The sequence below is a fragment of the Galleria mellonella genome, unplaced genomic scaffold, assembly GCF_026898425.1.
Source record: "Galleria mellonella isolate WM207_F2 unplaced genomic scaffold, CSIRO_AGI_GalMel_v1 utg266, whole genome shotgun sequence".
In the NCBI taxonomy this organism is placed as follows: domain Eukaryota; kingdom Metazoa; phylum Arthropoda; class Insecta; order Lepidoptera; family Pyralidae; genus Galleria; species Galleria mellonella.
Window position 1 is genome coordinate 4,385,536 of NW_026442061.1, and position 72,089 is coordinate 4,457,624.

Below are 72,089 nucleotides of genomic sequence, written 5' to 3' on the forward strand. Positions count from 1 at the left end.
ACAGTCAGTTGGTCATAAAAAAATCATCTCAAAACACATATAGAACCGGTCATGTTATGGACAGAGCTATTTTGAAACTGGTAACATGATTTTATGAATTTTATAGCCGAATTTATTTGTAGAGCCAAAAAAAAACTGTATTTGTTTATATCAAGCTACAGTTTTTAAGGTCGTTTATAAAAATACTATCCAGTTTCGTGTAATTTTTATGTTGACTCTAAAAATATCACCTCCATTTCTTATTACCTTTTTATTGATCTGAAGACCGGATGTGTATTATCAATAATACGAGAATGTATTATTGGACATCGAAAGATAAAAATAAATTATCTAAATAGACTTTTATCAAGGTACCTAATCAAGTAAATCATTATTTTTATCATACTCGTATTGTGATTTCAGAGGGAGACTTTGTACAAAAGTCGTTTGCTTGGATACCTCTGTCTCATTCGTGTTTCAACCGTGAAGCAGTTGTGTTTGCATGGCAGTGTTTCGGTTTGAAGCGTAGTTTATGGTGTAAATTTACAGGGTACATAGGAATAACACCTGAGTGCTCAGGAGTGGCAACGCATGGAGGGTCATGTCTATAGACGACGGTTACCACCTTCCATCAGGTGGGCAGTCAGCTTATTTACCATTCTAAGTTGTATAAAATAAAGATTATTTATCTAAATATAAAGACAAATCTTTAGTAACACAGAGAAAATAAATTAATATTGTAGATAGATAGATAGATACTCTTTATTGTTTCCTCCAAAAGATTACAATAGTAAACTTATTATAAATATAAACAATTACAAGAAATAATCACAGTGAGAAAACAATGGGCGACCTTATCGCTAAGAGCGATCTCTTCCAGGCAACCTTTGGATGGAGAGGAGTAATTATAAACAATTTGATTGGAGGCACGATGAAAATTCTATTATTTCTAAATATGGAGATGTGATACATGTAATAATGTAAATATATATCCCTACTTATATATACATACACACACACATATACATACATATACACATATACATACACACATTTAATTAATAAAGATAAATAAATACCTTATTTCTACTAAGGTATAAGACAAGACAATGTTTAAAAATAAAAGTCATTGAGAAAGGAAGGTAAATATTAATAAGGTTCATAAAAGAGCTCTTATGTTATAAAATACACGCGTAAGTCAAAGCTGGTAAAAGGCTAGTTTCATGACAAATGTGTATGGTTTTAGTTGATCATGCACTAGCTTTTCAATGACCATGTAATTTTAGACATAGTCTTCGCTTAAATAAATATATAGGTACTTATATAAATATATATGTTAATAGAGATTTAAAAGAGTAACTGTTGAATTTCTTGCGGGCTCTTCTCAGCAGATAATAACTTTCTGAATCCTGCAGTAAATTTAAAAAAATGACAATATAAAAGTGCTTGTAAACAGGTCTATTTCGAATAAAGTTGAATTGAATTTAAATTAAAAAAAAAAATATATTTAATATTTGGACAGTGGTAACCCTAGTGTTTTCGGCGACACGCGGGCAAACAAATGCACAATAGATATTGGCCAATGGTTACGTACTACAGGAATATTAAGCGGATAACGAGAGGTCACTGACACCGTTACCTTTTTGTTTAGGACTCTCTGACAAATGGTTAGGCGATTTAAAAAAAATATTGTTGTCACTATGACCACAGATATGGTGAAAACAATTGCTTTTAAGTGTTTTTAACCGACTTCACAAAATTGCAGTTTCGCGATTGTTTTTTTTTTATTGGTTAATGTGCTGATCAAACACTGTGAAATTTGGTGTCCCATATGGATGGAGATAGGCATACGAGTGCTTTCTATCCCGGTCAATGACCCTATCCTGGTCACGCGGACGAAGTCGCGTGTAAAAGACAGTTTTATATATTAATTTATATATATATATATATTTTTTTGTCGATCTTGAATATATATTTTTTTCTATTTAAAGAAAAAAAAAACGGAAATGAGAAGAGTAAGATTCAGTTTAATTTTTCTTAATCTTAATTTTAATTTCTTGAAATCTTTAAAATGGTTCTTTTTCGGTAATTTCGATAGTTTTTTGAAATGAAATGAAATATTTATTTGCTTTAAACAGACATTTAACATAATAAAGGCCATGTGACAGAACTTTATGGCATCTGTTTTAATTGCTTAAAAATTGTATAATAAATATATATATATATATATATATATATATATATATATATATATATATAAGAAAATGTTAAGCATTATGTTGGTGATTACTAAGATTATACAAAATTAATGTCAAATAAAAATAGATTTTTTTTTATGCAACTTAGAATAGCAAACAAGCTGACGGCCCAGCTGATGGAAAGTGGTAACCGTTGCCTATAGACATGAGCAGTACCATGGACGTAACAGAGTATACTGTTTCTCCTCATGCGTTGCCATTCCTGAGGACTCAGGTGTTATTCCTCTGTACCCTGTAAACTCACTGCCATATCTCACCCTTCAAACTGAAACACACTGCTTCGCGGTAGAAACACGAATGAGACAGAGGTGCCCAAGCAAACGACTTTTGTACAAACTCTCTCTATAGATTTAAATTAAACCAATAAATTTAAATAGGCACATATCCAAAATAGTCAAATAAGAATAATAATTACATTTTGTATATTACACTAATAACAAATTACAAATTATTTATTTAAATAAATGTAATTTTTTTTACATTAGAAATTTTACACACTATATTGCTTTTTTAATTACTTAAATTAACTCGTCTTTTTTTTTTTAGTTTTACAATGTAATCGATGACTAAACGCTTCGACCAGTTCGAGACAAGAACAGATGTAATCATTCAAGCTTACTTGCAGACTTCCTAACTGCTAACACCTAGGAAGTGTGGGTTCGAACCCAGTGACGGAAGTACTAAACACTGACATTTAACTGCAGCGCGTTAAGGGCAAGTTTGTCTGCTGTATTTGTCTTAATTAGCAATTTATTCATTAAATCAACTAATTTAATATAAAAATATATAATAAATTTTAATATTAAACCACGCTGAGGATAAAACTGAATATATTATTATTTATATTAAAATGTTACTTAATGTTTGTTTTGTATTATAAAAAAATATTGAACATACTTTATATTGGACTCATTATTTATTTATTTATTCATTAGTACAAATATGTGTATATGGCGGACTTAATGCTAAAAGCATTCTCTCCCAGTCAACCATAGGGAAGTGTCAGAATACTCGAATGTGGTACTACTAATTATTGATATACATACATACTAAAATTACATATATAAACGAATAAATATATATGAATAACAAATATACTTACACATATATGACATATACTATATTATACACGAAATTGAGAATAATATAAAGTACTTACGTACATAAAAAAAAAACATTTAACGTACAATGACAGACTTATCCTATTTTTTTTTCAATATATTTTTGTTTTCTTAATTAATAGACGGTAATCGAAAACATTAGGATCCTTTTAAGAGAACGCTTTAACAGTAAAGAAAGAAACATGGACTAAAAAATAACAAATAGTCAACAGGTTAATAATAGTTTACCAGATGGAGTCTTTGTACAAAAGTCGATTGCTTGGGTACCTCTGTCGCATTCGTGTTTCTACCGTGAAGCAGTTGTGTTTGCATGGCTGTGTTTCGGTTTGAAGGATGGGATATGGCGTGAATTTACAGGGTACAGAGGAATAACATCTGAGTCCTAAGGAATGGCAACGCATGGGGGGTATCATGGGCGAAACAGTATACTCTGTTACGTCCATGGTACTGCTCATGTCTATAGGCGACGGTTACCACTTTCCATCAGGTGGGCCGTCAGCTTGTTTGCAGCTAAGTTGTATAAAAAAAAGGTTAATAATAATCATCACGATAGATGAAGAAATTTAAAAGCAATATATAATAGTTTTTTTTTAATTTTTTTTTTTACAATATTAGTTTAGATCCATTTATTTTTCTGTTTTTTTTTTTAAGAGGGTTGCCCTTAACATGAACACATTGTAGGTGCATGATTGACACCGTCGCAGCAAGTATTGTGTGCGTGCCGTAACGGAGGTTTTACGATGCGCCTACCCGCAACACGCATCTAAGCACTTGGCCTCGAATAACCCGCTTCTTGTTGCATACAATTATTTGCATCGTAAACTGCAATCTGAGGATCGATTGAAACGAGTTTACAGTTGTGATGATTTTGATGATGATTTGATGATGATGATATTTTTGGATGATGATGATATAAGCATTTTTATAATAAATGAGGTTAAGCAGGGAAGGGATTGTTAGTAATGCGAACTACCAGTGCAATAAACCCTATCAGGTGGACCTCTTCATGGTCTCTCCTGGAAATCATCGTACTGAATTCCTGGTGTGTTTTACACGATAGGCTAACTGACTTGCCTTTTAATCCTCATCTATCATCCCTTACTGGTGCCCCGCCAGTGTATACCAATAGCGCTGACGGGGTTACCATTCCATCATCATCTATTAAAAAAAAGTCGCCGTCGTATATTATGATCCATTTTAAAAAATCCCTGTACCATATCATATTATTATGTTCATTCCAATGGTTGTCTAGTAGGGAATTTTTATTTTTTTATACAACTTAGAATGGCAAACAAGCTGACGGTCCACCTGATGGAAAGTGGTAACCGCCTATAGACATGAGCAGTACCATGGACATAACAGAGTATACTGTTTCGCCCATGATACCCCGCATGCGTTGCCATTCCTGAGGACTCAGGTGTTATTCCTCTGTACCCAGTAAATTCTCGCCACGTCTTTTGTACCTAACATTTTTTTTAATGTGGTCAATAAAGAATAAATAAATAAATGCACTAAAAAAGTCAACGTAGGTACTAAGACATAAATGACTAGACGTGACTAGATTGATTTTCCGCTTTTCTCTGCGTATTAAAGAAATTGTCGTCCCACTTGATAATGTATATCGATCCACGAAATATTTTCGCTGCCCCAATTTCTAAATAGAATCCATCGCGTTTTCCTCATTTCGAAATAACCTAATTTTAAAACAATAAACATTTCCTGTTCCCCGTTCCTCTGAAATAAGGGTACTTGAACAATCAAATATCTCTTTTGTTTCATATTCGGGATATATTGTTATTTTTCATATTTATTATTATTATTTTATATAAGCATTTTTACTCTATTATTGTTAATACACCGCCTTTATGAATTTATTTATTTATTTAACTCTTTATTGCACCATAAACAAAAATATACAATGACAATTGAATAATTCAAGTGAAACACAGTAACATAAATACAGATTGAAATATAGAGAAATAACACCTGAGTCCTCAGGAATGGCAACGCATGGGGGGTATCATGGGCGAAACAGTATACTCTGTTATATCCACGGTACTGCTCATGCCTATAGGCGACGGTTACTATTTACCATCAGGAGGGTCGTCAGTTTGTTTGCCATTCTAAGTTGCATAAAAAAAATGAAAAATAAATAAAGATAAAAAAAAGAGGGAAAAGCTGGTATTGAATAATAATAATAACAGTGTCGAAGTTTAATTAACTAAAAGATTAAAATCAAATTAGTTGTGTCTAACCATTGACTCATTTTTCTGTATTAATCACTTAAATTGTTAATGTGGAAGCAATGGTTATTATATTTCCATTAACAGGGGCCCTTTGTTTTGCAATATTGGATTTGAACAAAGCCGCTTATCTTCGGAGTAGAGTTTTTGTTTCAATAACAATAGTTGATGGCCAGACCGAGGACGAACTGTCATCAGTGGGCACAGAGATAAAGGCTGTAAAAGAAAAAAAGGGCAATTTATGTAAGCTGACTATTTAAAATTGGCGTCATGTCGACCATATTGTCAGACTGGCGCCAAATAGTGACCAAAGTTAGCAGCATGTCTAATGTTTTGAATAAATTTAAACGACTTTCTGTGGACTCTTCAGAACGCAAGATAGTTTAAAATAAGTCATGGAGTAATTTAATTAATTATTTAAACGCCGTTGCACTTCATTTTTGGCTGTAGCCCTTTGTACAAAAGTCGTTTGCTTGGGTACTTCTGTCCAATTCGTGTTTCAACTGTAAAGCAATTGTGTTTGCATGACTGTGTTTCGGTTTGAAAGGTAGGATATGGAATTTACAGGGTACAGAGGAATAACATCTGAGTCATCAGGAATGGCAACGCATAAGGGGTATCATGGGCGAAACAGTATACTCTGTTATATCCATGGTACTGCTCGTGTCTATAGGCGACGGTTACCACTTTCCATCAGATGGGCCGTCAGCTTGTTTGCCATTCTAAGTTGTATAACAAAAAAGCCCATTAATAGATAAACGATATATCTCCTTTGGAAAATACACTTTATGTCCTGAGGAGATAAAAAACATCGCTAGAAAGAACAATATTTATCACTGATACGTATTAGCAGCGAAACAAAAAAAAAAAACAAAAGATCATAAAAAGTATGCAGTGTCACAGATTTTTCTGCCAGAAAAAGCCCTGCTCCCAATAATAATAATTCATTTCTTTATTTTTCAAACTTAAAACTGCCATACATATGCAGGATCAAATTTCTAATTTGATAGTTAAGTATTTACACACGTCTGACAGGCTAAACTTACATTAATAACACACGTTACTTGTAATATAGGTACAGTGACGTTTAAATACTAATAGAAATAATTACAAAATAAAACAAATCTAAAAAGGTTTGTGCGTCAGTTTTATAGCAACAATATAAATATTAGCCCGTTGAAAATTTTACGTACAACATACCATACAATTTTAAGCCTTCCCCATAAGTGGAATTTTGCCAGTAGTTCATCCATCCATGCTTGACAGGCAAATTGGCAGGCGCAGTTAGACTTTTAGAGATGTTTTAACAGGTACGATGGTGCCCATACCTCGCCCTTGCTTAGTCGTCTCCTACGACACCCACGGGAAAGGAAGGAGTGGCCTATTCTATGACGGGACCGCATAACCAATTCTAAGTATACAGTACGATAAAAGCTTTTTTTTTGTCAATTTTTTTTAAAAACATGTACACTGCTAATACTAAATTAATATGTATTTAAAATGAAAAAAAAAAAAAAACGCATAGAATATTTAAGTGTGGCGATTTAAATAATTAACTTCCAGCAGCAGTATTTCCGAACCTATACGACAACATAACCTTCAAGAAAAGAGCATATTCCTTTTTAAAAGGCCGGCAGCACACCTGCAATGCCGCTGGTGTTGTGAGTGATTATGGGCGACGGTAATCACTTACCATCAGGTGAGCCGCATGCTCGTTTGCCCCCTGTGTTGTAAAAAAAAACTTCGTTTATTGCGATAAGCAATACGAATACAACATTTAACTGTACCAAAGTTACTGTAATTATTCTCAAATAATATTATAGTTTAGGTAGATGGTTAGTGCGTCAGGTGTTGACCCCACGTTATCAATCTTGTCAGAATCTGTGTGCTGCACTTAGCTGACCCTTAGTTGTCTAACCGCGGTGATATAGGTAGGTATTGTCATTTAACCTCTAGCTGTTCGATCATCTGTCCATTAAAACGATAATACTGTCATATCGGGGGGAAAGGGATTGTTATTAATGAGGTTTGATAGTCCCATTGCTAGCAATATGCCCTATTAGATCGACCTCCGCGTAGTTCCCCCTGGAAACCAGCGTGGTCAATTCTAGTGCAATTCGTCATGATGGACTAACTGACCTGCTTTCATCATCATCGGTACCCCGCCAGCGTATACCGTTAGCGCAGGCGGGGGTACCATTTCATTATCACCCATTAAAAAATACTGTCATATCGGGGGGAAAGGGATTGTTAGCAATGGAGTTTGATAGCCCCATTGCTAGCAATATGCCCTATTAGATCGTCCTCCTGGAAACCATCGTGAACAATTCTTGTTGAATTCGTCACGATGGGCTAACTAACCTGCTTCATCCTTACCTATTATTCTTTACTGGTATCACCAGCATTTGCCGATAGCGCGGATAGGGTTACCATTCCATTATCACCCATTAAAAAAAATGCTGTCATATCAGAACATAAATTGAAAGTACTTGATACATAGTTTTTTAAATACATAGTAGGGAATATTTTAAACTGGCCACCAAGTAGTCTACCTATGATTGCCAACCTGCCTGCCAAGCGTGACAACTAATAACAAAACTCCTCTGGGGAGTGGGGGGGTATTCAGCAGTATCAGTAGATGGCTGCTAAGATTACCGGCATTTTATAAATAATGTTACCAAAATTGGTACATAGATAGATAGATAGATACTCTTTATTGTTTCCTCCAAAAGATTACAATAGTAAACTTATTATAAATATAAACAATTACAAGAAATAATCACAATGAGAAAGCAATGGGCGGCCTTATCGCTAAGAGCGATCTCTTCCAGGCAACCTTTGGATGGAGAGGAGTAATTATAAACAATACATACATACTGTTCTCCGACTCTATCAGTAGATACAAAACAACTAAGAATATTTATATAATAATCATGCTTCCACACATTTGTCCTTGTTGATATTTCCTGATTGTGTTATATATATACATATACCTAAAATATTAGAGTAATGTTTAGTAGGTACCTACAACTATTACATTTCAGGTATAAAGTCGTCCTTTTGAAATTCAGCAGGGATTTAATAGAATTTTGTCCAATATATATATATATATATATATATATATATATATATATATATATATATATATATATTATATGTCAAAGAGGATTATATATAATATGTGAAAGCTCGTAAATTCGATATGAATAAATATGTACAAGCAATGGATTCTATCGACTAAACAAAATTTATCGGAAGAGCTTATCAAATGAGATAACATGAAAGTAATGAATAAATTGTCATCGTCGGTAAGTTGTAAACATGTTTACGGCTTTTGATTCCGTTGTCACAGTATAATGGATATACTGGGTAAACATTTTTTTTTTGTTTTTATATAAATACTAGCTGACTCGGTACACTTTGTTTTACTATAAACATTATTTCTAGAACTATACATGAAAATTTATCGTACTACAATTATTATATTCGATTGCCACCTTGCAACCCTATTGCGGCATATAGAAATCGCGATTAAACAACAGGGGTTGATCGTAAAAGCGTGAAAATTTGAATTCTTATGTATTTTTAAGGCTAAATCATAATAAAATAAAACTAAAAAAAAATTGTCAAAAAAATTAAAAAAAAAATTTGGGTTGGCTCACCCCTATCATTGAGGGGTATGAAAATAGATGTTGGCCGATTCTCAGACCTACCCAATATGCACACAAAATTTCATAAAAATCGGTAAAGCCGTTTCGGAGGAGTTTGGTAACAAACACCGCGATACGAGAATTTTATATATTAGACTCAGAATATGTTATTTGAAATTTTAATATAATTTAGATAATTTACTAAAATTAAGTAGGTATTATTTTATAGCGTACAACATAAGTACGTATTAGTACATGAACAGTGCACGTTCTAAACTTTAAGCTTAAGTTAAACTTTATACGCCTCCAAATATGAAATTTTGCACGAATCCATACTAAACCTATAAAATAAATTCTAAAGTGAGTTTGTTTGTTTAATGGGATGGAGAAGGAGAAGGATAAACAGAGTTTTTTTTTTTACTTATAATAATGGAATGGCAATCCCACCCGCGCTAATGGTATACGCTGACGGGGCACCAGTGAGGGATGACGGGTGAGAAAGAAAAGGCAGGTCAGTTAGCCCATCGTGATGAAGACACCTGGGATTCAGCACGATGGTTTCCAGGGGGGACCACGTGAAGGTTTTTTTTTATTCAACTTAGAATGTCAAACAAGCTGACGGCCCACCTGATGGAAAGTGGTAACCGTCGCCTATAGACATGAGCAGTACCATGGACATAACAGAGTATACTGTTTCGCCCATGATACCCCCCCCCCCCATGCGTTGCCATTCCTGAGAACTCAGGTGTTATTCCTCCGTATCCAGTAAATTCACGCCAAGGTCGACCTGACAGGGTATATTGCTAGAAATGGAATCAGTAATCCGCATTACTAACAATCCCTTACCCCCAATAACCAAATCAAGCAAATATTTCTTTTAATCTACCGCACAATTCGTATTATACTACTGCATTTTCTACACTGTACACCCATCGAAGAATCCAATCGAATGGGTAGTTGAGTGTGATGAAACGAGCTCTTCCCTTTGTTTATTCGATTCGGGGGATGTTTGCTTCACATCTTGAATTTACTATGGAAATTGGTTCGTGAATCTTATAAGCACTCTGTTTACCTGTAGACAGAGGAATGGCCATTAAAAATGTATTAGATAGCTATCGGCATCAAAGGCGAATGGTTTGTATCTCTTACAGAGTGTATAAAACTGTATCTACTATCCATCTTTTTGAAAAATCTTTATTTATTTTTTAGCCGACTTCAAAAAAGGAGGTTCTCAATTTGATTGTAATTTTTTTTATGTATGTTACCTCATAACTCCGTCAGTTCGAAATCGATGTAAAAAATTCTTTTTTTATCTGATATTTACAGATTTGTCCAACAGAAATTTTAATCTAATTCAAAATTGGCTTACTAACTTAGCTTTTAAATTCAAATACCTGGTTATTAAAGCATTAACAATATGCCATGAATATTATTCACTGCTGCGTATAATGAAGCGGTTTCAGCGGTAAAACCAATGGACGATTGCTAAATTATTAATAGACGATCACACACAACATCAACCAGTCACAAGAGTCGCTCATCACGACATCGCGAGAACGCCAATCATAACGCAGGGGAAATTTACATGAGCTTTCAGGTTTCAAATTGTAACTTACTTGCAAAACAACCTTCAGCGCATTACATCAAATTTATATTACATCAACGCTTCAAAATTATTTATTTTTTATTTACCCTAGTTAAACCGCTTCAAATACTAGGTGTATTTATTCATCATCATCATCATCATCCGTTCGCAAACGCACATCATTAACATGGTTTTGTCACAAATGAAGTCAGTTTTTCTTTGGATCTTTAATTATTGCTATTGTATATAATCGTCGTGTTCATATCAGCCGTTAACTGTCCACTGCTGGACATAAGCCGTCGCCATAAGAGAAGTTTTGCTAGTAGTTGCCACGCTTGGCAGACAAGTTGGGGTGATATATAAAGAAGGACGCTGATACCCATCCCTCGACCAATTAGTTCCTTTGGTCGCCTCTTACGACACTCACATGAAAGGAAGGGGTAACCCAATCAATTTCAAGACCACACAGCTGATATATTTTTTTATACAACTTAGAATAGCAAACAAGCTGACGGCCCACCTGATGGAAAGTGGTAACCGTCGCCTATAGACATGAGCAGTACCACGGCCATAACAGAGTATACTGTTTCGCCCATGAGACCCCCCATGCGTTGCCATTCCTGAGGACTCAGGTGTTATTCCTCTGTACCCTGTAAATTTACGCCATATCCCACCCTTCAAACCGAAACACAGCCATGCAAACACAACTGCTTCACGATTGAAACACGAATGTAACAGAGGTACAAAAGCAAACGACTTTTGTACAAAGTCTCCCTCTGGTATATGGTATAGTGGATATTGCTTACCAAAAAAATCATCAACAATAATTGTAGCAAAATAATATTACAAATAAACAAACAAATCTTTATAGTATTAGTGTAGAAAACACCACTATTGTGTGTAAAGTATACAAGCAAATATTAGAAAATTTATCAAAAAGACTTGTTTTCATTGTTACAACTAAAGAAAGACTTTGATAACGGCCAAAAGTACTGTAATTGTAATTTCACGGGTGATATCGCATACAAATGTAGGCGTGCAATGAATTGATGTGAATCGCTACGCAGCTAGTATTTCCACTAACATCCATTGTCCGAACTGTGTGACGAGGGAAACCCTTTTCGTGTTCTTTGATCCAAGATCACTCACACACTAGATTACAAGTTATATTGACCGAAATTTTATAATGCACCTCATTTACAACATTACTTATTCAAAGAACACCTTATTTCTTTTAACTGTAAGGTATAATATCGATTGGTATGTATAAAAAGCTCCTACCTTCAGTATTTTCACATTATCAAAGCGGTTTCTTTGTTGGCATTATAATTTGGTATCAAGCAGTCGTTGTTGGCACTCATTGTTGGTTGGGCTATGGGTCAGAATTCTATAACAGAATATTGTCCATAACAATTGTCGGTGTCATGGTGAGACTGAATCGTGTTAAACATCGTGAATATTCAAATGGGGTACGAGTAAGTTTTAAAATACCATAAATTACTTGCCGCGTGGTCCGGCATAGAATGGACTCTCCTTCTCCCGTGAGTGTCGTAAGAGGCGACTAAGGGAACTTAATAGTCAAGTAATGGGCGGCTGTGTCTTTCTTTAAACATAACCAAAGCCTAACTGCAGTTGCCAACCCACCTACTAAGGTAACTGCTTAAAAATCTCCTCAATAGGCCTAAGTCCAGCAGTGGACAGATATCATCAATACCCTCAAAGATTACTTATCCCGTCATTAGCGTACATCTGCAAACTTATCCTGTACCACGAGTTATAAACCTTAGATGTTTGATATTGACAGACTGTAGAAACCTTCCGCCAACTATGGAAGTCACGATTTTGATGGTTAAAAATCATCAGAACTCATATTTTTAACTAGCTTTTACCAGCGACTTGGTCTGTATGTCTGAACTGATATGATCACTGACCAGAATTAAAAGGAGTCTTTGTCCTCTATCCCATATAGTCAAATTTGATAGTGGTTGGTTAAGCTGTTAAGATGCTAAGAGGCAGATAACAAACAAAGGAATTTTCAAGATTTATAATATTAGTAAGGATCCAACAAATCTAGTTTATCGTGTTTCATTCCTTTAGCCATCTCCTAGTACATCCTGAGGTCGCAAAGGAAAGACCGAAGGATCATTGGTGCTTACTCTTTTAACACGCTAAGAAATATTATGTTTGTTTTATAATAATTCACTTTTATCACTTCCTTTACAAGTAACGTTTTCGGAAACAACGTCATCAGCCCACTGTATGACCCCAATGATTTCAATTCATTTGTCTATATCCATCTTGAATGGGTGTGTCCGATGACTCCGTGTGATCAGATAGGGCGTAGCCAGTGAAACTTTTAATGACAGCCTGTTTGCTTATTTACGGCCTTTCTATGTAATTTGCCTCCACGGCTCACTAACCCTCACGAATAGTCGGCAGTACCATCGAACAATACGAGGGTGCCACTCCCCGGCTATTAATCCCTTTGTCCCGAAGTTTCGTTGCAAACTGTTCAGCCTATATTCTCGGTTTTTTACAGCGACCAAGTTTCATTGTTTACTGTTTGAGACAAAGGAAGGTAACATGTTAGGTTTAATGTTGCGTATTCAGCTATCGGGAAGTCTTTGTCGTGATTAGTTCAGTTAATTAAATGCAGGTATTATAGAAGTTCTATGAACATTATAAATGTAAAACTAACTATGAAGATATTTGGATATTTTTTGGTTTAAAAGACTCAAAGGATTTTTTTTTAATGGATAACAATGGAATGGTAACCCTGCCTGCGCTAACGGTATACGCTGGCAGAGTGACGGTGAGGGATAACGGGTGAAGATGGAAGCACGTTAGTTAGCCGATGGTGGTGAATAGACCTGGAATTCAGCACGATAATTTCCAGAGAGAGCCCATGTGGACCTGATTATATTGCTAGCAATGGGACCCTTAGTATCCATTGCTGACAATCCTTTCTCCCCCGTCTGAAAGGATTAGAATTTGGAACATAGGTAAGTTATATGCTAACTCAAAAATAGGATACTCTACCTAGTGATTTACGTGGGTAAAACCGCGAGAACCGTTAGTTAAATATAATATTGACTTCTAAACTTACGAAATTATAAGACGAACCTAACATAATAGGAAAACTAGTCTCCGATGCCTATGTATTCAGGATTTAGATAGATCGATCTCCACATGGTTTCCCTAGAAACCTGCGTGATTAATTCTTGAATTTGCCATGGCCGAATGAGCTGATTTCATCCTCGCCTATCATCCCTCAGTGGTATTCCGTTAGTGAAAACGGTTTTTTTTTTCATGAACGGTAATAGAATGATAACCTCACCTGTGATAACGGTATACGCTGGCGGGACACCAGTGAAGGATGATAGTTGAGACTGAAAATACAGGTCAATTAGCCCATCGCGAAAAATACACCTGAATTTCAGCACGATGGTTTCTAGAGACCACGTGGAGGTCGACCTGACAGGGTATATTGCCAGCAATGGGACTAGTAGTCCGCATTACTAACAATCCCTTTCTCCCTGCGAAAACGGGGTTATCAACATTCAATCTAATTTAAAAAAAATCTGTTACTATAGAGTAATCTATTTGTGTTTATAGATACTTCATTTTAGTATTTTAAATCTAATATGTCTACAAATATTTCGTAGTTTATTAGTGTTTAAAGTCAAAGAATGAGATTTGCTAGTAACAAGAGTATAATTTTATCGTGACAGAAGTATATATGTAGATATTATTTGTAGAGCGAATGTATTTTCTTATTTGACAGAGCCAACATATCCGGGATAAGAATCCTTCAGTTCATAATATTTATGAATTCCAGGTAAAATTGTTATGTTATTTATAGAACGGTGTATTCTTGGAGCAATATTGGTTGTACCCCCGGGGAAGGAGCTTGGTTGTTTGCTACTTTCCTTATATAAAAAATTCATGAAACAATATACGTAGGTATGTATGTTACTACTTATTTTACGTATATCTTATTTCTATTTAGGGGTAGGCAATATATACATTTTTTAATATATATGTAACTTATTTTATTATTCTACTATTTATTAATGGACTGTATGTTTTTTTTTTTATGGGTGAAAATGGTATGGTAACCCCGCCTGCGCTAACGGGATACGCTGGCGGAGCACCAGTGAAGGGTAATCGATGAGAATGAAAACAGGCCAGTTAGCCCATCATGACGAATTCATCAGGAATTAACCATGATAGTTTCCAGGGGGGATCGCGAGGAGGTCGACCTGGTTGGGTATATTGCTATCAATGGGATTCTCAGTCTCCATTACTAACAATCCCTTAAGAAAGAAGGTCTTTAAGTTATTGTAAAAACAATAAACAATTCATCGTCTTCATATCATCATGTGTGTGACGTCTGAACATAAGCCTCCCCTAGGGGGGTTTAGGGAGCAGCAGCGTCCCTTTTAAAACAACTCTGTAGAATCAACTTCCAGCAGCAGTATTTCCGAGCCGATACGACAACGTAATCTTCAAGCAAAGAGCATATTCCTTTTTAAAAGGCCGGCAGCACACATGCAATGCCGTTGGTGTTATGGGTGATCATGGGCGGCGGTAGTCACTGACCATCAGGTGAGCTATATGCTCGTTTACCCTCTGTGTTGTAAAAAAAACTCCAAAGCCTAATTGCGGTTGCCAATCCGTCTGCCAAGCATGGCAACTACTGACAAAACCCCCCAAGGGGGAGATTTATGTTCAGCAGTGGACAGTTAAAGGCTGATATGGTGATGATGTGATGATATATATACTAGGTGTGTTTGCATGTCTGTGTTTCGGTTTGAAGGGTGGGATATGGCGTGAATTTACAGGGTACAGAGGAATAACACCTGAGTCCTCAGGAATGGCAACGCATGGGGGTATCATGGGCGAAACAGTATACTCTGTTATGTCCATAGTACTGCTCATGTCTATAGGCGACGGTTACCACTTTCCATCAGGTGGGCCGTCAGCTTGTTTGCCATTCTAAGTTGTATAAAAAAAACATATTTATTTATCTATATAAATTCTAAACAGTTTGATATCCGACTGGATTTCTCGAAAGCATGTTGTGTCAAATGGCCCATTATTCTTTACCTGTGCAGCCGTACGTCTTCCGTACCAATCACGGACGTTTCCACCCTGAATAGGCCACGCACAATGGCTGGTGTCAAGCCATAAAACACAAAACTTACACGGCATCCATCGTGGAATTGATTATTTCTACCCGATACCTATTCTCTGTATACCAAAACTGTGAAACAGTGTACATACTAATATCATAGCGTAGAGAACTCTTCGCTTATATTGAGACTTATTTATACCTCTAGAATTCCGCACAATGGTTTCCAGGGGGAACCAAGTGGAGGTCGACCTGAAGGATGATAGTTGAGACTGAAAATACAGGTCAATTAGCCAATCGCGAAGAATACACCTGAATTCCAGCACGATGGTTTCTAAGGAAGACCACGTGGAGGTCGACCTGATAGAGTATATTGCTAGCAATGGGACTGGTAGTCCGCATTACTAACAATCTATTCCCCCCGCAGATGTGGAATTACTACTCCACTGCCATCTATTAAAAAACTCTATGACAAAAACGACTGGTTAATATTAACACAATATTTTAGGTAGAATATATTAAATTCTTGACCAGGTTTCAACCAGGTTACGTTAGCCATGATCATTTAAAGGATGAAAATGGAATGGTAACCCTATCTGCGCTATCAGTATACACTGGCAAGATACTAGTAAGAGATGGTAGGTGAAGATGACATGTGAATACAGGTCAGTTAGCTCATCGTGATGCATTCTACGAGAAATAACCACAATGGTTATAATAATAGGGGATATTGTTAGCAATGGGGTTGTTAGACCCCATTATCAACAATACCTCCTCCTTCTCATTATCCATGGCTTCTATTAGACTGATGCAGCGATGTATGACAATGGGTAAGTAGATGAAGATACTTCTGCCTCGAAAGCGGCGGTATTGGATTAGCGTTTAAAGGCAAAGACACCGCGTTGATCCATGTTTTTGTAATTTAAAAAAGCAATCGGTTTAAAACTGATGAAACTAGATAGAGTGACAGAAGGAGTTAGTACATGCAGGTGACTTAGAAATCCTTTCTTATAGCAATATATGTGGAGGCCTATGATCAGTGGATAGATAACAGCAGATAAATCAGTTTATAAAGTCCGAACTTTTTGAAACAGAACTGTAGTTAAAAATAAATATACTCAAGTACAGTTCTGACGTAATTGGCCGCATGTGCACGGCCACTTGTTTCGCGTTGCCTCCACGCTCGGTCCAACAATACAGCGGAGGGCAATGGACCGGGATTGTAGGATCGTACATTTCGCCCGCTGAAGTAACTGACATTTGCGCTGGACTGTTCTTGTTTGGTTTTAGAGCAAATCAACCGACTTTGGAGCTCGAAACTCTTTATTTAGTTAAATAACCGAAAATATCTAAAACAAAAGATATAAAGTAGCCAGTGAGGGTTGACTTTGAGAACCGCTCCTTAATCTTTAAAATTTACAAATTTGTTTTGATAGTATATGTTAAAAAGTATTATGATAAATTCTGGAGGTTTGATTCTAATGTGTCTATAAAATATCTAAAATTTACGCGATCCTGCGTTTTAAACAATAATAATAATAGTTTAAATAAATAAGTAACCTTCTTTGTAAGTGTAGCATTGTTTGCTAAATAGCAAACAATGCTACACTTACAAAGAAGATTCACACATAGTAACACAACATGTATAGAGGTGAAGGTGTTAGGTGATGTTTGCTGAAATGGTCCATTATTATGCTGCAGCTGAGAAGCCACAGCACTTATTTTCAGCCTGAGCCTTTCTTTTATAAAAGAAGAAAATATGTATTATGTAAAGTACCTTAAAGACACCGTGTCATCCATTTAGCGCATTTTACTTGATTTAAAATAAAAATATTGAGATTACTTGTTGACATAGGTCATATATACATCTACATAGATGGAACATCAAGTAACAAACGTATTTTTTTTTAATAAAATATTTTTAATAAAATATGATGCGCCAATTTTTTGTGTTGAAATTATTCTAATAATGTGATATTTCCATACAAATCAGGATACCACATTATTGCATATACACATACTGATAGGTATTTAGTAATTTATTATTGTTATATCAGCTGTTATCTGTCTACTACTGAAATTAGGCCTCTTCTAAATTAGGAGTTTTGCTAGTTGTTTCTACGTTTGGCAAGCAGATTGGCAACCGCAATTTAGCTTTGGTTGTAAGAAAGACGCTGCTTCCTATCTCTCGACGATTACGTTCCCTTAATCGCCTTTTACGATACCTACGGGACAGGAAGTGGTAATCCTTTCTATGCCGGGACCACACAGCAACTTAATTATTACACTAATCTATTAAAGTAAAATTATATTATACCTGTACTGGGCTTCGTCCACAAGACAAGTCCGTGTAGTACAGTGTACGGTGTGCGATTATAGAGTTGAGAAGCAGTTGTGTTTGTATGGCTGTGTTTCGGTTTGTTGGATGGGATATGGCGTGAATTTACTGGGTACAGAGGAATAACACCTGAGTCCCCAGAAATGGCAACGCATGGGGGTATCATGGGCGAAACAGTATACTCTGTTATGTCCACGGTATGCTCATATCTATAGTCGACGGTTACCACTTTCCATCAGGTGGGTCGTTAGCTTGTTTGCCATTCTAAGTTGTAAAAAAAAAACAATGAAACGCAAAAAGTAAAACCAATAAACATGTCATACGGCAAACACTAACGTCGCCATCTTTCATCCGTGCTCTAATGCGTCTATGATAGAAATTTACTCGCACATCGCTAAAGAGCTGGGCTGTTTTTGGCGACACACTTTCTATCTAGATGAATTATGATCTATGATTCAATATTAAATTTATCACGATGGATGTGGTTATGTTTTTGCGGTGGTAAATCTAATTGTTTATTGCACGTAAAACCGTCCACCGTCATACCGGCCGCTGGAATATTTTTTCGATGACAGTACAAAAGAGCTAGGGACGTTATCTTTTCATCTGGCGCAATTTATTGTTCATAAATTCAAGTAATTGGGGTCCATAATAAACGATGGGACCTCCTGTCACTTAACTCCAATATATAGCTTTACATAACATAGTACTTATCTTTGTGCTCATCCACAGGTTTGTGTTTGTCCCTTTAATTACCATACATAATTTATTTATTTATTTTTTAATTAAAATGCATAAAAAACGACATTGTCATCCCCATGATATGGCTAAGGTTTTTACATGCCTGTATTTAATTTGAAGTGTATTTAAATTTGTTTGTTTGTTCAAATCATGTAAGCTGATTTAGAACTACTTGTTGATATCCTATTAAACTAAAAGTTTGCGTACACTTTCAGTTTTACTAACAATACGATAATACTCGATATTGTAGTATCAATCAATTGATAGTCTCAATATTTCATTGTTACTCTCTAAATTGTCATATTATGGGTTTGATCATCACTCGATTAATTGGTTTAAGAGTTATTTAGGAGAGCGATTTCAGGCGGTTAAATTGCTGAAGGATGATGGTACTTGTATGCTATCTTCCCCCAGGTTGGTGAAGCGTGGAGTTCCTCAAGGATCTATACTGGGCCCACTTCTATTTATTATATACAGTGCCGACCTCCCTAATGTTATTAAGAACTGTAACTATCATTGTTATGCGGACGATGTACAACTGTATATATCTAGAAATCAAATTGGGATATCTAATGCCGTTCAGAAAATGAATGAAGATTTAGATCGCATCGCTGCATGGTCTAATAATAATGCTCTTGTTCTTAATCCTTTAAAATCAAAATATATGGTAATTGGCTCGAAAAATCAAATTGAGAAGGCATCGAACAATAATCTAGTTGTAAAGATCGGTGATACAAATATTGAACATGTTTGCGAGGCAAAGAACCTTGGTGTGCTTTTTGACAGTAATTTGCGTTTTGAAAACCATGTGTTGGGTTTGGTCCGGAATTGCTTTTATCGACTTAAAATATTATACAAGATACGAAATTTGTTGTCAGAAAGATCACGAATTACACTCTGTGAATCTCTTGTGTTATCCAGATTAAATTATGGTGATCTGGTCTACGGGCCTCGTCTCCTTTCTTCATCTCGTCGAATGATACAGAGGATTCAGAATGCGTGCTGTCGCTTTTGCTTTGTTGTTTCACCTCGTAGTCACATTACACCATATTTGAATGAAGCATCTATGTTGAACATGGACTCACGTAGACGATTGCACCTTGCTGTACTTATGTTTGATCTTCTGAAATTTAAATCCCCTGAATATCTATATAAAAAACTCAAATTTCCGACTTTCAACAATTATTATGGATGTAATGTGTCTCGATCAACGCGGCCCCCGTTGGCGGTTCATAACCATAGGACAGTCGCTTTTACCGGATGTTTTCGCCACCAGGCGACTAAATGCTGGAATAACATACCCCCTCCAATGAGACTAGCTGCATCCAAATCAATTTTTAAAAAGTTGATAAAGCAACATTTATTAAATAAGCAAAAATTTGGATTAGTCGCCTGGTAGCGACTGCTTTTAACATAATTACTGTGGTGAATTATTATTTATATATGTTAAATATTATGTTTAATTAATTAATGAAATATATTATATTATTTATGCATCATCTATATAAGTATGTATCTATATAATATAATTTTACCTTCTGCCATTAAATTGGTGACACAGGTTACACTCTGGGTTTGTTGCACGCGTCCGTGTAGCCTTGCTTCAGGTTGCAGCTGAAAATCAGTGCTTTGCTTTTAAGCAAAAGTATCACTGAGCTGTAGCCTTTTTGGGTCACTGCGACACACTTGGTGAAAACATATCTCCAATATTCATTTTATGTTTTATATGTTGTTTTATATTTGAAAAATGTAAATAATCAAATTGTATCATTTTATTCATTAATTTACGTGTATTAAATGGCTCAAATAAAGTGTTTATCTATCTATCTATCTATCTATCAAAATGGCCGCCCCACAAGATGGCGGATAGTGTATCAAATCTGTCAACATCGGTTCTAAATAAAAAAAAATTGAAGAGTAAGTTACGATAAAATAAATGCTATCATTTCAAAATGGCCGCATTCACAAGATGGCGGATTTCATTATAAAAGCTTGTTATTATTATTTTTTTAAATGTGTTTTTTTTAAAAGACTTATTTATTTTTACGATATAATATATGACGCACGATAAATTCCCATTAAACATTACGTCTTCAATGACAACATGTTGCAAGCGCCCCGCAGTTGCCAGCCCTCAGCAGGCGCCTACACCTTTTATAAGTCTACAGCATCAGCATAACCACTTACGTGTAGGGTTGCCAATTCGAATAATTTTAATTCCTATACAAATCTTACTGTTTGTGTTTAAATCATATACAAATTTTATTTCTCTTGTTGTACGGCTAACTTTATACTGTGTTACCTGATCATAGATGTTAGACAACGCAAACACTTGTGAACTATTTCAAAAAAATAACAGAAGCAAATACACGTCTTTATCTTTGCAAAAATAATAGTGCAAGTCTTATCACACAAAAAAGGACCCTATTCTATAGAACATATGGTCCTTCGAGCCGGATATGAACCAGCGACTATAGATTTGTTTATTTATTGTTAAAATTTGAACAACACTTACTTACTAATATAACAAGATTGTAATTATTAAGTTTCGATCTGGGGTGAACGCAATCTTGTTCACTTTAACCCTAAGAAGACACAAGTCTGCGCGTTCACCGCAAAAAAGACACCGTTTGTCGTATCTCTTCACTTTCAGAGCACTTCCCTCGATAATAAGTCGAGTCTGGGGATTCTTGGCGTCGATATATCTAGCGACGTCCAGTTTTGTGGTCATCTGAAGGAAAAAGCTAAGATAGCTTCCAAAAAGTTGGGGGTGCTCAATAGGGTGAGACGATATTTCACGCCAGAAAACCGCCTGAAACTATATAAAGCTCAAGTGAGGCCACATATGGAATACTGTTCTCACCTGTGGGCAGGAGCGCCACAGTACCAACTCCTTCCGTTAGACCGCATTCAAAGTCGGGCAGCTTGAATTGTTGACGATCGGCGTCTTACTGTCCGGCTCGACCCACTGAAACTGCGTAGAGATGTTGCATCTCTGGGCATCTTCTACCGAATTTATCATGGGGAGTGCTCTGAAGAATTGTTCGGATTGATACCTGCTGCTGATTTTCACCATCGTACAACCCGCCATAAACTAAAATTTCATCCTAACCATCTGGACGAGTGGCGGTCCTCCACCGTGCGTTTTTCAAGACACTTTCTCCCACGCACAACCACTCTTTGGAATCAATTTCCAGCAGCAGTATTTCCGAACCGATACGACAACATAACCTTCAAGAAAAGAGCATATTCCTTTTTAAAAGGCCGGCAGCACACTTGCAATGCCGTAGGTGTTGTGGGTGACCATGGGCGGCGGTAGTCACTTACCATCAGGTGAGCCGCATGCTCGTTTGCCCCCAGTGTTGTAAAAAAAAAATTTTAAATTAAAAAAAAAATATTTTAGAAATTTTGTCTGTTTGTTTGTCTTTATTGCTATTATGTATTTTGTTTATTCCAGCATCACACAAAAACTATTGTACCAAATCGAATACGGTTTTCACAGTCGTGTTCTTAGGAACATCTTTAGAGATCTAATTTAAAATTTGGTGCAAGTTTTGTCCTGTAATACCGTCTACAAATGGACCATTTTATTGATTTTCCTATTTCTGAAGTTCACGTGGATAAAGTAACGGGTAAAAGCTATAATATTCGACAAAACTAAATCTGAAAAATATCTAATAACTTTATCAATATTTCATTCACACGAAAACAAATTAAATAATTTACTTTTAAATTATTTATGGAGAAAAAATAAAAACTCTTGTGTTTTTGTAAGATATTATGTTTTAAGAGAAATTGAAATTAAAATTGAGTTAAGATTAAAATAATAAAAAGAAGTTGTGGAAAATTGATTTTGTTTGTGTTTATTTATTTATTCATAGAAACACCAACAGTATACTGCATTATAACATATATAACAATGCACATGTTTATAATATTTTACCATAAATAATTCTGAAAGTACCCGTAACCGGCGAGCGTGTATGAAAAGATTGATGAATGTGGAAGAAGCGAAAGAGGTTTGTTTGGATCGAAGCATTTGGCGTTCCATTGTTTCTGCCTACCCTGATCATACATACATATCATATCTATCATGTATCATGGGGGAGACCCATCAGGGTAGGCGTGACAGATATGTATGTGTGAATGTGAATGTGAAAGAACTCCATTTTCCGCACTTAGCCTCTCATTTGGGCCATTGTGCGTATGAGTCGTGGCTAGTGCAGCCAACCTAGCTCCGTCCAGAAGCGCAGAAGCTTCCTGGGTTCTTCCCAGGCCTCACGGAGCGACCTCACCGTTCCGAGGATTTCTAAACGTTGATGGGCCACAGCCTCACATTCCAGGATTACGTGAGCTGCCGTTTCTTCGGCGTTGAAACAGACAGATCTGTGTGTATGTATGTAAATAATTTTGATTGATTCTTCAAAATCCCAGAAACTGCGAACGACCAATAATATCATGTAAAAACATTTTTTTTTTCAATCTATCCTAATATCCAAATTCATTTCCTTAGACAATAGAATTTATCTTCTTTTTTCTATGCCAATAAATAAAAAAATCGAATAAACCGCAAACATATGGCCAAAAGGAATAACACGTCCGTATAAACCCGAACGAATGGTAACCCTACTTACGTACCATTACACACCCGCTGTTATATTTTTTCCCGGGGAATATTGACAAAAACAAACATATTGTGGCCCTGGCGAGCGGGAAGGTTGTCACAATTTGGCAACAGGCTTGTTTTTCTTAAGAACACTAAGTGAACGGGCGGCGCTTTGTCGCCGTCCAACTATTTTCATCTTTGTTGTCAACAAGATGTCGGTGCTTAAGTTATTGGGGATTTGATGGGATGGCTGTACTTTTAGGATTCCGTTCGAGCCTAAAGAGAATGAACAAAACCTCTTCGTTGTCGCAGCATCCGTCTGTACGTTGACCAGAAGCACTAACTATCTTTAAGCTAAATGTAATATCAAAATTATAATACACAAGCGATACTGGCATATGTATATATTTTAGATTTTTTTTTATGGATGATAATCGAATAGTTACCCCGCCTGCGCTATCGGTATACGTTGGCGGGGCACCAGTGATATATGACAGGTGAGGATGAAAGCAGGTCAGTTAGCCCATCGTGATGAATTTCACATAAATTAACCACGATGGTTTCCAGGGGGTACCACGTGGAGGTCGACGTGATAGGGTATATTGTTAGTAATGGAGCTGTTAGATCCCATTATTAACAGTCCCTTCCCATCCTTCCATTATTTTGGATTTGCCAGGTATATAACGTTGTAGGTTTTAAATGCCTTGGGCACTTACTGTTCTGTACCCTGAAGGAGACTTGGAGTGAATATAATTAATAAAATACAATTGGGGATGATCCTGACGAATTTGATAAAGGCAATGACATAGAAAACAATAAAAAAAAAGTAAGTCGAATAGAAATTTCTTTTCTTATTGTAATTGATGGGAAAGAAAGATGCAAAATATTACTTTCCTCAGGGGAGCACAGTCGAAATCTCAAGATAATATTTAAGCTTGCATTGTGAATCAAATGACCGTGAATTTCATTTGAAAAATTTAAAAACTGTATCATACGAAGTATCCGAAGTATGGTACAAAATAACCATTATTACCGCATCTTCGAATGCAAATCAAATGGAAGGACTTGTAAAATGTAACATAGATGCATATATAATTTACTTACGTTACTTACAGCACGCAAATAACAACAGATATACATAGATATACACAATAAAAAAAGAAGGAATTCAAAAATCGAAAAAAAAAAACAAAATATATACAAGAAATAACGATTTTTTTTCTTTCATGTTACAGTAACACAAAATGGTCTGTCTGTCACAACTCTGTTTATTGCTTTGCACTCCAAAGAGCAATTGATATTATGTTGTGGCCAAAATATCTTTATCTTGTATTATATTTTAGTACGGAACTACATAAAATACTTAAAGTGACCAATCTTTTAGAAAGGACTTAGCCTTGGCCCTCTAAAACAGAGTCCAGATGAATTTATTTACGCTTATTTCTCAGACAGTAGTGTTATTTCCCACTTCGTCTTGGATTCTTTTATTAATACGCGCCAACATTTTCCTTTAAGGCATCGTATTTGTATTCCGGCTCGAAGAGAGGTACATAGTAATGTATACCATGTCCCGTGACTCAAAATCTTTATTACCACAAGGACCGTCAGCGACTCGGCGTGCAAGTGACATCTCTATTATGCAAAAGATCGTCTGCTGCGTGGTCGCTTCCTTGACGGGTCGTACGCTTGATTACTTCTCTTGTTGTATAAATATGCGATGAACTTTAACAGAGAAAGAAAGTCAGGCAATAGATCTACCTACTGCTAATCGTCTATTTTTTAATTACAGAAATTTGCTATTTGATGTACATTTTTTTTTATACCACTGAGGTGCCAAACAAGCTTACGACCCAAATGATGGTAAGCGGTTGCAGTAGCTTATAAACGTCTGCAATACCAGGGGCATTACGCACGAGGTGCCGACCCTGAAGAAACCTCTTTACTCCTTTTATGGAAAACCCCATGCTGTAGTTTCTTGAAGAAATCTCAACAGTTTGTTCATTCCACAACATATAAGAAGGAAATAACTCTCAAATCGCACTGTATGCGACCATCCAGGCTCTAAAATAAGGAGGTGAACTCCCTGTTGATGACGAGCTATACGATGGTTAAAAGTAGCCGTGTACATCATAATATAATAATTCCTCTGAGCACAGTCCGTTGTACAAACGGATAATGCATTTCATTTATTACGTCACATTATAAATTTATAAAGAGACTAAAATGTACTCTAAGAATTATCTTTAATCTGACTTTAAATCCCGAGCACACAAGTCAGATAAAGAGAAAATTTAACCGTAGGCATAATGTTCCTCGCCTGCATATCATAAGTATATTTATCTAAAATCCACACAGCTCTAACATTAAGTAAAACGTCCATCCAATTGCCCTCCGCCGGCACAATTTTGGGTAGTCATGTCCAAAGGGCTCGGGAAACCCTACCAAATAAAATAGTTTAAATTCAAATGCTATTTATTCCGGGCTGCGTAGCCCGGACAAAGCTCTGTAATTCATGCTAATGGCCCTTTGTCCTCGTTCCAACGAACTGGCCCTCGCTAATAGATCCAGGGGGAATTAGTGCACTTTACAAACACAATTGTTCGGCCATTTTTGACGGAACGCTGTTTGCTGTTAGAAGGTCACTGTGATCTCAGGTGGAAGTTGCGAGTGCACCTTCCAAATTTTCAATCGATCTCAAAAACCAAAAAGGTTCTCGTTTCGATTGTATTGTCTTTTTATATTTGTTACCTCATAACTCCATCAGTCGTAAACCGATTTGGAAAATTCTTTTTTCATCTGAAATAATATGCTTACAAATTGGTTCCACAAAAAAAAATATCAAAATCTCTTCAGGAATTTAGTTTTTAAATAAAAATAACTGATTTTGTCACAATTGAAGTCGGTTTTTTATTTGATAGATATTACGAACCTATGAATTACATCTGACAGTAAAAATGTACATGTCAATTTTAATTTGACAGAGTTTTCTATATCATCTAACTTTAACAAGTACTAACTCCACGTTTCATTTACAGGATTAGTTTGCGCAATTAATTCTCACCACAATTGCATGTAGCAATTAACAGAAAGGTCTCGAACTACAAATTTAGTAAAAATGAGACAATAATGCCAATACATAATGTATGTACATATATACATGTGTTATTATTATTTTGATGCCACTTTTTTATTTAAAATATTTAATAACACCGTAGATGTCCTGCTTTATTGAGCTACTATAAGTTCATTTTCGTGTCTCGCATACATATGCGAAACAATCTCGCTCACATGAGCGAGATTGTTTTAAAAAAATATTTTTAATGGCTAATTGCAAAACTTGTTATACACGATACAAACTTAATATTATGGAAGTAGATTTACTCAGGACTTATTAATTGGCAAACTCCAAAAATTTCTTGATTAAAGTATTTTGTTAATTCATTGTACCTGCTGATTTTTGGGTGGGTAAGAATTTTCTATAAGTATCAAATGTAAATAAAAATGCTATTATTATAATTGTATTTTTATATACTGTTCGTTAATTATGATTTAAATAAATAATACTTTTTTTTATACAGCTTAGAATGGCAAACAAGCTGACGGCCCACCTGATGGAAAGTGGTAACCGTCGCCTATAGACATGAGCAGTACCATGGATATAACAGAGTACACTGTTTCGCCCATGATACCCCCCATGCGTTGCCATTCCTGAGGACTCAGGTGTTATTCCTCTGTACCCAGTAAATTCACGCAAAATTCACAATGGTATACAAACTTCCTGCATTATTTACTGTTTTTTGACAATTTTATTTTATTTAGTTGGACGTAGTTTAACAGAAAGGTTCTGCTGAACTTCATTCAACTATGACCTTAAAGTTAGATACAAGTGTGACCATTCAGTTATTCACTTCTATATTTAGATCTATATTAATATTTTAGTCCATCGCGGCACGAGTCTGATATATATAGATAAAATTCTATAATAAAAACCCTTTTTCACTTCCATATTGTAAAAGGTGATTAGAGGAAATAACCACATTGCACTAATTCAATTGAAGGAAATCTATACCAAACCAGTATAGCCAGTTAGCACAATAACACTCTTCTTACAGAGGGACAGACTTATGACCTTGCCATATAAATGTCGCTTATAAATAAAAAAAGTATGACCTTCATTCTCTCTTTCCATGACTTACGCATTGTCATTAGTAAGCATTAAAATATTGTGTCCATATCTTGTAATTTTACAAATGTACCTCACCATTTAAACTTTAAATACAGCAATATGTAGGTACTATCCCAATCATCTGGACGAGTGGCGGTCTCCCACCGTGTGTTTTTCAAGGCACTTTCTTCCACGCACAACCATTCTTCGGAATCAACTTCCAGCAGCGGTATTTCCAAACCAATACGACATCATAACATTCAAGAAAAGAGCATATTTTTAAAGGGCCAGCACACTTGCAATGCCTCTGTTGTTGCAGGCGGTCCTGGGCAGCGGTAGTCACTATCAATTAGGTGAGCCGCATGCCCGTTTGTCCCCTGTGTTGTAAAAAAAAATTGCATAACCGAATAGGACAGAATTGGCTGCGCTGATATCTTTTGCACAAATTGATAAGCGAGCACCGCAGCCCTGGAACATCATAACTGTTCCCACTAATGAGATGTTAATGGAGATCTTGTGACGAATATTAATGATGATGATGCTACCATTTATTATATTTATACTAAATATAAATTAGTATAAATTGACCTATATTTAGCTCACTATCGACTAGATATTACATAAAGCGGTTAGTAATAAAGATACCACAATGTTATCGTACGATATATTTAGATAAAATGTGGCGACCTCTGTACTTTTCCATTAAATTTAATCAATTGCTTTGTAATACTTTGGGATTGTGACAATCAAAAGAAGCCTGTAAAACTGCAACTAAAACGAGCAATTTCTCGTAACAACAAAGTAAATCTGAAAGTTTACCGAGACGTTTAATGTACAATCACAGTTGAACAGTTGTAAGAATTTGAAAAAGAAGGTCAAAGTAAACACTTCTGTCACTTGCAAGAATAATGACGAAAATCACTTCAGAATTGTTAAAGATATCGCATGACTTCCTATAGAATTCTTTAATAGAATGGCCAATTTTTTAGGACACTGAATGGCAAGACAACTGATCTTATGGAAAGTGATAACAATCATCACAAAGACATCAAAGAATACACTGTGATAGTCATGGCACCTTCGTATGTTGCTTTTCCTGAGGATTATAGTGTTATGCATGCGTATCCTGCACTTTTATTGTCAATTTAAGAAAGTGCATTTGCTAAATTGATTCATACTTCAAAATTTAAAACTCTTCTTAATTTACAGTAAGAAATACATGCCAACATTAATGCAGGTACCAAATTAATATAGTTCTCGCGAGTATTCCTCAGTGGAGCACACAGATAGATGATCTCTCGCTAGCTACTGCTAATTATAATATGCATAGTTAAGTAGCGAAGGTTTTGCGCCGCGTGTATTTTGCTTTGTTCTTAATGCCGTATTCCAGGAGCCGACTTCCAGTACAAATCCCTCAGGATCATAAGTGACATTGTTCTCGTCTTATAATAACGTATTACTAGTGATGCGCAGTCTGCTAATTGTGTTATCGACTCGATAAGCATAAAATTCCTTAACGAAAGTAAAATAAAAAATAAATCCAATAACTCGCCCACTATCAGACAAGGGCGTAGTTTATTATTGTGGTATGAAGTTTTATTTCGAGTTTCTTTTTTCCCCGCTGGTGTATGGTATTCTGTTTCTCTTACAACGAACTTAATGCGTGAATGACATGTCTCTTTTCTTATTACATACATCACACGAAACAATACAGTTACAATATATTGACATTTTTCATAAATTTCAGGAGAAGTTTCTAATAATATAAACAATAATAAAATATGCATTTTTTATAAATATTATGGAAATAATTAAGATTGTGTCCCCAAAAAAAAAGGAAAACTTCAATTGTGGCCATACCAGTTATTTCTATTTAAAACTAAACTATTGAATTTAGATAACATTTCTATAGGGCCAATCTGTAAGTACGAATACATACATCCTTTCAGATAAAAAAAAAATTTCAAGTCAGTTTTCAACTGACGGAGTTATGAGGTAACAAACATTATAAGAAAAATATAACAGAATTGAGTACCTCCTTCTTTTTGCAGTCTCTCAACCAACTTCATTATGTTTTTGTATTAGTAATTACATTTTAATACTAAACTTTAGGACAAAACTATTAAAAGAACAAAATTATTTAGTTCGAGCATCTTTATATTTTTTTAATTAATTATATCGACAGCGTCGCAACACTAGTTGAAACTACTCTTCATTACTTAGCAGAACACATTAGCAGATCGCGGGATGTCACTTCACAATCAGCTTAGCAATGTCCGGGTTTCTAGGCCCGTCCCCCGGGAACGAGCTCCTTCTTCGTGCCTCCCCCACAGCGGGCTCTGAGACGCTTCGATTTAAGTCTATTTATGCAAATTATATTTGTTATTTCCAAGTTCTACGTGCCACATTAATATTTTATAAATCCATCTATTTACTGAATCAAATTATTAAATAGAATTATTAATACATTTTTTTGTTACAAGCGTGAATATTTTTTTTTATTTTTCCCAGAAAAATTTGGGACATAGAATAGACCTTGCTGTCTTTTCTGTGTATCTACCTGATTCAAACTTTGTATCAACTTTGAAACATTTTTTTTAACGTCTAGAATAACTTATTCAAAGATCGTTTTCAAGTGTTTGAAGTCAGAAGACCTCGAAAAGTTAGCAAACAGGTTAAACATCTAGTTTCATTTTTAAAGATTTAAATTTACGTTCCACGAAAAACCGACTTAAATTTTGATTTAAAAACTAAACTACAGAATCGATTTTGATAAAATTTCTATGGAAAATATCTGTAAGTATTTTCTTTCCGCCACGAAAAGAATTTTCCAAATCGGTTTATAACTGACGGAGATATGAGGTAGCAAACGTAAAAAAAAAATATGACAAAATTGAAAATCTTCTTATTTAAGTCGGTTGAAAATGGAAAATACTCACTATTTTTCATACTGTATGATTACAAAATCACATTTGATAATACTACAAGAAAAAATAAATTCATAAATTGACAGTTTCTGCGATAAAAATAAACACAATTTTAGACGTTCCGAAAAACCTGCTATTTTAGGAGTGGCTGTTTTTATTAAAGCGTTACTTGGAAGACGTTTTATCTAATATTACTGATATAAAATCTACACGAAGACTTCCAAACAAATTTGATGAAATTGCAGTAAAGATGGCCTGTGGCCTATGTCCAGCAGTGGGCAGGTAACGGCTGAGGTGATGATCGCAATATATGTAGATCGACCAATCAATCAGAGGCATTTTTTTTAATGCGTGATAATGAAATGGTAACCCCGCCTGGGCTATCGGCATAGATATATAGATACTCTTGTTTCCTCCAAAAGATTACAATAGTAAACTTATTATAAATATAAATAATTACAAGAAATAATCACAATGAGAAAACAACGGGCGGCCTTATCGCTAAGAGCGATCTCTTCCAGGCAACCTTTGGATGGAGAGGAGTAATTATAAACAATTTGGTGGGAGGCACGATGAAAAAATTTGTTAGTTCTAGATATGGGAGATGTAATACATATAATAATATAAAAATTATCCCTACTCATTATATATATATATATATATATATATATATATATATATATATATATATATAAATATTTGGTTACTAAACCGTATAAATTAAGCCGGCCATTAATTACGCGTAATATTCTAACAAGGCCCAATATCGGTAGCAAGCAAAACGTGCCGTGTACTTTTTCTCTCCCCTAAATTTAGCGGCTTTCCGCCCCCGGGGGTCAGCTGCGGTTTTTGTCACCCCCGGGTCTGTCCCGGACCGATAAATAAACATGTTCCGGGGACATTATTGACGATACGAGTATATGGTATTATTCCACGTATAAAAACGAATTTTTAATATTTTATTTTTCGATAGAGACAATTTTGTATTTTAAGCCAATTTCTGTATAAGATTCAATTCATTTGTAATGTTTGTGATTATATTACACGGTTACGCCGATTATTTTGAACTGATTTTGCTTATTCTTTTTGCATTCTATTGAATAGAAACTGCCGTTTCTTTGCAGAACACACAACTGTTTGATGCGAAGCAAAATGTAGACACATGCAAATATGTACTTTCAATCTAATATATATCTATGAAACATCTTATTGTGTATATATATATATATATATATATATATATATAGATACATCGTATAAACATATATGTAACTCAAAGCCTTGCATTGTCTTCTAAAGTGCTTTATCAAGATCTGTATTTTTGCAGAACAAAATATAACGTAATCAACTAACTAGTATAAAAGCCTTCCGTATTGTAAAGTTTACTAAAATATGAACAAAAATATATTTATAAATTATGAACAAGTCATGCGGGCGAAGGCTGTGATATGTACATACCATAACATTATGTATACATAGCTAGTGGTGGCTGTTGAGACAATGCACCGGCATCCTGGAGTACCTCTACTGCACAGGAGAGGAGGGCGCGTCAGATTGTGAGAGCCCCGCCATGTCATCTCGCAGCCCCCGCGTGCGTCACTCATAGATTTGTTCCATTTTGAACTTTTATTATTTTTAATACACTTATGGATTTATTTTTAGATAAAAATGAAACGGTAGCACCGCCTGCGCTGTTAGTATACGCTGGCGGGTTTTTTTTTTTTTACTAGGGAATACCTAAATATTGAAAGCCAGTTACACTTTGCTATCGTGATAAAAAAGTGTAATGGTGAATTTATGATTTATTTATTTGGTTTTAAGTTTTAAATTCCCTGTGTTTATGTGTACAAATATTATAATTTTATGATATGATATGTGGAGTGAATTATATTGATAACCTTGAACGTCATATAGGGTTTAACTTAATGCATATTTATATGACGGTAAGCATATCCATTCACGGGCGGGGCACTAGTAAGTGATGACAAGTGAAAATGAAACCAGTTAGCCCATTATGATGAAACCATGACTGTATACAGGGGGAACCAAGCGGAGGTCGACCTGAGAAAGTATGTTACTAGCAACGTACGAAGGTGGTCCTAAAACTCTTGATATTAGATATGGATACTCTCACACGAGTACACAATTTTTTTAATAGTAAGCCCATATTATAGTCTAAAATATGGTACGTCTATTATATTACATTCAAATCTATCAATCCGTTTAAACCTATTAAACGGATTTAGATAGATTGAATAACAAACATAAAATATAATTACAAAATTATTATATTAATAGAATAGGTTCTAATAATCTTAGGTATCTAATATATTTATAGGACGAGTAGCTAAATATAACTATACGCAAATTTTAACGTAAGTCATCTATAATGTTATTGTCCGATTTTTCTCCTATAAACAGACGGGAAGGTCAACTAAAAGTTACTCGTAAATCTTTAAATGGCATGACAGTAATATAAAATAACTATGAATACAGTTACCACTTACATAAGTGGAATGCAAATTTATTTTTAGCAAAATGTCTACTAACCGTAATGCCACTAACCGCTTTAAAGTTATTCTAGTTACACTTCGCGGACGTTAAGCGATTTTTTGGATAATAACAATGATTATACATACTCTATACTAACTGGATTTAGTTCGCAAAATGTGCATGGCTGTACGAAAAGTAGTTATTTTGTATAATTCGTTCGTATATATATAAATAATACTATTATGTAATTGTAAATGATCTGATAGGAACATATCAAAGGGCATTAAGCGTATTTGATTATTTCTTTTATTTCTGTTTACCTTCCTTCTTCTATCTTACCTTCTATTATAATGATTGTAAGCTCTTCATCTCGTATTAAGTGTTCTAACATTAGAAATCTGGATGATTCATTTACTCAACTACGCTTCTCTTAAAGGCATATATTATTAGTGTTCTATAATTGCTTGCGTATTTATATTACTTTTTTCACTATTTCAATTTTATTTTCCTTTTTATATTATAACCCGCCCACTGTGTACTTTTTATTATAACACATTGTGATTTGTTAATCTTTGTCTGATGCCCACGATACAGGTTCGCCTAGTGTGGCGCCCATTGTATCTTGGGTTTGTAACTTTATGTTTTTTGTCAAATAATAATAATAAATTTCAAATTGGACGCTTAGTAAGTAACACACTGATAGACAGTTATTGGATGAATTCATAAAACATACTATAATAAACGATATTATTATAATATAGCCATATAATATCAAATCATATCAGTCTAAACAGTATACAAATATTTGTACTGTATATCATAGGCGTCCCTCATAAAGAGGAGTTTTGCCAGTAGTTGCCACGCTTAGCAGATGGGTTGACAACCGCAATTAGGCTTTGGTGATGTTTTAAAATAGACGCCGCTACCCAACCCTTGACAATTAACTTCCCTTAGTAGCCTCTTACGACATCCACGGGAAAGGAAGGGGTGGCCTATTCTATGGCGGGACCACACAGTAATGCTATGTATGAATATATATCATTAGATCATTCATACATAAAGCGTCACTTATAAACATACAATTACATATTATGTCTTTTTATGATTTTATTGTATGTAAACTTAATGTGCAGTTATGACTTTTTATGACGTAATACAAATGTATATATACATGTTACTTAAACAGAATGTTGTAATTGTTACGAGATAGTTAAATAAGAAAATAAAAGTAAAAAGTAGTACATTGTAGCCGCAAACTGTTAAGTAAACCTAGTCAGACGTCGCGAATCTGAAAAAGTTTAAATAAATGTACATAGAGTTGTATGTATCTGTGTCTCTTTTCATTGTCAAATAAAATTCTCTTACACTACAAATGTATCTAATAATTGACAAATGCTACTGTCTACCTCATCGGTGTTTACTGTCGCGTGCATATTTATTTTTAATTGAAAAATAAAATTTTGTTACAATTATTCTAGAAAAAACTTTTAGTATCAGTACTAGTCAATGAAATTGTAAAAAAGCATTCAAATTGAAAAGTATTTGAAATCAATTGTAAAAAATTTATAGCTTGAATTTTATTTACTTACATACACTAAAAATGAATTCCTACATTAATCATTCTCTAAGAAATATTATTATACATATTTACTGGTCCAAAGTGGAACGCATCATTTGCCTTAGCAACAGGCCCCGCGCTCTGCTAGTTTGAATACAATCCATCTATTGACTGGCTTAGGCACAGTAAAAACAGTTTTAAGCGCAGGCGAAACGTTCTAAATTTCTCTGAAGAGAAAACAGCTCGCGGAACATAGAAATTAAAATCTTATGACGATAGCATCTAAGTTGAAATTAAATTGTCAACTTTTATGTGTGCATTCAATCTTTAACCAACGATACGAATAGAGGAAGATAAACTCTACAATTTTGAATTTAAAGCATATAATGGATTGTTGATATTTTCAAGTGCATACAGATATTCACGGACAGGTTAGAACGTTCACGAACGTTCAGGCAGTCTTCAAAAAAGTGATTTATATTTGTTTTTGCGATCGAGTTCATAAAAAAATGGGTTAAGTGTTTAGACGCGTATTTTAGTAAACACGTGTAACAGGAGATGGCCTTGGTTTTTGTACTTCCTTTGTTGGGGGACCATGATGTAATTGAATATATGTCAGTGTACAGCTGGAGAGCTGTTTGTGTAGCTTTTGTTCCACCATTAATACCATCGGCCTTGGATGAGCCGATGTTTTGCGTATGAAATCCCATACTCCCTTCCCGGTCGTTCTAATTTGGGCAACATCGTTTTCTTAATAACAGAGTATTACATCTCGGTTCTTACGAGGAAAGACAGATATTTATGGTAAAGTTAACACGGAGTTATTTTAACTTTACCATAAATATCTGTCTCGGAGTTTTGTTGGTTGTTACTCCTGCTCATTTCCGACGGTACTAAAATTCTAGGTAATACAACATCTTAGCTCTTTCATTGTTAAATACAGCGGTTATTATTAGAGCATATCGTAGTTGTTAAACCAATATCTGGTATGTGCACTTGTTGAAGATTGCGACATTTTGAAAATTATGACAAAACTGACTGATTCCAAGCATTGTACGGTGAATTGGGGTCAGTACAAACAAATATGCTATGTGTATTAACCAAAATAAACTAAAAACTGCGCCAAACCTGCACGTAGCATATTTTATTTGACCAAAATGAATTGTAGCTGTTTGTAAATTATTTGCTATGTGGTAGGTTAAACACAATAATAAATTACATAGGCTGACATATATAAATGTCAAAAGTTTCATAAAATAAAACGAAACTTAGCTTTTTTAATGCAACTTAGAATGGCAAACAAGCTGATGGCTCACCTGATGGAATGTAGTAACCGTCGCCTATAGACATGAGCAGTACCATGGACATAACAGAGTATACTGTTTCACTCATAATACTCCCCATGCGATGCAATTCCCAAGGACTAAGGTGTTATACCTCTGTACTCAGTAAATTCACTGCCATATCCCACCCTTTAAACCTAAACACACTGGTTCACGGTTGAAACACGATTGGGACAGAGGTACCCAAGCAAACGACTTTTTGCACAAAGTCCCCCTTTGGCTTAGAAATAAAGGATTTTATAAAGCAGCTCTTTACAAAGGAAATGCTTGAGAGTTCACGATTCTTTGTCTATTTTAATGATCTACTTATACTACCATATTTTTGACTGCATAAAAGTAATAATGTTCCATCTTTATATCTATAATACGTTATATGTATACGGGCAAGTAATCCGTATACTTAAGTTGGAGATAAGGAGCTGGCAACATGCAATAACATTAGTTCTTGTGCAACATTGGTGAATGAACAAGTTTGCGATATACACGTATTAGTCGCAACATTATGGTCTCACAAGTCGATAAGCCTCCTTAAGTCATAAAGCCGAAGCCTATATAAATTATATTTAGATATATTTACTGTTTATATTAATTTTCAGGACTCTGTATGATGAAAGGGATTGTTAGTAATGGAGACTAAGAATCCCATTGCTAGCAATAAACCCAATCAGGTCGACCTCCTCGCGATTCTTCCTGGAAACTATCATAATTAATTCCAGATGAATTCATCATGATGGACTAACAGGCCTGTTTTCGTCCTCATTGATCACCATTCACTGATGCTCTGCCAACAGCCTTTAGCGCCATTCCATTTTCATCCAATAAAAAAAAATGTCGTGAACATCACTCCAACTCTGCTATGAAATGCAGTTATGGTAAAAAAGAAACAATACTACAAATAGAACCTAAAGACATTGTAGATTTATTTTAAAATAGCAACGGTGCTTAGACCATAATATAAAAGCACATATAGAATAGGAACATATATTTAAGTCTTGAAAGGATATGGCCGTGAAATTATTGGACACGAAGATTATCTCTGGTCATGTAAATAACAATGCATGAAGACTGAAACCAGAAATATGTACCTAAAAGCAAGTGCATCACAAAGTTTTTGGGTATAATTATGTACAGATTACGTTTACCATTCTCAATCAAATAGTTCATCGGTTTGCCCTTTCAAAGTGAAAATACTTCTCGTTCTTGTACTTGTAACGGCATTAAAGCGATACGAATTTCATTAGGTCGGCCGTCAGTTTGTTTGCCATTCCCAAATTGGCTGAGGTCTAGGTGATATGGGTTGTGCCTTTAATTTCTCACGGGACAAGGCAATTGGTACAATATAATAAGTATTGATTTTGAGCATTTCGTGGATTCTTAAACTGGTGTGGGACATTTGAAACGCAATAAAAATTTGGGTGTTATAAATTCAGCATTATGTGGAATGGCCAGTACTCATCAGTGGATAATGGAGGATTATAGTGATGATACAGTAATAAGACTACTCCCATAAACTAGAATCGTAGACGTCTAGCCAACTATTACAGCAATAATACCATTATTACACTAGCTGTTTCATTAGAAACATTGATATCCTAATTCTGCTTATGGGATATGATTATTTCTTATCGTTATTCAATCACTTGTGCTTCCTTTACCTTATTATACTTTATTATCTTATACGTTCCATCTATTAATCCAATCGTAATAGAAACCTTTCCTTTCTATAGGATTTCTATACATGACTCAAATGAGGATACCATATAAAGCTCATGGGGTCTTCAGAAATCGATTGCACATATAGAATTCGTGTTTCAACCGTGAAACAATTATGTTTGCATGCCTGTGTTTCTGTTTGGGTGGGATATGGCGTAAATTTACAGGGTACAGAGGAATAACATCTGAGTCTTTAGGAATGGCAACGCTTGGGGGGTATCATGGGCGAAACAGTATACTCTGTAATGTCCATGGCACTGCCCATGTCTATAGGCGACGGTTACCACTTTCCATCAAGTGGACCGTCAGCTTGTTTGCCATTCTAAGTTGTATAAAAAAAAATTCACTCACAAAAGTCGCAAATACCTCGCATAGACATAATGCTCTGTCTATCCCCTTTCGAGTTACTAGATTTGTGTGTCTGAATGTGTTTTATTTATTAGGTAACACGGCGACCTTACGTTATCACGATTAAATATAATTTCCAGACGTTTTTGATTCAGTTATCAATAATGATTTATTATTTAATCGATGTTGCTCGATGACAGTCATGGAATAACAACTGATTATATTAATAATAACAAATTATTTATAAATGATGAATATATTTTTGTTATCTGTATCAATAATATCATCGTCATTAATATTACAATCTTGTTTTATACCCAAAAAGTGTACGAGATAATTTTTCGTCGTGTTCGAATGATAGCTTCTAGCTGTAGTAACGATAAATTTGGGAACACGACTTCAAAGTTGACAAATCTTATTATGGGAACCACGTAGCTAATAAATATTAAACTCGATTGAGTTTAAAATTTCACAAATAATCTATATTGGTGGTATTTTTTCAAATTATGTCACTTATGGGCGTGAGCACCGAAATACCATCTTGAGTTCTTCGACTCGTTGCAACGACGAGCTATGAGAATTGTGGATGATCCCAGGTTCACATGCGGTATCGAATCCTTAAGTCTTAGGAGAGATTTTGCCTCACTCTGCGTGTTCTACCGCTTGTACAACGGATTGTGCTCAGAGGAATTGTTCAATATGATGCCCACAGCCACTTCGAATCGACAGGGAGTTCACCCTCATGTCCTACAGCCTCAACGAACGCTCCGGTTATGGAATGAGCTCCCCGCCGAGGTTTTCCCAAGAGCCTACAGCATGGGGTTTTTTAAAAGGTTTCTTCAGGGTCGGCAACGCACGCGTAATACCTCTGGTATTGCAGCTGTTCATAGGCTATAGTAACCACTTACCGTCAGGTGGGCCGTATGCTTGTTTGCCACCTCAGTAGTATAAAAAAATTGTTTTGTAGAATTTTAAAATCAATTATTTTAGTTCTAACAGTACTTACTGCAAAAGTTACTAGTCTTTTTTTTTTTAATGGGTGATAATGAAATGGTAACCCCACCCGCGCTAACGGTATACACCGGCGGGGCACCAGTGAAAGATGATAGGTGACGATGAAGCAGGTCAGTTAGCCCATCGTGACGAATTCAACAAGAATTGTTCACGATGGTTTCCAGGGGGAACCACGTGGAGGTCGACCTAATAGGGCATATTGCTAGCAATGGGGCTGTCAAACTCCATTGCTAACAATCCCTTTCCCCTCAAACGTTACTAGTCACAAATATTAAGATTCTTAAAGTAATACAAATTAGTAATGAAATTAAAAGTGGTTATAGAAAGCCATTATCATATCGATGGGGAAGAAAAATACGTGAATGGCGACCACGTACAAGCAAACGCAGTGTAGGACGACCCCCCACTAGATGGAGTGACGATCTGAAATGCATTGCAGGGAGTCAGTGGATGCGTTCTTTATGGCAGTCTATGGGGAGGCTTATGTCCAGCAGTGGACGGATGATGGCTGAAATGATGATGATGATGGAGTTACCAATAACTCGTGGCGTCAAAAGATCAGCGTTATTTAGACAATGTGTAATTAATTGTGCTACAATGGACTGTTTACAAAATGAAATTTATCATTATTTAATTAAAATAATTAAGTCATTAAAGACTTTTTTATCATTATTAATAGCTCACCCAACGGAACGTCGTTCTATTAAAAGCTATTGAACAGCGTTTGAATTGGAAACTAAGTTTGTATGGAAAAAAAATTAAAAGGAAATCTCCTTTAACCTTTTTCGGTTAATTTTTTCCAACTTTTCACTTCATAAAAACCGTCTTCGGTTTTCAACAAATTAAAAAAAAAATAATGATCCAATAATTCCCAAGTTTCGTGCTAGTATTATTTTTTAGAAATTAAATAGATTAGAAAAAAAATTAAAAGTAAACTTAAATTAAAAGTACCTACATGTAACCGGCGAGCGTGTATGAAAAGATTGATGAATGTGGAGGAAGCGAAAGAGGTTTGTTTGAATCGAAGCATTTGGCGTTCCATTGTTTCTGCCTACCCTAATGGGAGACAGGCGTGACAGATATGTATGTATGTATGTATGTATGTAAGACAGATTAGACTACTTAACAAAATATATTTTTATCTGTATCTTTAGAAATTTAATTTCACAATTCCTTTGCATTTGCTAATAATATGACATCTGAATAACAACCTTAAACTATTAACAGTGAGTCCATTTCAGATCGTATACGTAACAAAGGAATAGTTTTCCTCGATCCATGTGCTCAACCGAAAACACTCGAAGTCAGAAAAGGTGGTCTTATGGAAAATCAAAGGGACACTTGACAGATGGTCGAAGCCTCCAGGGCACTCAGCAGAACGCAGGACTCGACTTAAGATGTAAACCCTGAAACAAGCTTGGTTTTGTTTTTATCTTTTTAGCCGACTTCGGAAAACTTTTTGTATTCCTTTTAGTGAATTATGGTATATATTTACAGATAAAGAATTAATTATATTCATTTTTATGCAATTAAGAATGGCAAACATTTTTACCAGAGGCAGACTTTGTACCAAAGTCGATTCCTTGGGTACCTCTGTTCCATTCGTGTTTCAACCGTGAAGCAGTTGTGTTTACATGGCTGTGTTTCGATTTGAAGGGTGGGATATGGCGTGAATTTACTGGGTACAGAGGAATAACACCTGAGTCCTCAGGAGTAGCAACACATGGGGGATATCATGGGCGAGACAGTATACTCTGTTATGTCCATGGTACTGCTCATGTCTATAGGCGACGGTTACCACTTTACATTAGGTGGGACGTCAGCTTGTTTGCCATTCTAAGTTGTATAAAAAAAAGTTTGTCATTATTTAATACTAAATTCATTCCAATATCGACCAGTGGTCCGAGCCACATGGGGCACACGATTCGGCGTCACGTTTCACAATATTAACAATACTATACAAAAGTTTCACGAACTTAACCCGGTAAGTGTTCCACTGCGATATAAAAGAACAAAGAGCTAAGCTGGTAAATTTCCATGAGCAGACAAGGTGCAGAGATGTTGCCGTCTCGCTCTGTTAAAAGGGGGCTAAATTATGACGTAATCATAACATACGCAACCCTGGATGCACGGGTGATGCAATTTCCGTTGCGTCTTATTGCTATTGGACATAAGGGTCATGTTGCTGTGTTAGGAGTAATGACGAAATCGAAGGGCGAATCATAGGATCATAGTTCAAGGGCTCGGATGTTTTGTGGGGACAAAGTGGAGCGATCTAAAATATATTTCGTTTGATGGTTTTTTTTTTATATTTTAGAAAATATTCTTCGATATACGTATAAAAAAATAAAATTATGGAATAGTAAAAGATATTTCATAGTTATACATTAAAAAGCATCAATAATCAACACCAATACAATTCATCGTATTTTACATATAACAAAATTTGTAGACAGATAAGCACTCTATTTGCATTTTTTTTAATGGATGATAATGGAATGGTAACCTGCCTGCGCTAACGGTATACGCTGGCGGGGCACCAGTGATAGGCAGGTCAGTTAGCCCATCGTGATGAATACACTTGGAATTCAGCACGATGGTTTCCAGGGGAGACCACGGGGAGGTCGACCTGTTAGGGTATATTATTAGAACTGATAATCCGCATTACTAAATTTAATTTGCATTAAGAGATTACACACAAATCGTGAAGATAGTAAGTAACGGAAAAGAAATAAACTATTTAGGTTTACACGATTTTAATCGTTTTAATATCTAACTGTTAAAAATGATAATAATACTATTCCTATGATAATAATTCACCAAAGGAAGACATTGTACAAAAGTCGATTGCTTGGGTACCTCTGTCCCATTCGTGTTTCAATCGTGAAGCAGTTGTGTTTGCATGGCTGTGTTTCAGTTTGAAGGGTGGGATATGGCAGTGAACTTACAGGGTACAGAGGAATAACACCTGAGTCCTCAGGAATGGTAACGCATAGGGGGTATCATGGGCGAAACAGTATATTCTGTTATGTCCATGGTACTGCTCATGTCTATAGGCGACGGTCACCACTTTCCATAAGGTGGGCCGTCAGCTTGTTTGCCATTGTAAGTTGTATCAAAAAAAAACTATTAAATTTAAACATTGAAAGCGAATTAATTCACTGATCACACCAATAAAAAAAAAGCAGTAATATTCTGATATTTATTTTGTATGCAAAAGCATAATTATTATAGTCATAATGAACGTGAGTCAAAAAGTTTGTATCATATGTCATTTAATAACAGGTTTCCTTTCATACATCTTCATACAATTATGTTTTTTTTTTCTTTTTTTTTGCATTTCAAAATGGCTGACTTATGAAAAATATTAACAGTTACTTACCAAATTGCATAGTAGCTGGTTTAGCCGATTAGACGCTATTTTTTTTGATGCGTGGAAATGGTATGTTAGCTCCGCCTGCGCTAATGGGATACGCTGACGGAGCACCAGTGAAGGGTGATAAATGAGAATGAAAACAGGCCAGTCAGCCCATCATGATGAATTCATCAGGAATTAACCATGATAGTTTCCAGGAAAGAACTGCGAGGAGCTCGACCTGGTTGGCTATATTGCTAGCAATAGGATTCTCAGTCTCCATCACTAACAATCCCTTTCCCCCCGGAGAGGAGTAATTATAAACAGTTGAAATTTATTTACCATTTTTTTAAAACATTGTCAAACCCGTCTCCAAGTCAACATGCACACATATGCATAGGTAAAGCTAACCCTTTACTACTGCGTAGAATTAGTAGATTTATTTTATTTACGAACAAGCTCTGTCCCGACTCGGCCCGCAATGGCGTGGGTTGAATATACACCATAAAACTTTATGGGGCCCAGTCGAACAGATAACGAGATAACAGAGGCTGCGCTTTCGTCTTTTTTTAATGCACCTCTCGTATTTTATTTGGGGAATAAATTGAGTAGGCGGAAGGTAATAGGTTTTAAGTTGTATGCTGATGTTAATGAGGCATGTCCCTTTTCTTTTATTGTCTTGATAGTGACAAAAATGCCTTTAAATGGGCAATTATACTTATCGTGACGTAATATTAAAAATATTTTTTAATTAAAAAAAAATTGTATTAAAAAATTATTTACGCTCTTTGAAAAATTATTTTAAGGTTAAAAAAATAGGTTTTAGTATATTTTTATTATAATTCAAAATTTAAATTAGTTTAGAAGTTTGTTAAACCCATTTGAACGTCGAATGATTTTTGTAATATAAACTAAACGCTAGAATTATCTGATAGCGAGAAATTGATGTGTCGACGCTTTTTAATCCTATTAAAAGTTCTTGGACATTAGATTAGTTGGCGAGAGTACATTCTAGAACAGCTCTACGGATTCAAAACTAATTATAGTTAATGGAAGTGTAACCTAAAATGTATTTGGATTAATAAATATTATTTGCAAAATAGGTAATATGTATTCCACAGAGAAGAACTGTAATTAACTAGCATTTAGTTGGTGTAAAATCTATAATTGATTATATAAAAAAACTGTTATATTTGTACCAAATAAGCTAAATAAATAATAATTATTAAACCTCCTTTGACACGTCACACAACGCCATCTAGGAGCAAACTGGGTACTATTGTACTATGGACACAATATAATACATTACAATTCAGTGGATGCAGATGGCTCAGGACCGTTCCTGATGGCAGTCTATGGGGAAGGCTTATGTCCAGCAGTGATGGCTGATGTGATGATAGTGATAACTAAAGGTGTTGGACAACAGAAAAATACACAAATAATAGAGAAACTACAAAATAATTGTATTGTGCGACAATAGAATCAACAGTAATCGCTACAGAGGAATAACACCTGAGTCCTCAGGAATGGGAACGTATGCGGGGTATCATGGGCGAAACAGTATACTCTGTTATGTCCATGGTACTGTTCATGTCTATAGGCGAAGGTTACCACTATCCATCAGGTGGGCCGTCAGCTTGTTTGCCATTCTAAGTTGTATAAAAAAAAATTCTCTTGTACTCATTTCAATATCTTCCCTAATACTGAACAGTTTTAGAAAACACTTTCGTTTCCACTGTTTTAATTATAATTCCCTTATTATTATTAATTTTGTCCCAATCAAAGGGGCATTTAAATCTCAATTATATAATACAAAAAAAAATTCGAAAAAAAATTTTCAAACTATATCCTAGTGCTGTATGTTGCATACATGATATACATACTTAAATAGATATATATATATATATATATATATATATATATATATATATATATATCTATATATATTAAATTCTCGTGTCACGGTGTTTGTTACCAAACTCCTCCGAAACGGCTTTACAGATTTTCATGAAATTTTGTGTGCATATTGGGTAGGTCTGAGAATCGGCCAACATCTATTTTTTATACCCCTCATTGATAAGGGTGACCCACCCCTAAAAAATTTTCTTGACAATTTTTTTTATTTTTATTTTATTATAATGTAGCATTGAAAAATATATACAACTTTAAATTTTCATCGTTTTACTATCAACCCCTGTATTTTAATCGCGATTTTTATATTTTGCAATAAATGGTAAAACAACGTTTACGGGGTCAGCTGGTAAATATATTATATATATTCTGTATATAATACAGATACATACATACATTTTGTATTCAAATAAAAAAAAAAGATGTAATCTAAACCTCTCCGCGGTCACCGCACGACTCCGCGTCCCTACTCACCCCGCGTACCCGAGCCCCGCCTGCCCCCAAACCTGTCCTCGCTGACAGGTACTCCCTTTACCTGACACGCTTTGTATTGGTCATATGTTTTGTATCGAAAATGTAATAAAAAAAAAAAGGTATCGTTAAAGAACATTTCAAGAACATGATTTGCGTTCAATTAAAATATTCTCACCGATGTGTTTAACAAATTTGACAATTGATACGTGCCGGGGGGAAAGGGATTGTTAGTAATGTAGACTGAGAATCCCATTGCTAGCAATATACCCAACCAGGTCGACCTTCTCGCGGTTCTCCCTGGAAACTACATATCATGGTTAATTCCTGATGAATTCATCATGATGGGCTAACTGGCCTGTTTTCATTCTCATCGATGACCCTTCACTGGTGCTCAGCCAGCGTATCCCGTTAGCGCAGGCGGTGTTACCATACCATTTTAACCCATCAAAAAAAAAATTTATACGTGCCTCTGGCGACCCCATTATCTATTATAGTTGTAAACATGTATATTTATTTACTAGTTTAGCAAACTTCGGCTCCGTCCACGTAAATCAGTGCATAAAGAATCTTATGTCTTCGGGGGAGAAGAGATTGTTAAAAATGGGGATTGGTAGCCACATTACTAGTAATACACTTTGTCGGGACGACCTCCTCGCGGTTCCTCCTAAAAACTATCGTGTTCCATTTCAAGTTAATTCATCATATGGGCTAACTGACCCTGCTTTTTCATCTTTCCCAATCATCCCTAAGCTTAACTACTGACCCTATTTTAATACCGTTTCTATGGGATCAGTCTATAAGTAAATATATCCTTTCAGATATTAAAAACAATTGACAGAGTTATAAGGTAACAAACATAAATACAACCGAACTGAGATTCTCCCGAAAAATGGGGATTAGAAGCCCCATTGTTAACAATAGACCCTGTCAGGTCGACCTCCTCGCGGTTTCCACTAGAAACTATCATGTTCTATTCCAAGTGAATTCATCATGATAGGGTAACTGACCTGCCTTTTCATCCTCACCTATCATCCTTCACTGGTGCCCCGCCGGTGTATACCGATAGCGCGGGTGGGGTTACCATTCCATTATCAATATTAATATAATACCAAATGGACACAGAGGGAGACTTTGCACATAAGTCGTTTGCTTGGGCACCTCTGTCCCATTCGTGTAAAGCAGTTGTGATCGCACGGCTGTGTTTCGGTTTGAAGGGTGGGATATGGCAGTGAATTTACACGGTACAGAGGAATAACACCTGAGTCCTCAGGACTGGCAACGCATGGGGGGTATCATGGGCGAAACAGTATACTCTGTTATGTCCATGGTACTGCTCATGTCTATAGGCGACGGTTACCACTTCCCATCAGGTGGGCCTTGGCTTGTTTACCATTTTAAGTTGTATAAAAAAACACACCCACGATGCATTTTATTCATATTTCTTTTTATTATTATTTTTTCTATGGAATTTCGCGACTGACTCTTGGCCACAGCAGAATGTCAGTGTTTTGCTCTTTTGAGGGCGAAGCAATAAACTGAGTTGTGACCATTTTGTGTTACTGTGGACACACGCGTGAGAAAAGGAAATTTTTGCTTTATCTACTTTGCTTTTGTTTTGTTGTTTTTTTTATTTTTCATTCTTTTATCTCTATTACTGTATGTTATGTGTATGTTTGAATTGTAGTTTTTTTTATGCGTGAAAATGGCATGGTTACCCCGCCTGCGCTATCGGTATACACTGGCGGGGTACCAGTAAAGGATGATAGGTGAGGATGAAAAGGCAGGTCAGTTAGCCCATCGTGACGAATTCAATCATAAATTGGTCACGATAGTTTCCAGAGGGAACCGCGTGGACGTCGACCTGATAGGTTATATTGATAGCAATGGGGACTAAACTCCCCATTACTAACAATCCCTTCCCCCCTGTATTGTAGTTTGTGTGCTGTAAGTAATGTAAATAAATTATTAGATAGATAATTCTATCGTCCATTGAAAAGATCCTTTTTTTTTTAAATCGGTTAAAAACAAAACAGCGTCATCTTACAAGAGCGTATGATATAAAAATAAAAGAAGGGAACATAACATTTTTATGTTTACAGGCCAAAACACCATAACGTGTTCCATTACCGCAGTGTTCACCGTAGATTGTACAGTTTAGTAAGCGTTCTTGACGATTGTTTTTTTATTTTATACTAAAAATAAGCGTCTTTATACCGCTATCTCTGTCATATATATATATATATATATATATATATATATATATATATACACAAAAATAGCACGCGACTGTCGGTACGTTTGTTTTTATACCATTTACATGAGCAAACCTGTTTCCTTTATTCAGTTTTGTGTGATAACTCTTTATGCATTTGACGGGATTTATTTACGTATTCTCTTTTTATTACCAGAGGGAGATTTTGTACAAAATTCGTTTGCTTGGGTACCTCTGTCCCATTCGCGTTTCAACCGTGAAGCAGTTGTGTTTGCATGGCTGTGTTTCGGTTTGAAGGGTGGGATATGGCGTGAATTTACAGGGTACAGAGGAATAACACCTGAGTCCTCAGGAATTGCAACGCATGGCGGGTATCATGGGCGAAACAGTATACTCTGTTATGTCCATGATACTGCTCGTGTCTATAGGCGACGGTTACCACTTTCCATCAGGTGGGCCGTCAGCTAGTTTGCCATTCTAAGTTGTATAAAAAAAAAATTGTTACGCTATTTATGGTATTATTGTAACATAATAGAAAAAAACCTAAGCGAATTTACTACTAAATACAAGCAATATTTTACCAAATAATAATCAAAATACATTCTAATCGTAATTATGCATATATCACCAACCTGTGTTACGGACGACTTTCGCGGTGTATCAAGCGACGCGCGTTCGTATCCACTCGGGCCTCTTCGAGAAAGATCGGAACAGCTGACGAGCGGCTGTTGCTATGTGCACTGACTGTGTCAACAAGCGGACATTAGTGTCGCAAAACATCGGTATTACGTGAATAAAATTGAGATTTATTCATATTTTAATAAGGTATTTTTTTGTTATTATCAAATAATTATTGACTGGACTTTATAGATTATTTCTATCATAAAATTTGTATGTTTTAATTCTTATTCAATAAGTTAAATTGGATAATATAATGTTATTCGCTACATTGAATAATAAAGCTATAACAAACTCGCTACAAATAACTGAGTGAATTAAATAGCATACATTATCGGAACAAAGAACCATGCAAATGAAATGTAAATGTCCGTAAAACTCGCTAGCAAACGCTCTCTAACCGAGCCTACGTGACCGAACCGATGTACCGAAGCACACAACGCCAGATAACCGCACACCGATACTTCCATACACGCACACTCGCGCACGCGCTGTTAACTCTGCGCATAAACATAAAACGGCGTAAACGCCATCGACCTTCACAAAGAAAACTACACATCCGTCGCCCTTAACGCTTTAGCAATAAGATTCAAGATAATATGGTAATTTGAAAGGTGCATAAGATTTGTTAGTTCCCTCGTAGGTAATAGCCCCGTTGCGCTAGAGAGTGCATTTATGGCGACTGACGCTTGTTGCCAACCTTTTTGCATTAGTTTTTTTTGTTGTTGCAAGAATATAACTGTGTTGAGTTTAATAAGGGGTTTGTTTGACGTATGCGTCGGTGTGTGTTCGGTGCATGTGTTGCATTTAGATTTCATATGTAACACAGACCTCCCAGAGACGGCGACAATGTTGTGGCAAATAATTACTATTTTAAGTCGCACTTTCTGCCAATAGGTATAAACCTATATGGGTTTACGACATTTGTTAGCCATAAAAATCTAAATTACATGAAGACTTTGTATGAAATAGGCCTTCATGGTAGATATGGGTATCTTTGTCCCACTTTAACTGTTTGCTGTAATATGGTAGGCTAAAAAATAGTGCATGTAATTAGAAAAAAGGCTTATATTAAATTTTTCGATTTATTTTTTATTTTCACTTAATTTTGCTTTTAAGTAAGAACTGGAACTATTTTGAAGCGATATGTCTTTATCTCTTAACCAAATATTTTAATTTGATTGTTTCCTAAAACTATTGTGTTATTATAATATAAATATAGTAAAATAAGTAATAAATAGCCAAATTTATAATAATTGTGACCTAAATTTATAATAAATTTAGCTCATATTGGTTTTTAGAACAAAAACTTTGATGTTAGTGAAGAAATAACGCACAATGAAATAAGCCCCTTTGTTTCAAATTTTAAAGTTGAGATATTAGTATTACTGAGGGCTAACTCAGCATCTTTATAAGTATCACAAGTGGTGCCCATGCGCAAGCGATGCCTCTAGTTTCATTCATTAGACAAACTTCACTCGCAATAAATATTAATGCGTGCCACACGGTTGAATACAGAGATTCTGTTTTTAATATTAAACAATTCTGTATGTAATGTAATCACCTGTATTCAAACATATAAAGTTATCATTCATTCATTCATAAATTTTGATTAATTTACATATTTTTTTTATAGCACTGATGTGGCAAATAATGGTAAGCACCTGATTATAAGCGGTTACCGTAGCCTAGGCTATAATAAAAAACTTTGTCGTTCTTTTCTTTTCTAGATGAAGATGGAATGTTGTAACCATCTAAGAAAATACAACGACTCCAGTAAGGAATGGAATAATAAAGTTGAAGTTAGATCAATTGAGCTATTATGGCTAATTTACTAGGAGACTCGAGGAACCTGATAGCAGTCGATCTAACAAAATATATTGCTAGCTAATAATTATGGAAATTAACGTCCTCACTACTAACAACCCCCTGCCCCAATGTACCCACCACTAGATATCTTAAAAGATGATATAAAAGAATGACAGTATAAAAAATATTGGCTAATATAATTCTCTTAAGGTGAAAGACTTGTTCCCATCGGTGGAACTAAATCAATTTATTCTGAATAATTCAAACCTAATACGTAACTGACTTATAATTAATTTTGTCTAAAATTAAGCTATCCGAGTTTTCAATAGAAAATTTCGTTATTATTTTACTCTGAAACTTTTATCTGCTCCGTAGTAGAATATTAAACATTTGAATAACCCTTTGGGAATAAAGTCGCGAGTATATTGTAGAATATTAGGTAAAAACTTGGAATATTCTTGCCTATCTCCAGTAGCTGTGTAAATATTAAATTTTGCCCGGAGACAGAGTTCTATTAAAAACAAAGGTGAAAGTTCTAACAAGGCTGCCCTAGTAAAAGGTTGGCGATCCCTGACGACTCGTCCGAGAACTGGCGCTTAGTAACAAGCGTATGAAAGCATCGTATCGACTGTAAGAAAATTAGAATTCTATTGCGTACAAAGTAAAGTCCCAATTCACGTGTCAACAATTTGTTATTGATCGAAGCTTTACGCGAAAAAGTTTTGTACTTATCGCCTACAAACGATACATGTATTATTTTATTAATTGGCTTAAATTATACGTTTACTGAATATTACATCGTATAACTACAACGTTAGAGTCGAAGGTCGGTTGAGTTTTTAATATTTTTTTGGCTTATAATAAAGGATTCTCTGTTAACAGGATGCGAACAATGGCTTATTAAGGAACTTTTGTAAGGATATGAATTTATGTTCAGGTAAACGATTAATTACGAATTAATAGTGGCTTAGGAGGGTTTTTGTACGGATTTAATTTTATTTATGGTTTCAAGTAATTTATGTTCGTTGGATATTAAAAGTTATTGCCGAAGTAGATATATCATTTTTACAAATTGTTATGGCTGGGGAACACCATATTTATACTTTATTACTATACTAGCGGCCCGTCCCGGCTTCGCACATTTTTACATTTTAAAAAGTGGCCATTAAGGCTGCACACGCGACGGAATCTTAAAAGTGGAGTAACTTCTCCCATTTCCCCAATATTTGCTCCTACTGATCGTAGCGTGATGAAAAGTATACTATAACCTGCCCAGGGGTATGAGGAATAATTGTACCAAGTTTCGTTAAAATCCGTCGAGTCGTTTCTGTTTCTATAACGAAAATACAGACAGTTTTTGTCATCAGTATAGATCACTAATCACCCGCTGATAGTTATTTTGGAAATATATTTCATGTACAGAATTGACCTCTCTACAGATTTATTATAAGTATAGATGAATAAATAAATCAAGCTTACAGCATAACTATAGCACCTTATAACCCGCCATAAAGTAAAGTTTCATCCCAACCATCTGGACAAGCGGCGCTCCTCCATCGTGCGTTTTTCAAGGCACTTTCTTCCACGCACAACCACTCTTTGGAATCAACTTCCAGCAGCAGTATTTCCGAACCGATACGACAACATAACCTTCAAGAAAAGAGTATATTCCTTTTTAAGAGACCGGCAGCACAGCTGCAATGCCGCTGGTGTTGTGGGTGATCATGGGCGGCGGTAGTCACTCACCATCAGGTGAGCCGCATGCTCGTTTGCACCGTGTGTTGTAAAAAAAGGCTATCAAATAATAAAAAATAATACTGAGTGCCAATAAACGCAGAGCATATAGTGAGGTTTCTGTTCAGCAGTAGTCGCGGGTTCAATCCGCGCAACCATCATCAGCATTTCAGCCATTATCCGTCTACTGCTGGACATAAGCCTCCCCATAGACTGCCATAAAGAACAGTCCTGAGCCACCTGCATCCACTGAGTCCCTGCAACGCATTTCAGGTTGTCACTCTATCTTGTGGGGGGGGGGGAGGGCTATGCACGCCTGTAATACCAGAGGTATTACGCGCGCGTTGCCGACCCTGAAGAAACCTCTTTACCCCCCTTTTAAAGAATCCCACGCTGTAGTCTCTTGGGAAAACCCCGGCAGGGAGCTCATTCCATAACCTGAGTGTTCGTGGAAGACATCTCTGAAACCGCGCAGTACGCGACCATTGAGGCTGTAGGACATGAGGATGAACTCCCTGTCGATGGCGAGCCGTACGATGATAGAAAATCGCTGTGGGCATCATATTGAACAATTCCTCTGAGCACAATCCGTTGTACAAGCGGCAGCAATGGAAACGAGTTTAAAAAAAAACACAGTGCGAGCATAGAAGCATTCGTAATTCGGTATTTATGTTCGGGACGCGTGCGTGGGGTGCCAGCGGTGGGGTTCTGTTCCCGGCGTGGTTCACATTACGACTATTGAATTATGTATTACATTATACGAACGGTTTGCACTGTGATTGATCGCTCGTAACACTTACCGGGGATGCCGTGCTGTTTTAGAGCGGTTAAAAAATAAATTCGGTCAAGCGTGAGCGGAACCGGGGTTGGCAGATGATATTTTTGATTTTTACCCAAATGTCAATTTTTTTTCTCTCTCTATTTAATACGATTTCGTTCATTTTCTAACGAATTCAGTAATAAGTTCACAATTCGGATGTATTTTTTTTTTTATGTTTGTTTGTTACCTCATAATTCTCGTCACTTTTTTATTTTTTTTTTTATCTGAAAGGAAATTTATAGACTGATTTGTTTTTTTATCTGAAAGGAAATACTTACACAATGGTCCCACAGAAATTTTATCAACACGATTCAGTTGTTCAGTTTTTTACTCAAATTAACTGTTTTTGCCACAAATGTAGTCGGTTTTTTCACAATATTTTTTTTTATGGGTGAAAATGGTATGGTAACGCTAACTGCGCTAACGGGATACGCTGGCGGAGCACCAGTGAAGGGTGATAGATGAGAATGAAAACAGGTCAGTTAGCCCATCATGATGAATTCATCAGTAACTAACCATGATAGTTTCCAGGGGGAACAGCAATGGGATTCTTAGTCTCCATTACTAACAATCCCTATTCCCCCTTTCCACAATATTAAATTATTAAATTTATAATTTAGAAAATTTCTATCAGTCTGTTTTTTTGGGAAACACATTAAATTATTAATTTCTATCATAACATGTGCATCTAATAACACGGATAAATATGTATTTAATAAAAAAAAGTTAAGAAGTTATACGTACCTCTAACGATTTCGGTGTCACGCTGTATATAAAACTGACCCCTGTATATGACTACTAACTTAAACCTTTCTTACCTGCCTACCTTTAACTCCTAGCAATTATGTTCTCCTTGTGCTATTACAGTAAGAACTCTAGTTTATTCGCGTAACCGGCTCACGGAACCCGTTCCACTAAAGACCCTAAGAGATTTAGAGAGCCAAGGGCCTTATCTAAGAACATTAGTGAGTATCGACCCTTTTTCGTAGGTAGCCGCCGTGTGGAGATAACGTGGACCAGGTAGTTGTACCAGATCCATAAATTGGATGGATAGTGCGGGGACGAGGCCCACTAGTTCCTGTCCCGTGGGACAACCGCGGGTCCGCATATTGTCTTGGATAAAAGACGCATTTTATTTTTTTATTTTAATCTACTTATTTCTGTCCCAAGGCAATACTGATATATGTATAAATGTATAAAAAATAATCCTAGTAGTATTATGTATGTGAAATGTATGTGACTTTGTTTGTTTGTCACCTTTTATTGTCTTACTGGCTGAACCAATCGTTATAAAACTTAGTATGTTTGACGAAATGGTCCCAGCTCAGCGTTATGCTACAACCGAGAAGCTACAGCGCTGATTTTTAGGAAGAACCCTTTGGGTAGAAATTAATTAAAATTTATATGGAATTATATTGAATCTTATTTACATAAGGGACAATCTTACATTATTATTATTACTTATTCATTAGTACATATAAATGTACATGGCGGACTTAATGCTAAAAGCATTCTCTCCCAGTCAACCATAGGCAAGTGTCAGAATACTCGAATGCGGTACTACTAATTATTGATATACATACATACTAAAATTACATATATAAACGAATAAATATATACATTTAAATAACAAATACACTATATTCTATATTTCATGCGTTCAGTTATCGTTCAAAAGTATATTAATTGTAACAAATGGAAACTTTCAAATAGTACAGTTAATAATGCGCCAACATACTACAAGTCCCGGGTACCTCGTCCCGCATTGTCTAGCCCGACAACACTGTTCAACTATGGCCAAGATAAAAGTACGCTATTGTTCCTACCACTCGTATCTCGTCTAATATTTATTGTGGTTACGCAAATGTCTATTGTTCGGAATATTTTAAATTACACATATAAATAACTGTATCTTACATCTGTAATGTTCGATAACAAAGTGATGAAGATCGTTTTTGTATGACTTAGAAAACAAATTTACCTGATATTAAGTTATAAATTTAGTTTAAGGGTATAGTAGGGATAAGTGGGACAGGATAATATTGGTTGAATCTGATGTATAAATAAATTTATCAACCAATTTCAAAAAAAGAGGTTTTCAGTTCAGTTTTTTTTTTTTATGTAATTAATTTGTAATGTTATTTTTATTTTATAATTTAAATGTTATTATTATTGTTATTATTTGTTTTATTAATTTTTAAATTCTAATGTAAATATTGACTTGCCATTGTGTGACGAAAACTGTTACATTGGTTAATAAAGAAATATAAAAATGAATAATGTTTGTTACCTCATAACTCCGTCAATTCTAAACCGGTTTGGAAAATTCTTTTTTTATCTGAAAGGACATACTTACAGTTTGATCAATGTTATTAAAATCGATTTAGTAGTTTTAATTTTAGACCAAAATAACTGGTTTGTTATTTCATATTTACATTCCGCCTCACAAAAAAATATATACATACACACACCACTTGTATCATATGTATTTTACAAATAACTGCATAACAGTATTTCAAAATTACAATTACATGCCAAAAATATATATACCTACTAGTTCATAACGAACAGTAACCAACAATGACATTGGCAGATGGCAAATAAGTGTTTAGCAATGATTGATGGCAACCCTAATCCGTAGCGTGACTTGCAAGACTGGCAACACCGAAGGCAACATTTGTCAAGTATACAAGTTGCAGCTTGCATGACTTCCACGGGTGGCGGTGGCAACACAACTAATTGTTATTTTGACTACTTTGAAGTCAACTTTTTACTGATATTGTATTTAAACAGAGCTATATACGTATATATATTTTTTTTTATTTAAGAGTTTCCTCTTAACGGGGCAATTAATTAATGTATTCTCTATCAGCCAGCTCTATTGAATTAATGAATTCTTCACAATGGGCCAATTGATCTATTTTCAATTGATCATCTTTACTTACCATCCCTCACTGGTGTCCCGCCAGCGTCTACATATAGCGCAGGGAAAGTTCTCTTTTATTTTACTTTACTCAATTGTCATTCATTTAAAAACCTAATTTACTAAGCAGATTGCTTATTGATATATATATATATATATATATATATATAATTTTTTTATAAATTTTTTGATATTTCTAAAGGATAAACTGTAAAATAAACAATTTTTATCGCTAGATTTATTACTAATAATTGGTAGCAGAGCGTGACTATATATTTTCAATTCACAATAGAACATAAAACAATATGCAACTGTATTGCCAGAAACCATTTAGTCATTTCATCGGGTGCAAAAAATTCGACGTGAAATCCTATTCGGTGATGAAGATTTAAAATACTTATAAAGCTGCTAAATCACTTGTTACTGAATTAAACAATTAAAACAAAAAATTGCATCTGACAATCCTGGATTTAAGCTTTGCGTTGACAGATTAATCTGGAATTCCGGATAACTATTTATATATATAAAGGCCTTTCACATTTTATATTATTATTATTATTGAAGGGATTCAATAGCAATAATATAAAATACGATTTTACAGCTGTATTCCACCCATGTACGATTTATATTCTCCGTGCGTCCGTTCGTCGGTCGTTTGGTATTTTGCCGGCGACGAATACATTTTTTTCGGCCATAAATTCATTTGACATTTGGCCGATGAAGTGACAGCTGCCTTTTTAACCCCGATAGCGTTTTACGGCGAGCCACCGTTTATAGAACGATGCGTAAAACTGTTATGTATGTGCTTACGTTTACGACTCGCCACGGGCGGGCTGCGACGAGGGTGAGAATATTGCTGCATGATATTAGATGCTGTTTTATTATCCAGTGCATTCGTCAATGTCGGGTTCTTAAAAAAAAATATTATGTGAATAGAAATGGTTTTATATTAAACGATAATAGTACATTCAACAGCAAATTCTGTAATCACAATTAATAACAACACGCACAGACTGTATAAACAGTACTTCTGTATAGACGAGAGGGTGACTTTGTACAAAAGTCGATTGCTTGGGTACCTCTGTCACATTCGTGTTTCAACCGTGAAGCAGTTGTGTTTGCATGGCTGTGTTTCGGTTTGATGGGTGGGATATGGCGTGAATTTACATGGTACAGAGGAATAACACCTGAGTCCTCAGGAATGGCGACGCATGGGGGGGGGGTATCATGGGCGAAATAGTATACTCTGTTATGTCCATGGTGCTGCTCATATCTATAGGCGATGGTTACCACTTTCCATCAGGTGGGCCGTCAGCTTGTTTGCCATGCTAAGTTGTATAAAAAAAAAGATTTCCTACCGTATCTATTTAAGGCCATATACGAATTAATAATCTATTTTGTTATTTATAACACGTTAGCAATATAGAAGGCAAACTTCCCAAACCGATCAAGTACACATGCCTTTAATAGCAAACCCAAAACCCTGACCCGAGCAATCAACCCCCAAGCACCATCCCGTGTACAAATACCCTTGTAATTAATTTGAAACACTCCCTCTCGAACAGCTGATTCCTCTCTATTTATATCTTGCACCCCCATCTACAAACCTTTGTGAAACAAATTTAAACTTTCACTCGTGTACTTAGAGTTTAATTTTATTCGTAGCACTGGTACAGATACGGTTTGGCAGTCAGCTGATAGCGGACAAGCAATTGTGAACAGTGAATCTTTGGCGATAAAGTTTGTTTTGGAATGAAACAGTTTTCGGGTAAGATTTCTAGTCAGCTGCTCAGCTATCTAGTTTTGGAATCGTGATTTTTTCTTATATATTCACAAAAATATAGCTTATTGTATATTTATGAGGCAAAGGTGCGTAAAGGCAGATTGTGGAAATGGCTTATTATAGTAATATTACAAGTATTTTATAGCGTGAAACGGTAATATCAAGTTGTTATGTTATAAACTGCATTAAATTAACCGCTAGCTGCATTTTTATAACGAGATGCGTTCTTTATGGACCAGCTGATCTGACAGACGTCATTCTATCCAAATTGCACTTTTTCTTTTTCATTTTTTTTTTAAATAAATATCAATTTAGGTAAATTGTGTTCCACAATAATTAAAGATTGTTTTAATGGGTGATAATGGAATAGTAACCCCACCCGCGCTATCGGTATACACCGGCGGGGCACCAGTGAAGGATAGGTGAGGATTGAAGCAGGTCGGTTAGCCCATCGTGACGAATTCAACAAGAGTTGTTCACGATGGTTTCCAGAGGGAACCACGTGGAGGTCGACCTGATAGGGCATATTGCTAGCAATGGGACTGTCAAACTCCACGGGTAACAATCCCTTTCATAAATAAAAATTGTGTCGTACAAAAATAACTGACTTCAATCGTGACAAAAGTAGTTATTTTAATCTTAAAACTAAACTACTTAACCGTTTTTGATCAAATTTCTATGGGATTAACCTATAAGTATATGCTTTCATATAGAAAAAGAATTTTGCAAATCGGTTTACAGCTGACGGAGTTATGTGGCGACAAACATAAAACCAATTGAATTAAGATCCTACGTATTTTTGAAGTCGGTTAAAAAATGACATTAAATGTTTTAAAACCAGTTATTTTGATTTATATATATATATATATATATATATATATATATATATATATATATATATATATATATATATATATATATATATATATATATATATATATATATATATATATATATATATATATGTAAATATTTATTTTAGTTTCTGTTTAGCACTACTACTGCCAACTCACTGTTAGGTCGACTGGAAGGAATCTCTTTTAGAGATAAGTTCGCCTTTGCTAACATTGGTATTAACATCTTGTTATCACTGTATGTTTTAGTGTAAGTATATTCTTTCAGATAAAAAAAGAATTTTTGAAATCGGTTTACAACTGATCAAGTTATGAGGCAACAAACATAAATAATACATATGACTGAATTAAGAAGCTCCTTTTTCGAAGTCGGTTAATTTACTGAACCACAATTTACAGGGTACAGAGGAATGACACCTGAGTCCTCAGGAATGGCAACGCATGGGGGGTATCATGAACGAAACAGTATACTCTGTTATGTGCATGGTACTGCTCATGTCTATAGGCGACGGTTACCACTTTCCATCAGGTGGGCCGTCAGCTTGTTTGCCATTCTAAGTCGTATAAAAAAAATGTTATAAGTAAATAAAACCATATTAGTAATAATGTCCCTATTCTAAATTTAAATGAACCTATTTCAAAGATAAATTCACTGCCATATTACACCCTTCAAACCGACACCAGTCATGTAAACACACGTAAACAGTCATGTAATGCTTTACGGTAGAAACACGAATGGGACAGAGGTGCCCAAGCAAACGACTTTTGTACGAAGTCTCCCTCTGGTAAATATTTCGTTGGTCATAAATTCGATCCCAACACAATGTAAAAATTTTTAAATATATTAAAATATAAAATATTGCTGAAATATCAAAAAGTCTGTTAAACAATGCTATAAAAAATAGTTTTTTTTTCCGTTCTTTCAAAAAGCACAAGTTTTGTGTGTTTAATATGGGGGAAGGGATTGTTAGTAATTCGGATTACTATTCCCATTGCCAACGATATACCCTAACAGGTCAACCTCCCTGTGGTCCCCCCTGGAAACCATCGTGCTGAATTCCAAGTGTATTCATCACGATGGGCTAACTGACCTGCTTTTTTTCATTCTCACCTATCATCCTTAACTGGTGCCCCGCCGGTGTATACCGATAGCACAGGCGGGGTATACCATTTGATATTTATATACTTATCTATACTAGATTTTTCTTTTTCATATACTAAATCTACCGTGTGTGAATTTACTGGGTACAGAGGAATAACACCTGAGTCCTCAGGAATGGCAACGCATGGGGGTATCATGGGCGAAACAGTATACTCTGTTATGTCCATGATACTGCTCATGTCTATAGGCGACGGTTACCACTTTCCATCAGGTGGGCCGTCAGCTTGTTTGCCATTCTAAGTTGTACAAAAAAGAAACATCGTCCTCACATATTTTGTTTGTAGTATCTTGATTATGATTAGAAATTTTAATATTCCTAATAAAACGAAATTAAACTTGAAGCGCGCGACATCCAACGAAATGCTTATTAAAAATTGTCTCTTAGACTTTTATAATTTAATTAAAAAGTTGTAAAGTAACATTTCTAAAAAGGCACGGAAGTGGGCCGTTAGAATTAACATTTAATTTGTCTGCCCTTTGATGTTGTACGTCTCTTTGAACTAAGTAATATGCAATAAAAAATAATGGCAAGCAACCATTTACTTTTCTTGTTTATGTAAAATAATTAAAAAATAAAATAAATACATATACACAATTATAATACCTGATGCATCGTCACCATGTCAGCCTAACTATTCACTGCTGAACGTAAGTTTTGCCGGGGGGAAAGGGATTGTTAGTAATGTAGACTGAGAATCCCATTGCTAGCAATATACCCAACCAGGTCGATCTCCTCGCGGTCCCCCTGGAATCTATCATGGTTAATTCCTGATGAATTCATCATGATGGGCTCACTGGCCTGTTTTCATTCTCATCTATCACCCTTCACTGGTGCTCCGCCAGCGTATCCCGTTAACGCATGCGGGGTTACCATACCATTTACACTCATCAAAAAAAACATAAGTTTTGCCAGTAGTTGCCACGCTCGGTAGACAGATTGGCAACCGTAGTTAGACTTTGGAGATGTTTTGAGAGAGATGCTACTGCCCATCCGTCGTCCTGCCTTAGTCGTCTCTTTCTACCCCCACGGGAAAGGTAGGAGTGGCCTATTTTGTATTCTATGCCGGGACCACGGCAATTTGAAGAGTAAGTCTGAGGAATTTGTCGACTTTTGTTAATATGGTGAAAGTAACAGTCGAAATGCCCATATTTCGCCAAGCATATTTTTTTTTATAAAACTTAGAATGGCAAACAAGCTGACGGCCCACCTGATGGAAAGTGGTAATCGTCGCCTATAGACATGAGCAGTACCATGGACATAATAGAGTATACTGTTTCACCCATGATACCCCCCATGCGTTGTCATTCCTGAGGACTCGGATGTTATTTCTCTGTACCCATTAAATTCATGCCATATCCCACCCTTCAAACTGAAACACAGCCATGTAAACACAACTGCTTCACGGTTGAAACACGAATGGGACAGAGGTACCCATGCAATCGACTTTTGTACAAAGTCTCCCTCTGGTAAAATACATGATCGCTATCAGTATTCGCACATCAATATTAAAGCTATCAGCGTGAACTAAATGGCCCACCTCACGTTAAATTAGTCGTCGATTCTTTACTCAATCTATTCTATGATGCTGATGTGAGCTGATGCCTCGGCTGACAACCGACCAGGATGGGGAGTTACTCTCTGAGGGAAATACTTCCTTCTTCGACATAACAATCTTATTTTGCCGTATAATATTCAAGCTTACTCTCGTAACACATACGGAATAAAGTTCAAAATCGAACAGCAAATGTTGTAAGGGATGAAATCCTAAACGGGAAGCTTGGTACGCAATCTCACGCTCAATGTCACTTTATCGTTATAATGGAGATTGTGTGCGAGCGAGACAGCACACGTGAGTGTGAAAGAGTGGGGGGACGTTGATGAAATTCATGAAGTCGCCAACTTACGAGAATATTTCGTGTAACAATTTGTCAGTAAGTACCATGGAATATATTCCATATTGCATTTTCAGACCTCTGTCACACTAATATTATGGCATTTCGATGGCTAAATGTATTTACTCGAAATATAAACACGATTTCTCCACCGAATTAAGTATATAATGAAGATTTACAATTCCTCAAAACAAGACAGTTTGTATATTTTTCAAAAACGCCAATTTTAGGAAACGATTTAATCTCCAATTGTGTATAATAATTTACCTAATTTGAAAGGTAATTACAAACGTCAAAATATTTTGAGTTTTCCATACTAACAGTGCCACGCTGTGTTTTTATGTATGTATGTATGGCTGGTCAAGAAACGCTTATCATTTAGACTTTTTTATTAATATGATAATATTGTAACAAAACAATTTATTTATTCATTTATTTAAAGGAACACCTGATAAAGGTACATCTGTCCCATTCGTGTTTCAACCGTGAAGCAGTTGTGTTTGCATGGCTGTGTTTCGGTTTGAAATGTGGGATATGGCGTGAATTTACAGGATACGGAGGAATAATACCTGAGTTCTCAGGAATGGCAACGTATGGGGGTATCATGGGCGAAACAGTATACTCTGTTATGTCCATGGTACTCCTCATGTCTATAGGCGACGGTTACCACTTTCCATCAGGTGGGCTGTCAGCTTGTTTGCCATTCTAAGTTGTATAAAAAAAACTGTGCTAAGAATCCTTTTTCCCTCTGAAGAAGTGGTAACCTCCTTGCAAAATTCACACGTACAAAGTCGCGGGTGAAAACTAATGATAAATATATACGTACAAGGTGTATATGTGTGTGAATAACAATAAAACAATAGCGATTAACTGCAGGAACAGGATACATGCAGGATACAGAATGAGTGGTGGTCGGTGCGAGCGGACTGGACGCCCGGACCGCTTTTGCACCGTCTGTCACACAGACCTGTAACAAGTTTGCAGTTTCTTGTTTTTTAATATAATGTTACGATTGGAATCTCTAACACAGTCGTATATAGTATATTAGATACGTAGTAATGTAAACTACATATCTAATATATTGATATATATACCTCAATGACTGGGGGGAAGGGATTGTTAGCAATGGAGTTCGACATTGCTAGCAATATGTCCTATTAGGTCGACCTCTTGAATAATTCTTGTTGAATTCGTCACGATGGGCTAACAGACCTGGTTCATCCTCACCTATCATCCTTCACTGGTGCCCCGCGGGTGTATACCAATAGCGCTGGTGGGGTTACCATTCCATTATTACCCATTAAAAAAAAACTCAATGACTCATCATTATCATAATAATTTCAGCCACTATCCGTCCACTGCTGGACATAAGCCTCATAGACGGCCATAAAGAACGGTCCTGAGCCACCCGCATCCACTGACTCCCTGCAATTCATTTCATATGTCCATGGTACTGCTCATTTCTATAGGCGACGGTTACCACCTTCCATCAGGTGAGCCGTCAGTTTGTTTGCCATTCTAAGTTGTATAAAACAAAAAGACTGTCGATATCACACTTACATAAAAAGTGTAAACCAACTTAATAATCGTCAACAGTACAATTACCATGCTGACAATATATTTATTAGAAGTCTAGTTCGCTATTGTTATTTCAGAAACTTGTGTACATCACATTCTATTGTTATTCGGTACCTTGCAAAAAATTACAATAGCATTCGTAACAAAAACATCTTACCACTGCAAGTGATAAATGGTTTACGCATTTCGTATGTGTTCGATTCGGTGTGATGGGTGACTAGTTTTATTGTCGATAAAATAAAATTGACTGCAGCTATAATTGATCGGAGGGACGTTTGATATGCGAAACAAAGCGAACGGATGCGAACGGATGTGAGCGAGCGCGAACTACTCGTGACGGACAGATCGAAACATTAGCTCTCATTTCTAGTGTGTTTTTTTTTTGATGGGTGAAAATGGTATGGTAACCCCGCCTGCGCTAACGGGATACACTGGCGGAGCACCAGTGAAGGGTGATAGATGAGAATGAAAACAGGCCAGTTAGCCCATCATGATGAATTCATCAGGAATTAACCATGATAGTTTCCAGGGGGAACCGCGAGGAGCTCGACCTGGTTGGGTATACTAGCAATGGGATTCTCAGTCTCCATTACTAACAATCCTTTTCCCCCCATTTCTAGTGTGTTATTCCTGTATTTTAGTCTCCATCTATACGGTATTCTTTAAGTGCTCATGTAACTTCAAATTTTAGTTTTTATAGATAGAGCATTAAGTATCAAAAACGGGTCTACATTCAGTCAGCTGAGTTGACATTTGGTTTACACATATTTACTTCAAATCAAAACATAACACGCTATTTATTTAGTGCTGCAAATAATTAGGTATTTTTTTTTTTTTATTTTATACAATAATCCACAGCTCTTAAAAAATAACTTACATGCTAAGTCTCTTATGAATACAGCCAATAACGGATTTTATTTACACAAACAAATATTTTGACAAATTAGACAAAAAATTAAAAAAAATTCCAGACCAATTTGTATTTTAAATTATTTTTCTAATATAAATATACGTATGTACATATGATTTTAAAACGAAAATATATAAATCTGTACTTGGACATAAATTAGAAGAATCAGTAAAGATAAACATCACTACGAATCATTATGCATTGTTTATTTTGTTTTTTTTTTTTTTTTAATATATTCGTAATAATTTTTTATCGTTTCTATTTTTGATATAATATAATTTCCCACAAATGCTGTGTAATATTTATTTATTTACACTTTATTGTGCCAAGTAAAAAGAGAAATAACCAATACAGTAAATATTAATGAGAAGTGATACAAAAGGCGGCTTTATCGCTAAGCAATCTCTTCCAGACAACCTTTGGGTAGAGGACATTGAGAAAAAGACAATATAATCCGTGTGTTACCATAATAAATGTTTATTATGGTAACACACGGATAAAAATGTTGACCTCTCTTCGGCGAAACATTTGTATGGAGATACTGTATCTACATAATTTAAGTCTCAGTTATGAAACATAAAAATGGCAAGTACAACGTCACAAAATTTAAATCTATTCAAAATAGATGATATTATCGTGTAACATAGTCACAAATTAATATTCAAAAGAATGTTTAACCATTTATTTATTTAAATTTTAAAAAGCCGGTTTTAATTCTTCAAGCATCAACCAGCAGCAGTATTTCTGAACCGATATGATATCATAACCTTCAAGGAAAGAGCATATTCCTTTTTAAAAGACTGGCAACACACCTGCAATGCCGTTGGTGTTGTGGGTGATCATGGGCCGCGGTAGTCACTTACTCAGGTGTTATTCCTCTGTACCCAGTAAGTTCACGCCATATCCCACCCTTCAAACTGAAACACAACCATGCAAACACAACTGCTTCACGGTAAAAACTTATCACATATGATCTAAAGTAAAAAAAGGTTGCCTCCTCTCTACCACTCGCTGTGTCCAACAGGCTCCATTGTTAGAGTTGTTTTAATATCTACCAGCCACATTATGGAATGCAATAAGAAATAAATAAATGATAAATACTTTATATACTAACTCACGCAAGTAAAGCCGTGGGAAACAGCAAGTTACGAAATAAACAAAAATGAATGAAACAATTAAATTTTATTTCAGTAGAAATAAATCGATCGCTTTTTTTTTGTATTTCGGACAAAGCGGCCATTCTTATTCGTACAACTGAACGTTTTAATTAACGTCAACTCGAAAACTTAATTTAAACATTTGACCCTTTGTTTGGACTCCTGTGCCGCCATCTGACCACTCGTCGCCGGCCCACTTGCACGCTCCCCTTGCATCGTACACCCCGCGCCTTTCAACCCTTCAACCACCAATTTAATTGTGAATAGAAAATATTAGAATAGGTACCCTCGTGATAAACTTCCATTTATTTGTGGTCTAATTGTGAAGAGTTCGCGGAAATTTATTTCAAATGTTACATAACGGTATTATGTCCAAAGTTATTATTATTATTTTTTACAACACAGGGGCAAACGAGCATGCGGCTCACCTGATGGTAAGTGACTACCGCCGCCCATGATCACCCACAACACTAACGGCATTGCAGGTGCGCTGCCGGCCTTTTAAAAAGGAATATGCTTTTTTCTTGAAGGTTATGTTATCGTATCGGTAATCGGTAATACCAAAGGGAGACTTTGTACAAAAGTCGTTTGGTACCTCTGTCCCATTCGTGTTTCAACCATGAAGCAGTTGTGTTTGCATGGCTGTATTTCGGTTTTACGGATGGAATATGGCGTGAATTTACAGGGTACAGAGAAATAACACCTGAGTCCTCAGGAATGGCAACGCATGGGGAGTATCATGGGCGAAACAGTATACTCTGTTATGTCCGATACCGACGCCTATAGACATGAGCAGTAGCTCATGTCTATAGGCGTCGGTTACCACTTTCCATCAGGTGGGCCGTCAGCTTGTTTGCCATTCTAAGTTGTATAAAAAAAAATGTGTTATGATTACATTAAAAGTTAACATAATAACATAATAATTAACATAGCCTTATATTAAAAAAAAACTTATCACTAAATAGATAGTATATTTAAATTTTATTAACAAAATTAAAATTTCATCGCCAAATCTACACATAAAATATATAAAAACACTAAGTTAACTAACTTACTAACATAACTAAACTGAAGTTCAATTAAAAACTACCACGTTTCTTACACGGACTTAAAAGAATTTAACTTTAACAGCTTTTACTCGCGACCTCGTCCGTGTCACTGAGATGTTTTTGTTAACTGGAATAAATAGCCTATATTCTTTTCTTTCCCAAGTATATACTAAATTTTAGAGTAATTAATTTAGCTGTTAAGGTGATATGAGGTAACAAATAAACAAACTAATTTTTACATTAATAATATTAGTGACAATTTCATTTGCGTTTAAACCACAACCCAACCCTGCATGTGACAACGTATGCAAAAATCAAAATTTATACCTCAAGGGTCATTAAGTCCCCTATAATGCAACTAACATTCAGAGAGCCCGCATCGATCGACAGTAAAAAATTTGAACAAAAAATTAAACCAGCCCGCTGCTCTAGCAACAGACATGTTTTCAGTTTTTTTTTAATGGGTGATAATGGAATGGTAACCCCAGCGCTATAGGTATACACCGGCGGGGCACCAGTGAAGCATAATAGGTGAGAATGAAGCAGGTCAGTTGGCCCATTGTGACGAATTCAACAAGAATTTACACGATGGTTTCCAGGGGGAACCACGTGGAGGTCGACCTAATAGGACATATTGCTAGCAATCGAGCTGTCAAACTCCCATTGTTAACAATCTCTTTCCCCCCTTATGTTTTCAGCCTTTTTTACGTTTGTTTCAACCGTGAAGCAGTTGTGTTTACATGGCTGTGTTTCGGTTTGAAGGGTGGGATATGGCGTGAATTTACAGGGTATAACTTTGTGATTTGTTTTGGTGAATTTATAGAGGAATAACACCTGAGTCCTCAGGAATGGCAACGCATGGGTGGTATCACGAGCGAAACAGTATACTCTGTTATGTCCATGGTACTGCTCATATATGCTCTCTATAGGCTACTGTTACCAATTTCCATCAGGTGGGCCGTCAGCTTGTTTGCCATTCTAAGTTGTATAAAAAAAAAGTATCCGCGTGTGTATATGCACAAGTACGTATATGTACATGTGCGGGTCGATTGTTAAATTTATCTTATTCCTACCTCGATGTTTTATTGCTATTATTTCGACACTGGACGCTGTTACCGCTGAAAAAGGGACATAAATTTCGCTAATGTGCAATAAAATTTTGTCACTTTTATTACGTAATGCCATTTGAGAAGCGATTTTCTGTTAGTGGTTGGGTAAAAAATCGATTTTAAATCGAATCATTCTATTTTTGTTCGGGATTTTCGAAATTTGAATGTACTAACCAGTTTTCGGCCACTCGTATCACTACCAATCATTAAAAGGGTTTGAATTTGATGAGAAAAAGAGAGAAATAATGAACCTCTCCTCTTTTTTTAAGCAACTTTTAAAAGAAGGATCTTTTTAATTAATTTTTTTTTATACCACTGAAGTGGCAAACTAGCGTACGGCCTAGCTGATGGTAAACGGTTACTGAAGCCTATGAACGCCTACAATACCAGGGGCATAACCCGCACATTGCTAATACTGAAATCACTGCTTTACCTCTTTTTTTAAAGAACCCCATGCTGTGGTCTTTAGAAAAATGTATTTTCGTGTGAATTCTTTTAACTTATTTTGAATAATTATTTTTAACAAAAGGGTTTACTCTTGAAGTTGTCTTTTTCTTAGTTTCAAAAAACTACTTTTTGAATAGCAAAATATTTATTTAATTTATAATACTTCTGTATTACTTGTGTATTTTTTATAACATAGGCGGCAAACGAGCATGCGGCTCACCTGGTGGTAAGTGACTACCGCTGCCCATGGTCACCCACAACACCAGCGGCATTGCAGGTGTGCTGCCGGCCTATTTGTATGTCTACATATTATAACATTCAAGATAAGAGCATATTCCTTTTTAAAAGGCGTGTTGTCGGCCTTTCTTCAAGGCACTTTCTTCTACGCATAATCACTATTTGGAAACAACTTCCAGCAGCAGTATTTCAAGACATCATAACCTTCAAGAAAAGAGGATATTCCTTTTTAAAAGGACTGCAGTACACCTGCAATGCCGTTAGTGTTGTGGGTGATCACGGGCGGCGGTAGTCACTTACCATCAGGTGAGCCGCATGCTCGTTTGCCCACTGCGTTGTAAAAAAAAAAATTTCAATCTAAATTTACCATGTATCTATGAAACATCTCAGCGTTTACTCTTACTTATTGAAGTAGATGTTTTATTTGCGAACAAAAACGTAGCTAGTGCGTACATGTGAAACCATAAATAAGCCGGAATCATTGTTATTACACATCTCATGACTCGTAGCCCGTCAACCCGTGTAACCATAACGCAAAAGCAGAGCGCGCTCTCAAAACGTCCAAATTAGCAATTTGTATTAACGTGAGTCGTAAAACACGAAAATGCAGTATTACAGTATTATTACTAACTATAAAAATGATGGGACGCCAAGAGCAGGGTCGGCGGGATTGTCTTTTTTTGTGCTCCATACATAATTCGAGATCGTAATGTTTGCGTTATGACTTATGCTAGTTGTCCACTGTCGTGGCTCGGAAATTGAATGTATGAATTATTTCAATAATCCATAACACTTACATACAAACTTAGGCTACAAGTAATAAAAACAACAATATATATTTGTTTAATTTTGTGTTTCCTTCACTTGTATTACATTTGTGCAAACTTTAGTGGCTGTCAAATCACTATTTAGGTGTGTAATTATGTATTGTTCAACGTGTTGGCCTTAAATAAATAAACATTAATATAGAAAAGAAAAAAGTTTAAAAAATAACTTTTTGGATAACATAATACGATAAGGTAACACAAATATGCGTAAAACAATAGAATTACATTATAGAATTTCTAATACGTTTCACGTTGTTGCGTCAAACCGTCTCGAATAATTCTTGTTGAATTCGTCACGATGGGCTAACTGACCTGCTTCATCCTCACCTATCATCTGTCACTGGTGCCCCGCCGGTGTATGCCGATAGCACAGATGGGGTTACCATTCCATCGTCCATAAAAAAAAAACCTAAACAAAGTACGTCTATGATTAGATACTATTTGTATAACTGTTAGAAATGTGACTGATTATCATGTAAATGTATAGTTTCTTCGAAATTCTGACTTGTATAATAAAAAAAATCCGAGGGACGACGGTAGGCTCGCTCCCAGGCACAACATATTTAAATAATCGCTTAAGGAAATATGCCTGACTAAATCATTTGTTTCCTTCTTATACAACTTAGAATGGCAAACAAGCTGACGGCCCACCTGATGGAAAGTGGGAACCGTCGCCTATAGACATGAGCAGTACCATGAACATAACAGAGCACACCGTTTCGCTCATGAAAAAAAAAAAAAATTATTAACTATTTACTTAGTTATCATAAGTAAATATTCGAATCCATCTGCGTTTTAAGTTAACAAACTTACATTACAGACAAGACGTGTACGCATTAAGAAATAGGTTAAAATAATTGACTTACTTAACCTTTTTTTTTTTATTTAACAACACTTAAGATAGCGCTCACGTAACACAGCCATAAATAAACATAAATAATTAGATTAATGTTTACCTCATGACAAAAAATTCCATGGCCACAATCCGAGTTGAGATCCCACATCTAATACCTCGAACATAAAGCGTAGTGCTGTTGCATGTGGTCACTCGGGTTAGATAGAGATAAAGGGATCACGTGGCTCGTAGAAAAAAACTGCTGCCGGAGTTACGCGCTCTCTGAGCAAAGCCTTTTTTGGCCACAGATGATTTTTTGTCTCCTTCGTGTGTTAGGCCTTCTTATCTTTGGGTTTCATCGTTTACTATGCGTGACAAAAAAAGCTCTCACTTTGCTTTTAATGACCCCAGTGAAAGGCTGTAACGTAGACGGCCTGCAGACCAAACCGCAGACGCATATCAAATATGTTGTAATTAGGAAATAAATTATGTTAAAATATGGCAGTTTATTTAAAAACGATGCCAATAGATATTATTCCTATCAAAGTGAAGCGTTATAAATATTGATCGAAGAGAAATACATGAATCTGATTATGAGACAATGAACGATCGGAACATGTATTGAGAATTTATTTCACATCGAAAAAAGAAAGGCTTGATCTTGATCACCATATTTTTTAACAATTACAGGAAATATCAGAAGTAAACTTTGTACAAAAGGAGTCTACTTGGGCACTTCTCTCCCTTTTGTGTTTTTAGTCAGAAGCAGTTGATTAGATGGCTGAGTTACAGTTTGAAGGATGGGGGATATGGCAATGAAATTACAGGGTACAGAGGCATAACACCTGAGTCCTCAGGAATGACAACGCATAGGGGGTATCATGAGCGAAACAGTATACTCTGATATATCCATGGTACTGCTCATGTCTATAGGCGAGAGTTACCACTTTTCATCAGGTGGGCCGTCAGCTTGTTTCCCATTCTAAGTTGCATAAAAAAAATTTTGAAAGCAGCAACGTGACTTTACAGGTATAGATAGAGTTTGCTTAGTAATAGAAAATTGGATATAATGCCACAGAACTGCTATGAAGACGTGTGTGTGTGTGTGCGTGTGTGCGAGTGCGTGTGCGTGTGCGAGTGCGTGTGCGTGTGCGTGTGCGTGCGTGCGTGCGTGTGTGTGCGCACGCGTGTGTTTTTGGTGTGTGTGTGTGTGTGTGTGTGTGTGTGTGTGTGTGTGAAATTTGGACTGCAAATATTATTCTTAATATATGTGATAATTTAATTACATAATATATCGTAAAAAAACAAAAACGAATTTAGAGCCTTATTCTTTTGGAAGTAACTTTAAACAATACAATTAAAAAGATCTACGTACTTGAACGCAAATCTTAAAATATTCTGAAGCCATTTATTTTATAATCGGAAACTAAAAAAAAATAATTTATGGAAACATCGCTCAACTTGCTTAACGACGTGTGAAATATCCTTGGAAGTAATTTAAACAGTTGTTTTATTAATTATACTATGATAAAATAAATGAAACCAGTATTAAAATTACGATTTAGTAATTTACTTCATTTTGTTGTTTTAATATGTTTTTTCTTTCTTTTGTTTAAATGTATTAATAGCGTACAGATAGTAGGAATTGTAATATCTTTGGAACGTCAATTTCTATGTATTTTTTGTATGTTTGTTACATGATAACTCTTGTTTTTTTTTAATAAAATGTTTCTAATTTCAACAGACTTCAAAAACGATAAGAATTCGACATTTTTTTTTTTATAGAACTTAGAATAGCAAACAAGCTGACGGCCCACCTGATGGAAAGTGTTAACCGTCGCCTATAGACATGTGCAGTATCATGGACATAACAGAGTACACTGTTTCGCCCATGATACCCCCCATGCGTTGCCATTCCTGAGGACTCAAATGTTATTCTTCTGTACTCTGTAAATTCACTGCCATATCCCACCCTTCAAACTAAAACATAGCTATGCAAACACAACTGCTTCACGGTTATAATAAAAATAATAATAAAATACTAATTTATCTTTCTATCTATTAATAAATCTATCTGTACGAAGCTGGGACATATCGCTAGTATATTATATACTGCAATACTGTTGAACGATATCACAGTTTCGAAAGCTACAGAAAAGAACTTTGGGATTGTCACTTCATCTAGTTGGCGGACGCCCTACGCTACTTTTGCCCGTACGGGGTCGCCAACCAGAAACTTTCTTTGCATGCATATAAATATAAATAAATCTATTTACAGTCTAATGTTGAATACTGACTTTCCCCACAAATCTCCCCAAAGACGAACTTAAGGAGCGGTTCTGAACCACTCACTTCCATTGACTCTTAGCAACATATTTTAAGAAGTCAATCCATCTAACTAGTATTCGTAACACAATGTACTCTTTGTATCCTACGCTAAGTTTGTCCTGCATTGGGTTTACCTATCGTTGTCATCATATCAGCCGTTCTGTCCATTGCCAAACATAAGCTTCCATTTAGGAGAAGTTTTACTCCAGTTTGCCTGTACTACTCGACAAATATGAAAAATTCTATTATGTTTCTACCAAAATAGTATACGAAATGCTTTATTACCTTTTTCCCAACTAGCTTTATCTTTCTCCAACTAAAATAGTACTCCAAATTTCATGATCATTGATGCAGCAATTAAAGCGCCAAGTGGTGTCAAATAAACTCAATTTCACAGTCAGTTTATTGTAACTAAAGCTAAATAGTAAATTGAACAAAGAAATAATAAGAAACGTGAGTAACTTTGGAATAAATTAAATAAAATTCATAAGGTCTCGGCAAACAAAACCTCTCAAATTAGAAAGCATTCAATAGACTTGGAGCCGTTAAGCTAGATCGCTGCTCGTATCAATCATACAGAAACTTGACGCCCAATAACCAAATTGCACTGAGCTAGACAAATCGAGAAATAGCAGGAAATCACCAACATTCTAAGTTTAGAATAGAAATTGAGTGGGTCTTTTAAGAATGGTTTCGCTGACTCAGCACACGCAGCAATTTCGGGTCCGAACTCCAGTTATGGAAAACTTGAATAATTGAAGAACATTATAGTTACAGATATTCAAATG

At 35.7% G+C, this 72,089-nt stretch overlaps 1 long non-coding RNA gene across 1 annotated transcript; it reads right to left on the minus strand.

Annotated features, from left to right (window-relative positions):
* Positions 1-3,609: 3,609 nt before the first annotated feature.
* LOC128200757 (uncharacterized) lies at positions 3,610-38,398 on the minus strand. Its single transcript, XR_008252862.1, has 4 exons — positions 38,316-38,398; positions 10,138-10,323; positions 5,614-5,817; positions 3,610-4,187 (listed from the first exon to the last, which is right to left on the minus strand). It is a non-coding gene; the product is annotated as an uncharacterized LOC128200757 (long non-coding RNA).
* Between the last annotated feature and the right edge of the window lie 33,691 nt (positions 38,399-72,089).